Source organism: Delphinus delphis, chromosome 1 (assembly GCF_949987515.2).
Source record: "Delphinus delphis chromosome 1, mDelDel1.2, whole genome shotgun sequence".
Lineage (NCBI taxonomy): Eukaryota > Metazoa > Chordata > Mammalia > Artiodactyla > Delphinidae > Delphinus > Delphinus delphis.
The window spans coordinates 174,883,389-174,955,477 of record NC_082683.1 but is presented as its reverse complement, the minus strand read 5'-3'; the positions used below and the strand labels follow the sequence as shown (position 1 = coordinate 174,955,477).

At 35.5% G+C, this 72,089-nt stretch overlaps 1 protein-coding gene and 1 pseudogene across 1 annotated transcript; both read right to left on the bottom strand.

Annotated features, from left to right (window-relative positions):
- Window positions 1-20,521: 20,521 nt before the first annotated feature.
- RGS18 (regulator of G protein signaling 18) lies at window positions 20,522-47,718 on the bottom strand. The gene is made up of 5 exons (XM_060011129.1): window positions 47,413-47,718; window positions 46,821-46,922; window positions 45,728-45,789; window positions 23,820-23,986; window positions 20,522-21,849 (listed from the first exon to the last, which is right to left on the bottom strand). Exons 1-5 carry the CDS (start codon window positions 47,529-47,531, stop codon window positions 21,592-21,594), a joined length of 708 nt encoding a protein of 235 aa, XP_059867112.1. The 5' UTR covers window positions 47,532-47,718; the 3' UTR covers window positions 20,522-21,591.
- Window positions 47,719-61,592: 13,874 nt separating this feature from the next.
- On the bottom strand, window positions 61,593-63,244 carry LOC132432464 (BCL2/adenovirus E1B 19 kDa protein-interacting protein 3 pseudogene; annotated as a pseudogene).
- Between the last annotated feature and the right edge of the window lie 8,845 nt (window positions 63,245-72,089).

Here is a 72,089-nt window from a genome sequence, read left to right as displayed (position 1 = left end):
TTTTTGTTTGCCCAAATATGTTTGTATCTCAATTTTATCCTTGATGGATCTATTTCCTGAGGATAGCTTTCTATATACAGTTATTTAACGTTAAGACTGAGAATATTGCTCCTCTTTAACTTCTGGTTTCCCTTATTTCTGTTTAGTAGTTAGCTGCCAGTCTGATGCTTTACTGAAGGAAATGTGGGGTTTCTTTTCAACTTCAATTTTTTTTAGACTTTTTTTTCTTTGTCTTTGATTTTCAACTGTTCTACTATGACACAATTAGGTTGACTTTTTAAATGATTCTGGCTTGAGATGTACAGAACTATCAACTTTTCCTTAGCTTCGGAAAATTCTCAGTTATTATTGCTTCACATATTTTGTATCTCCTGTTTTCTCTCTCCCCTGCTTTTGGTCCTTCAATTAAAATAAGCATTAGAACATGTTACTGTATTCTTTACTCTCAAGTTTTTAAAAAAATTTCCATTATTTTTATCTCTTCAACTTTCAATCTGGGTATTTTCTTCTGATTCAACTTTCAGGTTAATAATTTTGTCTTCATCTCTGTTTAATCTGCTGTTAAATCTATCCATGAATGTTTACCTTTTTCCATTTTTTTTCAGTCCTAGAATTTCCATTTGATATCTGTAATTTTTAATTTTCTGCCAATACAATTTTTTATCTTTTGGAGCATGTTGAATATAATTAGTAAAGTTTATGTCCAGTATTGTAATTTTCTGTGTCATTTGTTTGTTTATTTCTATTGACTTTTTTTCTGCTATCTATTGATCCTATTATTATCATAACTTTTCAAGTGTCTAGTTATTTTTAATTGCGTTATGGAAAGTTTATATCAAAAATTGTCAAGATAATTTGAGAGTTAAGATACTGTTTTCTGCTCCTAGGGAGGGTTTATTTTTCCTCTAATCTGAGGCTAAAGAGCTGGTAATTTCAGATGTTCTTAATTCAGTTTCTGGGATTGAGACATCTAGAAGCTAGGGTTCACTTTATTTCTAGCTCACCCTTACCCCTTACTACTGGATATATGCCTTCAGAGTGCAAACTGTGAGATTGGTTTATCAAGCATCTCCTCCATTACTGTCCTACATTCCATTTCTGTCCCTACAGCTCCTTAAAGGTATGACAAATGCTACTTAGTATTTGAGCAAAGCCAGGCTTGAAGTTCAAACAGGAAGAGACCCCAAAATGTCAAATTTCTCTCTCTAGGATTTCTTTTTTTTATGGATCTTAGTCACATAATATTTTACTGCCTTGTAGCCTTTTCCATGACTTCAGGCAGATGATTTCTATACTATTTATGTCTTTTCTAAATGTTCTCAGAGGTTTTCTGAATTACCTAGTCCATCATTATTGCATAATGGACCTATTTTTCTTCCTAAGAATAAACAAACAAAAACTCTAGAAGTAAAAAGAAAAAAAAACCAAAATAAGATTGACCTTGGATTTCTCTTTTACAACATTAAAATCCAGCAGATAAGCAAGCAACATCTCCACAGAATTAAATATAAGATTAAATAAATGTAAATAAGCTTATGACAATTTTAAAAGAAAAAAGCTTTAGAAAACATTAAAAGACAGTTATTTTTTAAAAATTTATTTATTTTATTGAAGTTTAGTTGATTTGCAATGTTGTGTTAATTTCTCCCGTACACCCAAGTGATTGTTTTATATATATATATATATATATATATACATATACATATACATATATACCTTTTTTTTCATATTCTTTCCCATTATGGTTTATCACAGGATATTGAATATAGTTCCCTATGCTATACAATGGGAACTTGTTGTTTACCCATTCTATATATAATAGTTTGCATCTTTTGGCACTTAAATTTATATTGTCTTAATTTTAGCAAATCACTATCATCTAATATAATTAATCGTGTTTTTAAAATATAATCTTTTGTATAGTTTTATTTGAATGTCAATCATCTAATAAAAAAATCCCATTCTTAAAATTTTATTTTTATTCAAAGACTCTTTCTTTTCTAAAACACCATATTCCATAGTGATTATACATAACTATCAGGAGAGTAGAATCAATATTTCAATGTCAAATGCACTGGCTCTGAGATCAAGTACAACTTACTGATTTAAATCTAAATGTGGAAAAATTTTCCACTATTATTTTGTTATTTATAAAATTGGCCAAGATCTTAATGAGACAGGATTTTATCATTATGCCTCACTAAAATTTTACACTCAATATTTTACTTGAGTAAGTGGAAATAAACAAGGTTTTCATATTATTTTAGGTGACTAAAAAGCTTGACAGACATATGTTAGATTTATAGAAAAACGAATGGTATTAAAAATGCATATGGGTATCAAATATTGAATATTTACTTCTGCCTTATTTGTACATGTTGATGTTAACTTGTGATTTACAGCATATTGTATACCCAACAAAAATAATTTTAAATTTTTCATTTACAATATGCTTTCAAACCAGAAGAAAAAGTTTCACTGATTCTATGATTTATCTGTAAAGAATAATACAAGATGCTATTGAGAACTGTAAAAGAAAACTTTAATACATTTGTACTTGTGAAAAGTGAGATTGTAAAGACATGATTTTTTATAAGTATTTTATAAGCTTAATGCACTTTGAATCAATATGCTCTGGATCCATACAGAGCATACATTTCTCACTCCACCTATACACTTGCCTGGCTAATGGGTGTTTGAAAGTTAGTATGTGCAATGTTGTAGCTTCCTTTTACCTAGCCTCACAAAACCTTAACCTTCTCAATTTATTATATTAATATCTATCCAACTAGCCACACCAACTCCCAAAGCACAGTCTGTATCTGTTTTGTGTTCCTCACTGTGCCTTCTAAGGAATCACCAAGTTTCATTGTATCTGATTCTAAGTTATTCTCCAACACATCCATTTCTTTCTGTCTGCACTGCCAATACACCATCATTTTTCCTGGATTACTGCTATAGCATTTTGATGATCTCTTTGCCTCTTGTCTTATTTTTCTCTAATTTCTTTTCTTTAATGCCGGCCTTAATGACCTCTCTAGAAAAAGAAGATGATTGTATCATTCTCCTAGTTCATAAAACTTAATTGTTTTCTTTGAGTGTTAAAATAAAACCCAAAATTCTTAACATGTTTTGTAAGTCTAGAAATATCTGACCCTTGTTTACATCTCTAGTATAATCACTTAGATTCTTCTCTATATAGTCTAGTTTTAACTCTACAGGGTTTTTCTGTTTCTTGGAGGACTAATGCTTTTTCCTGCACCGTAGGCTTTGCAATAGTTTCAGTACTTTATTGAGATATAATTCACATATCATACAATTCACCCATTTAAATTGTACAGTTCAATGGCTTTTAGTGTATTCACCAAATTGTGCAATCATCAACATAATCAATTTAAGAACATTTTCATCACTCTTAAAAGAAACCCCATAGCCATTAGCAGCCATTCCCTACCTCAGTCTGGTCCTCTCCTCGCCACCCTACCCTCCTGCAACCCTAGGCAACCACTAATCTACTTTCTGTCAACTTAGATTTGCCTCCTGTGGCCATGTCATAATGGGATCTTACACTTATGATTTGTGTCTGTGTTCTTTTACCTAACATAATAGTTTCAATACTCATCTGTGTTGTAGCATGAATAAGTACTTCATTTCTTTTTGTTGCCAAATAATAATCCATTGTATGGATATTACAGCACTTTTATTTATCTGTTTATCAGTTGATGGACTTCTGGATTGTTTCTACTTTTTCACTGTTACAAGTAGTGCTCCTATGAACATCTGTGCATATGTTTTTGTGTGGACATATATTTTCAGTTCTCTTGAATGTATACTTTTCAGTGGAACTACTGAGTCATATGGTAACTATTTCACCTTTTAAAAAACTGCCAGGCACTTTTCCAAAGCCGCTGCACCATTTTACATTTCCACCAGTAGTGTAGAAGTGTTCCAGTTTCTCCATATCCTTGTCAGTACTGATTATTTTTTATCTTTGCAATAGTTTCTTTTTATGTTTTCCTGGAACACATCTCCTTTTATGCTAGCCTCCTTCTCTCTTTTCCAGAGGGCAGCGATTCATCCTTTAATTCTTAGTTTAATGTTACTTCTTCAGGAATTTGTCCCTGACACCCTCAAACATTAGGTGTCTCTATATTGCTGATTGGCATGGCACTGTATATTTATCAAAACTTATTATAATTAATAGTCTGATCATCTGTCATGCCAGTCACACTCTAGCCTCTTTGAAGCACTATGACTTTTTTTGCCATTAATCCGAGCATCTTGAACAATACCTAATATCTAATAGAAACCCCAAATATTTGTTAAATGATTGACGATATGAAAATCTGACTCTAAAATCTACTTTTCAAAAAAACGTTTTTCAACCAAACTTTTAAGCTTTAGTTTATTAAAGAAGATCACAATTCCTTCCCCCAGTTACTAACACCCAGATTATTTAAAATTCCCTAAAGGGAGGTCCAAAATATCATGCTGTAGAATTTCTTATGCATTAGCTTCTACAGTATTTTTCTGCAAAGGAGCCAGGATAACCCCAACATTCCTCTCTTCACTCTCGGAGCTATACAAAGTATGCTTTTCGATATATTCTTGGACAAGATCTGGTACCAAGTAGCGAATGCTCTGGTCCCTACTGAGGGCTCACCGGATCTTTGTGCTTGAAATGTCATTGGTGATTCATTCCTTCACCAGGTTAATGTTGTTCCGGTGTTTCCACAGCACATTGGCTTCATAGATGAAACCATTGAATCCATTTACAATCTGTCCCTAAGTCCCTTTCCAGCCACATTGTCTTCAAAACTCCCCTCACAAATTCACATCTCCATCTCCTGCTTCATGTGCCATTATCATCCAAAGTACTAGCTAGCCATTTTCAGAAGAGGATAAGCATTTTCATACATCTAGACTTTGGCAGTCTTTTCCTTACGTGTCTGAAATGCCCCTTTCCATCTCTCTTATATTCTGCTCATTATACAAGGTGTGTCTCAATGCCACCTTGCTTTTGAAACAGACTTGAAAGGAAATTTCTTATACCTCCAGTATTCAAGCAATGTTGCTGTTGACGGTGTACTGTAATATCCAGAGGCTGTTCGAGATAGATTTTAAAATATCACTTTGTACAAGCATATTATAGAGGATTTTCACGTTACTGTGTCAAGGATTAGTTGTGATTACCATAATAAAGAGAGATTCCTAGGGCAGATACTGTGAACCTAGAATAAGGAAGGCAGGAGACTTAACGATGATCTGCATCTGCCCAATAATAACTTGCACCTTTATTTTTTGTTGTTGTCACAAAGCCTTATATCCATGATGATTATCTAAAAAACTGAAGGTAATAGCCTGTCTTCATCAGTTTTCCTTGACTCTCCTCTGTTATGCATCCTATTATCCTCTTGGTAGTTTTCATTTATAATGGTTTTCCACTTTTACCTTGGTTTGGAATATTGAAACTTTTATGGTAGAAATAGAATATAATTGTTCTCAATGCACATAGTAAACAGTAAGAATAGAGAATGATACAAAATAGTCCATAGATGAAAGAAGACAGAAACAAAACGAAGACTGCCACCTCAAATCCTGAGGGCAGATACGGTCCTACCTTTGTAATATATGCTACCCAATACCTTGAGCATGTTTCGTGAATTTTGTTATGACAATAACCTCCTAAGTGCACAGGGCCTATGTTTTATGTATTCTTTGTTTAGTTATTCTTATCATATTTTATGGCTAAACTCACTTCCTCTTATATTAAAAATAAATCTTCTTCAAGTGAAAGAGTATTAAATCTTTATTTTTCTGCAGTTTGTACCTATTAGCATATTTGAAATGAAAGAAAACAGTGAGTTCCTTCCTTAGCTTATGTAAAAGGTAATTAGATTATTTGCTAAGAAATTACTTTTCAGAATTAACTCTCTTCATGGTTATTATTTTTCTCTTCGGCAGGACTTAAGTGATTTAATGCACTTCCCGATACCTTTGGCAACCATATAAAAATTCCATGGTGGGATGAGTCAATGTTTGCACAAGTAGAACTTTGGAAACTATAGAGACAGAATAGATGAATTACTGAAAATTGAAATTCTAGGCAAAATCTTCCTCTTAACTTATCTTTCTTATTCATATAAGAAAGTGCTACAATTTTCTGCTGCAGTGCAACAGGAAGTAGATTTCCATTAGCTTTCTAAACTGCAAGTGTGTTGCCCTGTGTATGCGGACAGTGACAGAACGGTATCGGTGTGTTTGTAGTGAAGCTGAATCAGGGCAGCCACTGTGTGCTGCACCATCTTGCTCTTCCCCTGCTGCCAAAGTGTGAATATAAGTATAAAATTTATTCTTATAAAAATAAAATTCTTATAAAATTTATTCTTACAAAAATCTCAAACTTATGTACACTGTGTGTGTGTGTGTGTGTGTGTGTGTGTGTGTGTGTGTGTGGTTGTTAAAATAAATTGCCACTGTGTCTTTCACATGGAGCCTTTTTGACCCATCTTTTGTCCTTTTTGTCTCCCAGACATATAAGTCCCTTGAAGAGGTGCCAGTGTCATAAGCACTGGCACCTCTTTGTTTGAATCTGACTCTTAATCCCGTTTCAACCACTATCCCCTTAAAGTAGTTAAAACAGGAGTGGATGGGCTTCCCTGGAGGCGCAGTGGTTGAGAGTCCACCTGCCGATGCAGGGGACACGGGTTCGTGCCCCGGTCCGGGAAGATCCCACATGCCGCCGAGCGGCTAGGCCCGTGAGCCATGGCCGCTGAGCCTGCATGTCCGGAGCCTGTGCTCAGCAATGGGAGGGGCCACAACAGTGAGAGGCCCACGTACAGCAAAAAAAAAAAAAAAGAATATTCCTTAAAAAACTAAAAAATAGAACCATCATATGACCCAGCGACTCCACTCCTGGGTGTATATTAGAAGAAAACAAAAACAGTAATGCAAAAAGATACATCATGTACCCCAATGTTCATAACAGCATTATTTACAATTGCCAAGGTATGGAAGCAACCTAAGTGTCCCATCAACAGATGAATGGATAAAGAAGATGTCGTGTGTGTGTGTGTGTGTGTATACACACACACACACACAGACACATACACACAATGGAATATTAGCCATAAAAAAGAATAAAATTTTGCCATTTGCAACAACATGGATGGAATGGGATGGTTTTATGCTTAGTGAAATAAGTCAGACAGAGAAAGACAAATACTCTATGTTATCACCTATATGTGCAATCTAAAAAAATGACACCAAGAATGTATCGAACAAAACAGAAACAGACTCACAAATATAGAGAACAAACTAGTGGTTATCAGTAGGGGGAGGCATGGGAGGAGGAGAAATATAGGGGTAAGGGATTAAGAGGTACAACTACTAGGTATAAAATAAATAAGATACAAGGACATATTGTATAGCACAGGGAGTATAGCCAATATTTTATAATAACTTTAAATGGAGTATAATGTATAAAAATACTAAATCACTATGTTGTGTATCTGAAACTAATGTAGTATTGTAAATCAACTATGCTTGAATTTTTAAAATCTAAAAAATAAATGAAGTAGGAATAACTATTTTCATTTTACAAATGAGATTTATTTGTAAATAAATAAATAAATTTATTTGTAAATAAATAAAAAAAACGCACAGCAACGAAGACCCAACACAGCCAAAAATAAATTTAAAAAAAACAAAAAAAACTTGATACTTCAGTAAATAATATTTTTTTAATTTCTAAGTAAATATATTCTATGTATTCATTAATGCAATTGATATTCACTTAGTGTGAGTCAGGCAGTATGACAGGCTTTTCACGTATATTATATCATTTAAATGTCATTCATTTTAAAATTATAAAATTGAAATTGCAGTATCCCCACACTACCTGTGGCCAGGGAACACAGCTGATGTGATTAGTCCTTGGGGAGGGTGTCCTTCCAGAAAGGAGGTGGTATTTCATTGGGAGGGAGCCCTTTGCACTCTTCCCTTCGTCCTCTTCTTTTGGTTGGGCAAGTAGACATCAGGCCTATGGTGGCGGCAGTACGTTGCAACCATGGGGACAAAGGCATACGAGAAGAAAATCAAGCAAAAAGATAAAAGGAGCCTAGCCTACAGATGTCCTATTCAGCCTCCAGACCAGCCCTCGCCTGCTTATTAAGACAGAAAAAGGAAGTTGACTTAGCCACTGCTGATTTTTGACAAATCAGATTACACAGAGGGAAGGTGAAAGGCTAGGACAAAACATAGGGGTGAGCAACTCCCAACACTAGTTATGTTTTTCCATTTTGCCAAACTGTGTTCATATCCTTCAGGAACTCAGATTTCATGGAAAGAGAGGCAAGTAAACAGCTAGAGTGATGGTGGCTAGGATATTACTACTAGAATTACTATAAGCAGAGTTTCATAAACACTCTTTTCCGACATATGATTCTTCTTTACAGGCTCCTGGATTTTGCAGAACTAACCTTAGAAGAATTCCTTTACTCTTCCACCATCTCTTAACCCCTTACTTATCCTCCTAGAATGTGTGTCTCATACTGGATGAGACCAAATTTTGGTCACAGGGTAAAGAAAGAAAATGTTCAGAAAGGTCAGAAAAAACATAGGCCTTTACGTGAAAGATATTTGCTTACTAAGTTCATGTTTGTTTGTTTTTTATATTTGTTTTCAGAGATCATAGAATTATTTTAAAAGTTAATAATTTTAGTGTACATTAAGTAGTTCAGAAGTTCAGATAGTATCATGAAGCTGCTTATAAAACAGTTTTTACTATGTGTTAATCTCCAAATGACAATTACAGTAGATGTTTCTAGAAATGTCCACTGCTTTCTGGTTTAGGTTCATTCCATAGCACCAACAGTAGCTTCTAATTGACATTTTACTTGTCTGCTTCAAGCTAAAGATGGGTGTGTATATGTGTGATATGAAAAGCAAGTGGTTTCCCAGTATTATTTTTCAAATCAAATCAGAGTTGGGTTCCACCCTGAAAAGGTGTGTGTCTATTCTTTATTTGTGGTGGTTTTGTTCTGTCTCTAATTGCAACCTGACCTAAAGGTTTTGCATCCTGGAGTCATTAAGCATGGCAGCAGGCAATTGGCAATTGGAATTTCAATATATCAGTTGTCTTGTCTGGAGGCTTACAGGAATTGTTGGTAAAAAAATAGTAAAGTGATTAGGTTAGACAGCACTTTACACTGACATCTGTCTTGGGAATTCTAAATGTAAATATTAAAATGAGGGTCATATAAGATTGTATTTTAATTTACTATACTACTTGAAATTATGAAACCATAATCAACTGTGAGTCTGATGCCTGTTGAAATTATGGTTTAAAAGATGCTTATAAAAATGCCCTTTAATATTCATTTCTAGCACTAATCATTGCCTAACAGATTTTAAAACATGGCGGAAGATACTTGATCTGATGAAGTAACTAAAAATTAAGTCTGTTCTTAAATAAATAGGACACTATGGCAATATATTTGGATAAGGGTGATTCTATAGATAAGATCATTAAACTGTTTTTTATTAATAGTAAACTTCTTTAGCATTTGCAAAGGATGCTTCCTTCAAGAGGCTTAAAATGCTTTTTAAAAATCTTTGTAGTGTTTCACAGTAACTCCGTGAAAAATGAAACAGATCTCCTCTCTAAAAATGTCATTGCAAAAGAGAATTTTCTCTTTGGGAATAAATGACCTAACATTGAATAAATAGCCCCCAAAAATCTATTGCTTCCTTTGTCTGCAGCAAAGTGTACAGTCAGATCAATGTCCCATTGAACTTTGCACTGGTGTGAAATCATCTGATGTATTTGGTCAATTTGGGGCATAACATTTTAAAAATAAGTAGTCGATCATGTCTAATTTATCAGTTTATGTATCCCCAACACTTCTTATATGTTCATGATATATAATAGTTGTTCAGTAAATATTTAATAGCTGGATTAGTATCAGCTGATGACTATAAATATCATGAAAGGTGTGCACATAAAGGGGTTTAGAGGTTTAAAGACATTTATTCGTGTTTTCATTGTTGTGTAACAAACTACCACAAACTTATCAGTGGGTCTGGATTCTGGGTAGGGTTCACCTGAGTTCTCTGCTGAAGGTCTCATGGCTGAAATCAAGGTATTGGCCTGGTTGTGTAATACTGGAGTGACTATTCCATCATAGTTTGCTACATAACATAACCCAACCAAGGGAGTGAGTACCCATCATATGCACAGGTTACACCCACATTCAAGGGTTCGTGGTTTCATAAGACGTGTACACCAGGGGCAAGAGTCTTGGGGGCCATCTTAGAATTCTGGCTTCCTCAATAAATAAGGACACACACACATACACACACCACACACACGGAGGAAAAATCAAGGAAAACCGTCATTTAAATATTACGCTTTCTTCACTGTTATCTGCTTTTAGGAATGGGAGTAAGGAAAGAGGATGGATGGTTCTTTTCTACCTATAGTTCAGCTATTTGGAAATCAGCCTGTTTCATGGATCAAGCGCTAACATGTATTTTTGTTTGTGCTTTTTGCTTGTTTGTTTGTTTTGTTCTTTTGTTTGTTTTGTATTTTTGTTTGTGCTTTTTGCTTGTTTGTTTTGTTTTTTTGTTTGTTTTGTATTTTTGTTTGTGCTTTTTGCTTGTTTGTTTGTTTTGTTGTTTTTTTTTGCGGTACGCGGGCCTCTCAACTGCTGCGGCCTCTCCCGTTGTGGAGCACAGGCTCCGGACGCGCAGGCTCAGCGGCCATGGCTCACGGGCCCAGCCGCTCCGTGGCATGTGGGATCTTCCCGGACCAGGACACGAACCCGTGTCCCCTGCATTGGCAGGCGGACTCTCAACCACTGCGCCACCAGGGAAGCCCTACTGAGTGCTTATTGTGTATCAAACATTTGTCTAAATTCTTTTGATTCATTAGCTCATTTAGTCCTCCAGAAACTGTAAGGGAGGGACATTATTATCGCCTCCTATATAGTTGGAAAACAGTCACGAAGCGGTTGTCAGAGTCAAAACACCGGGAAGTGGCAAGGATACAATACTATGCTTAACACATATTATACCCTCAATAAATGTAGTTAGTGGGACTTCCCCGGCGTCCAGTGGTTAGAACTTCGTGCTTCCACTGCAGGGGGCCCTGGTTGGGGAACTAAGATCCCCACAAGCCGCATAGCACAGCCAAAAAAAAATGTAGTTAGTAATTTGATTATTATTTAGGATTATTAGAGAATAAAATAGTATAGAAAAACCAAAAGGACATGAATACATATATTTACTTAACTAGCATTGTTACCATTTTCTGTTAGAACCTCTTTGGAAGAGTACCCATCCTAGAGAAGTATAAAATCAAGTTAGGAAAGAACTTCTAATTCACAGTAACTTCTGTTTAGCAGTGCTTGCAGTAGTGCTCTCTGACTTCTCAGTATATTGACTAAGAAAACCCAGGAAAGAAAAAAAGACAAAATCTTAAAATGACCATACAAACTAAAACAGAAGCAAACTACCACTGGGTAAAATCTCCACAACAAACTACCAAGAATCTGGACTCCATGTTGGGATTGCTGTCTCAGGTCAGGGTGGCTGTGAAAGAGAGGAAGCTTCAGGAGACATAGAGGGATTGTAAGAGGTTTCACACCCAAATGCCCCAGGAAGAAATCTGGGAGCAGGATATGCCATGCAATGTGCTTTTTTTTTAGGCATTATAGCAACTCAGCTCAGCAGAGAAACAAGATCATGTCTCTGAATTAATATTTTGCAGGATCCATCATAAAATTTCAAAAAACTCTCTTACATGCTCAATAGGGTTCAGGAAAAGCAGACTTCCTTATCAAGAAATGTAGAGAGTTATTAGTTATTTTGATTTAGAGGGAACAGGGTAGGGATCAGTTGATTGACCCTGAGAGAGATCATAATTCTATGACACTTTTATTAAAAAAATTTGATTTTTAGATAAACAACAGATCAACAGATGTCTGCCACACTATTGTGAATAAGAGTACAATTTGAATAAGAATCCTGTTCAAATTGATAAACATGGAGCATAGCCAATGAATAAACATGTGTTGGTTGCCATGGTTAAAAAAATGCTAGTGTAAGTTTGGTGAGATGCAAAGAGGTAATCAGCGTAAAGATAAAACTGGCTTAGAATTACTTGACTAGTAGAACTGCACAGAGAATTGTATTAAGAGTTGACAAACTTAGCACTGATAAGCATATTCTAAAGCCAATGAACATATGAAGGAGGCAATACAAAGTATTGCTAATTCTAAGAATTTGTTACTCTACAGGATTGTCTCTTTCTGTCTCTCAGGATGAGAGTGTGTTAGTTGACATCATCAAAAAAAGTGTGCTGTAATTGTTGAGCTATTTTCTCTGATAATTACTCTTTTAGCCCTGAGGTTGGTTTTAAAAGCTTGATTTAGGAATATTTCATGTTGTATTATTTTCATATTCCTTATGCATACTTCATGCAAATTAACTTTCTTATAGCCTCATACTGACCTTTACCTCACTGAAGGAAATTAAATTGTAAAATGAATCTGCTTAGGAAAATCATTTTCAGAAAATATTTCTTCCTCTATGTTGTTGAAGTTTGAGACGCTTTTAGCATGCCAAGTCATCAATCTTATTATATAATGAAATAAAAATCTAGACAATTGGCAAAAAATTAAAATATTTTGTCTCAGGATGAAAATGAAATAACAACTCTTAAAATATTGGAATATAGTAGAAAAGAAAAAAGTGCTGGCAACAATTAGCTCTGAATATTCTCAGAATTTGAGGGTGCTTTTCATACCATATATTGGCATATTTGACTTTTTTCTCAGGCTGCTTGAAATCGGTGAAACACATATAAAGACAAAGACATTTTGATTCTGTAAATATCTGAAAATCCTCAATTTGTACTTCCAAAATATATTCACATATTAAGAAACAAAAATACCTTAAATACCTAGAAATTAAAGATGTGCTTTTGCATGTAGTAGTTACAAATAATAAACTATTTTCAGTTTTATCTAAGAGTGCTTTTGGATTAGTTTTTTAATCTCTGATGATTTCTGAGAAAAATAAAACTGCAAGTTGTGTATTTTCTGTTCACAAAGTCTCAGCTGCCTCCTAAAATTCACAAATATAACCTTATGATGCCTAGTGGCACTAATGTCTTGTATACTAAAGAAGAAGGAGAAAAACTTTGGGTTTCCCATGACCATTTATTTTAAATTCATATTGCATCTTATTTTCAAACTCTGAAATCATATTACATGGACTTTACTTCCTTTATCTAAACATCCTGATTCAATTTTCAATTTAAAGTGCTTTTGAATGTAATGTCATGCATGGAATCAAAAATAGAAGTATTGGTGTTTTACTTTCATACCCAGGAATAGTTTTGTTTTTAAGCCAGGTTTAAAGGAAACAGACCTATAAAGAGAGCTTATAGATTTCAGAATAATCTCAATAACCAATTACTTAGTTGAAGAAGATGAAGTCTAGGAGATAAAATAGCCAATCTATAAAACCCCGTGAGTCCCAATTTTTTTTTTTAGAAATTTTAATTTTAAAAAAGTAGAAGAAAGAATCATAACATATAAAGTAGTAAGATTGTCAAGCTGATGACCTCAGTGTTTGTAAAACAAAAACTATAAGTAGATTCGATGGTTGTTTAATAAAGTCTATGATTCAGTTACATATAACACGTTAATACATGCACAAAAGTCTTTCCTGTTTGAGAATGTTTTCATGGAGATTATCTGGTTTTCCCAGAACCTCCTTCTTTCCCATTTCTGTCTAAGCCTACTTTTCCTTCAGTGTGATTCATTGTTTTTCTATGATGTTAAACGTTCCTTTACTTTATGTAACATGATTAGAAGTTTTAAAAGGATATATTCATCAAAAACTTACAAATGTATGATTGTGATTTTACATTTGGTATCTTGAGACTTTTATTTTTTTTTCTTGTTAATGTGAAGTCTGGTCTGAAGCATCCTTTGAAGAGAGTTGAACAAACAACTCATTTTATATCTTTGCTAAAGACTCAGTCTTATGACATGGAAGAGAAAAATTAATCTCTGTGATCAAAGTTTATAATTTAAATTTTTACTTTGTATACTATTAATTTTAACCAGTAGTAGTCATTCCAGCATTTATTCTATAGATGTATTGGAATCTTGGAAGCAAACCTGCATGGCATATATAAAGTAGTAAAAAGAAACAATGGACATTTAAAAATAAAACACAAGAATAAACCAGTAGCTCTAATTAGGTTTTATAAAAATTACTCAACCAAATATCTAAAAATTAAGTTAGTTCTATTTAAAAGTGAATTTAAGAGATCAACTCATTTACTACATGACACATATCCTAAGTATTAAAGCCAAAGACAGAAGTACGTAAACTTAGTATTTTACAATTGAGTAGTTATTAGATTAAATATGCAATTTTAATATGAAAATTATTAAGTATCTCAATACTTCCAAAAATCAGGAAGTCAAGAAATGACTAGAATTTAAATACTGATAAGAAATATCACTAACAAATTCAGATACTATGCCAATAAACAAAATTAATTTACTTCATTTCTTCCATAAAATAAAATTCTTTGAATTTTTATTGCTTTGAAAATTACCATTCAATTAAATTGTAATATCTTTAGCATTTTACAAGTAAAATTAAGTAAAAAATAATTGAATTTAATATAATTTGCATTTCTTTGAACAAGTATGGCTGTGTATATGTATATTCACTAACACATATTTATAATATCAGCAAAAATAAATTTGAAGGAAAGAATCTAGTTTCATGTTGAGTTCTGATTAAGGTTTAATCTCCAGTAAAACAAACAAGATGACTTTTTGACAGTTTGTGTTTTATCAGAAGAGAATCCTGATACTTAGGAGGCATTAAGGAATTATTATTGATGAGATGAATAAATAAACAATAATGGTTGATATCTGAGTCATTTTTCACTCAAATTCTTTATTATTGCTCTAAATTATTCTAGAGATGACTTCATTATTCTGACTTTTAAAATGTGAAAGGTTGATGGAACATGATCTCTAAATCTCCTTTCAGCACTAGTGTTCAGTGATGAACTAAAATTTAAGAAATCTGCTGTCTAAAGCAGGTTCCCAGTAATGAACTGGATTCCCCTTTTCAGAACAATGTCATGCTTTGAATAGAAAATTTCAAATCTTGCTAATTTTTTCTTATTCAAGAGAATCCCACAGTGTTTTACTTGTAATAAAATACTGTCTTTTAGGAGCCATTATTACATTCATCGTGTCTTTGTCTTAATGCAGGTTAAATGATATCTTTTATTTTTTTAGGGAGATACAGTTGCTGGGATAAACAATCAGTATTTGCAATATTCAGGGATTAAAAATTCTTTTCACACACTTTTTTAAAGCCCTCAAATTACTATTTTATTGATTTTTCTCTAATACTTTTTATTTGATGTTTATAACCTTAATTTTTTAATCAAAACCCTTTGCAAAGTGTAAATATTGTCATACTATATTACCCCAAACATTTGCCTAAGGACTTTCTTCAGTGAGGGAAAAATAGTGAAATTGAGTGACAGAGAAAATACACTTAACCCAGTAGACTGAAGAATAATTATAATTATTATTTATCTTTTAAAATATCTTTAAAATTTATCTTTTAAAAATCAAACTATGTGTGTATATATCTATATATCTATACACATATCTATCTATATATTTATCTATCTATATCACCCTGAAATCTTATTTTACAAATTCTTGGCAAAATAGCCACCTAGAGGAAAAAAACAAAGAAAAAACAGAATAGAAGAAAATATACCTGAAATTGGCTAGCAAAAATAAGTTAATGGATCAAGTTGCAAAGTTACTGTTTCCTTCATGATCCTATGATTTTTTAGAGAATGTGTATATTACATTTCATAATAGATATGCTTATGAATAATATAGATAAAATTTTATGGATTGAACCATGATTTTTCAATGAATTTACTTCATAGTTTGAGGTATCATATATCTGGTTTTGGGGTGATATTCATTTATCTGTGTCTTTTAACACTCTGCTTTTCGGTTTTCTACCAAAAATTTACTTCCAAAGACTCTATGTGAAATAATTTTCTGTGAATAATGCCTAAATACATTTCTGGGAGCTCCTACTTAAAGGGAGCCTGTAATGAATCACATTATGATGTGAATAATGCCCATTTATCTATTCTATGAGATCAGTTCAGGTTTCCAGAGATTGACATTTTAAAGTAAAGTAAAGCATTTTAAAGTATTTCATTGGAAAGAGCAATTCAGTACATAACCTTATACCATAAAATATACTCAGACATATTGTGAAGACACAAAGGTATAACTCTGGTATTTTACTACATCATTGTGAAACTGTCTTGCCATTTTTTAGAGATAGGTGAAGCAAGATATATGTGAATGTTTTGCATGTTATATTGAAATGACTGATTTATGTGTTTGCCTACACGGGAACACCATGGGGTGTAATATCCTCAGTGATAAACTTTATACTGTGTTATTCATCTTTGCCTTCCTACCATACAGTACAGTGACTTGAACTGAGGTGAAGCTGTAGCAAATGTTTATTGAACTGCAGCAGCTCTGTATGATTAAATAAGGATAAATTAGGCATGAGGTATTCCAAACTATGGGTTATTAAATACATGTATCACTGGTATCATTAATACAGATATCCCTCATTCGAGTTCATGTTTAAATATTCCATTTTCTCTGCGGGTCACAATAGTTTAATGTTCAGAAAATAATTTGGAGATTTCACATACTGATGGCAATCTTTTCAAATGTTTTTACTCAGTTCTTTGCTCTAGTAAATAGGGTCTATTACGCACAATTTTGATATTTTTAGTAGCTCCAGATTTAACAGTTTTAATCATCATCTTCCCCACAATTATTACTTATTTCCTCCCAGTAGGTAAAGATATCAGAGATGAGACTGTAAACAGACTATCTAAAGATAATGCTGTTGTTTTTATGAAATCTATGATAAAGAATTTCCCTTGGTTATTAATTCTAAAAGTTGCATTTCTACTATAGAAAACTTAATTAGAAGGCTAAGTTCCACATGTGATTTTCTGTAGAATGATTATATTCTTTAAAATCACAGTTAATACTGTCTTTTAATTTTTTTGTTTGTTTTGTTTTTTTGTTTGTTTTTGTGGTACGCGGGCCTCTCACTGTTGTGGCCTCTCCCATTGCGGAGCACAGGCTCCGGACGCGCAGGCTCAGCGGCCATGGCTCACAGGCCCAGCCGCTCCGCGGCATGTGGGATCTTCCCGGACCGGGGCACGAACTCGTGTCCCCTGCATTGGCAGGCGGACTCTCAACCACTGCACTACCAGGGAAGCCCTGTCTTTTAATTTTATTAAATGCAATATTTTACCACTTATGCTGTTAATTTCTCTCTACTGTTTCTCAAGTGATACTACTTTTTTAAATGTAGCTTACAGTTATGTGGGTTTTTTTTTTTTTCTTTAACCGTTTGAAGGACCTTTTTTTACTCTTTGGAGGCCCTTTCTACAATTTGTTGACTTATAAGGCAAAAACAATGAAATGAAGTTAACAACAAAAAAACCTTAAATATAATGTGTTTATATATGTGTGTATGCTTTTGGTTAGTTTTGCATTCGTTTTATAAGATAAGCAAAGTTTGTGCAAGTTAGTGGGTCTACTGTTTTTCTCTTAAATGAAATTAGCTACTCAACTCCTAGCTTCAAAAGATAAATGATACCTGCATCATCAGTCACAGATGGATTTGCAATTTGGGATAAATTTGAAGGATTGTCTTGTTTAAGTGTGGCTTTCAGCTGCATATTGTAGCATGCAAAATTTATCAGAGAACATCCAGGAAGAAAGTTTCTTTCTTTCTCCCTGCCTTTCACTCCTGTTTGATTCATATCTGCATGTCCAACAGCTAACAGTACCAATCAAATACACAGTGTTCAATAAATATTTGTTCATTCAACCAACATGTTACAGAAAATGGATTTGGATGTGTTATCTTACCTTTTATTTTCATTGTTGAAAATACTTTAGGTGATGTAGATGAACAAATTTGTCAAATTATCAAGGGTTTTCAGTTTTGTTTTCATTTTAAGACAGATGATAATTAAAGAGCGAGACAATCAAATATAAGGCCAGTTAATATGACACAGTGAAAGTAAATTTAATGTGTTTAAATTTAGTTAATGCTATATAGTTAAGTCTGTGAGCATTTCAGCGTTTGTGTATCTTCAATATTCTTTGTCCCCTTTTTTTCTCTTAAAGAAGGGCTACACTGCACATAACCAAAAAGTTAAGCTTTTTCAGCTTTGTCTTTAAAAACAATTTAAGCTTTTAATGTTCCAGTATTTTTCATTTAGCTAAAAGTCATTATTTACTCTTGTTTGCAGTGCAAAATTATAAAAGATTTCATGAGAGTAATAGCTGCCTGCATATGTTATTCTGGAAATCTCATTTTTCTCAAAGGGTATTTGTTTGATTTGTAACCTAGACATTATTAGAAATTTTATATTATAATTAAAATATGGTACTTAAGGGACTTCCTTGGTGGTGCAGTGGTTAAGAATCTGCTTGCCAATGCAGGGGACACGAGTTCAAGCCCTGGTCCAGGAAGATCCCACATGCCGTGGAGCAACTATGCCCGTTTGCCACAACTACTGAGCCTGCGCTCTAGAGCCTGCGAGCCACAATTACTGAGCCCATGTGCCACAACTACTGAAGCCCACGCGCCTAGAGCCCGTGCTCCGCAGCAAGAGAAGCCACCTCAGTGAGAAACCCGCGCACCGCAATGAAGAGTAGCCCCCGCTTGCCGTAATTAGAGAAAGCCCACGTGCATCAACAAAGACCCAACGCAGCCAAAAATAAATAACTTTATAACAACACCAAAAAAAAATCAGAAAAGTATTTTAAAAATAAATAAATAAAATGTGGTACTTAAATACAGGGAATACTTTTCATAATCCTGTCCATGCACTAAAGTAAATTAATCTATACTTGGCACTTCACAAATATTTTAAAATTTAATTGTCTTAAGAACACTGTAAATGTTTTATTCCAATATTACAAATGAAAAAGTGAAGTTCAGAATATTTAAGTAGCTTTCCCAACATATTGCTTTTGATAAGTGGCAGAGCCAGGATTTAAATAAAAATATGCCACATTGGAAAGCCTTTACCTTTTGCTGAAATATGTACTACTTTCCTCATAGGGCCTCCTATTGCTTCCATTTAATTCCAAGGTCATTTATTGAGCTTCTGTTATGTACAAAATATGACAGTCTGGGTATTGACTTTTGTCTGTGGGCTTTATGACACCTCAGATGATTTAATTCAACCCAAGTCTCTCTGTAAAGACATTCTGTATTTATACACGTGACTGGTCAAAAAAATGTAAGCTATATTTCCTGTGATTTTTTTTTTCCTTTCATGTACTTCTAATTTTTTTTATAGAATTGCTCCCTATTCTTAGACCAATATCCCATATTAACGTTTAGTCTGAAAATTTCCTTCATTAACCATAATTATTTGCCTCTTTTTCTTGTTTGGGCATCAACCAAGAGGTGCTTTGGAGAATATCAGGTCAGTAAATCAATAGAATCCATAAATGTGAGGGCCATAAAGAAAATTAGAAATTAGAAATCATGAGTCCTCATCTTGAAAAGAATGTGTGGAGGAAGGATGCTTAGAAATTAAATGAATTTCTGAGAATCGGGCATCTGATAAGGAGCCCAGACGTTAAGACTCTCAGGCTTTCATTGTATATTTCTGCAATTCCTTCAGCCAGCGTTCAGTACTGTCTGCCCATTTTTACTTGACTTCTTTCACTTCTACAATTGTTTATTTTGTTTTCTGTATTTGACTACTTATCCCCCCTACAGACACAAACTCCTTGAAGTCAAGGTTTAACTTCATCAAGAAGCCCTGTTATGTTTTTGAAGGGTCTCATGGAATATTTCATAATTTAAACAAGATATTGGGTGCTTCTAAAGAGTATTAACAAGCGAAAAAGCTATATACTAGCTTTCTGCGGTCCTAGAAAAATGCTGTTAAAATCAGTCCATGATTTTTTTCTGATGAGATCAGACAGCTTGTATAAAGTCTTAACTCTGTGTATAAAGCTATCAAACTCTTTGAAAAGAGACTACCACAAAAAAAGAAAATACAAATCAGCCAAAGAAAAAAGAAAAATAATTTTCTTAGTTGATCTTTGAAATGCATAATGCCTTGTTTTCATATTCACAACAGTATTGGGAGTCGATTTAGCATGAAGATCAGTGACAAAATAACTCGATTAATACTTTCTACTCCAATATCATTCTAAAATAAGAAAATATATCTGTCTCATTTGATGACAGGAAGGATAATCAATAATCGGTGAGAGCATTTAGTGGTCAGATAAACATTAACTGTATGAATGAAGAAATTAAAAATATTTATTACTATAGGTGATCTACAGTTTTATACTTTACAGTTCAACTAAAATAACATTTGCCAAAGCCAAACATATGACATTTTAAATACAGACGTTTACATATAATGCAACACACATCTAAAAGTAAATATTTCCCGATAGTTAGAGACATACGTACTTATTAGCATCATCATCTTTGAATAATATAGTATTAAATGATTCAGTGAGATTTGGAATAAGAACATGATCCATGGAGGAACACTATCTGAATATGAGCCAGTGTGGCATGTGCCTGAGTTTCCAGGGCCTTGGACTCCTTGCCTCTTTATTTCCTCTCATTCCAAAAATAAAGGTTCATGACTCTGGGGATAAACCTCCTCTGGTCATCATTCAGATGACTCACTGCCCACTCTTTTAGCGGAAAGTTTTTCTCACAGATGAGAAGATGCTCCACTCAGTCCCAACCTGGAGCTATTGCAGCATCTGGTCATGTTTCTTTGACCACCAGAAGTGGTTCCGTATAACTGAGTACGTCCATGCTCACTTAGGAATGAGCACAAATGTGGATCCCATTCTTGGTTATCAACCTAGGTTCTGTATGACCTGGAAGTTCTGTAGAGATGAATGTGTCCTCCCAAAAGTTCCTGTTGCTGGCTTATAACTAGAAGTGATATATTGCTATTCTTGAGCCAGGGTTCTATACTCTCTATAACTGAACCAGAGAAAAGCTTCATCATTATAGAAAATGTTGTCCAAATACATGGCTATCTGAGCATCATATAGTTTACATCTAGAAAAAAAAGTCCAAACTAGATATTTGGCCAAACTGTTGAAATTTTGCAAAAGTTTAACCTTTACAATCTTATACAACATAATTATTACTTCTTTTCTGCCTTTTAATTAAGCAATAAGTTTTTCTGACTATGAATGAAATGAAGTCAGATGGAAGCTTTTACAGAATATCTTGGCAGATAGAGTATATATTGTCAGAATAAAAATTTTGGTTTGCATTTTTTAAATCATTTCGAATGATGCACTTTATTTTAAAAGACTTAGCAATTTGTTAACATAAACATGCTATATCTTAGAAGCAGATATACAAGCTTGCCAGCAAACTGAGCAAAATTAATTTTCTTTATAACCAAATGGCAACATCTGACTTTACATCCTGGAATTCATTGTAGGTAAATGAACGTGATCGTCTTCTAAGATTTGTTGGTCTCTGAGGTCTTCCTTCTATCAAGTCTAAATAGATGTCAGATTTCAGAAAACGTGTGTAACTGTCTTGCTCCATGAGCTGATACACTCTGCTTTGTGCAGCATCAAAACTGTGGAGGGTGGGTTGGGTGATGCTCCTGGTGATGATTTCTTTGGTGTGAAAATCAAGGTTAACCTGGATAATAAAAACAATAATAAAAGTGTAATTATCGTCAATCTACTTAAGTAAACACCTTTGAGAAACAGAAGTAAAGGACTGACTCCACGTTGGAGGGGGCATACGGCACTTGGATGCTTGGTGCTTTTCCTGTTGTGGGTCCAGGGATCCAGTGATTCACTCTGGGCTGGCATGTTACCTGGCTCTTCTCTCCCTTTGCACCCGGTCCTTATCAGTCTCTGCCAGTGTAGGATCATGGAACAATGTAATGTTAGGTGTCCTAGAGGTCATTAGATTCAACTCATTTTCAAAGTGAAAACTAAACTTTGTAGAAATTCAATTATTTTGAGTGAGGGCAAGCAGTGTGTTTGGGGCATATTTGGGATTTCAATGTGAGGCTTTTGCTATATCCCAGTGCTCTTTTCATTATATTATGATGTTTTCCTACAAGCAAACGTGTGCTGAAAATGCCTATATGCATATATACGTGTGTGTGTGTATATATATAAAGATATAAAATCCTTTAACGCTTTTTATCAAAACATTGATGATATATTCGGCTTTGATGGTGCTCAGTTTTCAGTTTTCACGTAGGTTTCTTTTCCTTCGTGGGTAACACCACATAACCAGCTGCCTTTGTTTACTTGTGTGTAAGGGGAAGACAGGATAATACTTTGAAACACAAAACAGATTGAGACATACTGAAACAAGGAAAATAACTGTCATTTCATGTGCAACAGTATCTACATAAGCAGTGCTACCTCGTGGACAGCAACAATCTATAGTCAAACAGAACTCTTAACAGTGACAGATTATCAGTTCTACACTTCTGTGAAAAGACACTATTTATTGAGCACGTACTAAAAATACAGAAACTGTAATTCATATTCAAGGATAGTGAAGTAATATTTGCTGGTTTAATAGCCATTTTAGCAGTTGTTTCATACAGTTACCTCATACTGAGCTTGCAGTAAAAAAAAAAATCACAATTGTTTTTTCACTTGAACCGTTGCCAAATTAGGTTTTCCTCATCTTTCTATTATGAAATTTTCTTTTAGTCCATCTTAATGTGTAGGGATAATAATTACAGGGCAAATGAAACTTTGTACAGGTAGATGAGCTAACATTAAAATAGTACATAATACAAACTTCTTGATTTCTCTTACCTTCATCACGTACAAAAATCTTTAGTTTCTACAAGCAGTTACTTGTGCTAAGGTGATAAACATGATAAATGAATGAATCTGAATGTTGCAATTAATTGTGTTCACTCTTAGTCTAGAATAAAATACCCTGAGGAGTAACTTCAGTTATACCTTTCCTTCCATAAGCGATATCTTATAATGCATTCTGTTTGTAAATAGAAATCTATATACAGGCAGACCTTGGAGATATTGCGGGTTCCCTTCCAGACCACCTCAGTAAAGGGGATATCGCAATAAAGTGAGTCACACAAATTTTTTGGTTTCCCAGTGCATAAAAATGTTATGTTTACATGATAATCCATTAAGTGTGTGATAGCATTATGACTAAAAAAACAACATACATCCCTTAATTAAAAAATACTTCATTGTGCAAAAAGGCTAACCATCAGCTGAGCCTTCAATGAGTCACAGTAGAAACATCAAAGATCACTGATCACAGATTACCATAGCAAGTATAATAATAATGGAAAAAGTAAGAATTATTGTGAGAACTACCTAAATGTTACATAGAGATATGAAGTGAACCAATGCTGTTGGAAAAATGGCACCGATAGACTTGTTCAAGGCAGGGCTGTCACAAACCTTCAATTTGTAAAAAACAAAATATATGTGAAGTGCAATAAAGTGAAGAGAATAACATGAGACATGCTTGTAAGTAACCACCATTTTTGTTTCAACAAAATTCTGACCTTTCTGTTAGAATGTATGGCAGTACCGATTTGATGAAGACATATTCTCTCAAAAAATTTTCAAACAGATGTAAATTTTTACAATCATCTTTACCTCTTGTGGAGCATCATTCTGTATAAATTTCTCATATATTGCTTTTGCTTTATGAATTATTTGTTGAGGGTCTTTGCTTTTCTTGAAATCTTCACAGGCTATCCAAAATTCGATGTTTTCCTCACTGAATTCAGTTTTAAGAAATCTGGTAAAAGTCTCCAGTCCATCTACCAAGGAAAGAAGTGATATATTTTAACTAAAAAATATTGATACTGAGAATATATGCTACTTGATATTGAAGTACAACTGTGAGTGTTAGCAGAAGAAGCGTCTTCCCTCTAATTCAGGGCAGTAGCACACATCTTGCTCATGAGGAACCATGTTAACAATTAGCTGAAATCTTCACAACTATGAAAGGTAAGTACCATTTCTGTTGAAATGAGGCTGGTATCATACTTAGACCTGAGTAACAGGGACCTTAAATCTGGACCTCACTTTGGGTTTCTCTCAGCTGTGCCTTTCCTTGGGGTGAGTGTCGTAGGGTTATTCTACAGAGCCAAAGAGCCATTCCAGCTGGAGATCATCTCTCAACTTCTAGACCATGCTTCTTGGACTCAGGACCCTGAAATTCCCTTTAAAAGGCTTTGTGGGGCTTCCCTGGTGGCACAGTGGTTGAGAATCTGCCTGCTAATGCAGGGGACACGGGTTCGAGCCCTGGTCTGGGAGGATCCCACATGCCATGGAGCAACTAGGCCTGTGAACCACAACTACTGAGCCTGCGCGACTGGAGCCTGTGCTCCGCAACGAGAGAGGCCGCGATAGTGAGAGGCCCGTGCACCGCGATGAAGAGTGGCCCTGCTTGCCACAACTAGAGAAAGCCCTCGCACAGAAACAAAGACCCAACACAGCAAAAATAAATAAATAAATTAATAAACTCCTACCCCCAACATTTTCAAAGAAAAAAAAAAAGGCTTTGTGTTTCCAGGATTGGCACAGTCCTCTTCCCCAGATACATCCACCAAAGGCACCTGTCTCAGTGGAATGCACACCCCAAGGCTTGAGTGTGGACAGGACTTGAATTTGCATGCTGGAGTGTCCACCCAAATGTGCAAAGAGGCCTCTCACAGTGTGGAACCAAACCATGGGTGGAAAGTGAAGGGAGGTGGGCTATGCTTATAGGGTAGAACTGGGAAGAGTCTGAGAATTTTATATTCAAACGTAATCTACCGTGTGTCACAATAGAAGGATAAAATGGTTTTTTTTGTTTTGTTTTTTGTGTTTTTTTTGCGGTATGCGGGCCTCTCACTGTTGTGGCCTCTCCCATTGTGGAGCACAGGCTCCGGACGCGCAGGCTCAGCGGCCATGGCTCACGGGCCCAGCCGCTCCGCAGCATGTGGGATCTTCCCGGACCGGGGCACGAACCCATGTCCCCTGCATCGGCAGGCGGACTCTCAACCACTGCGCCACCAGGGAAGCCCAAAATGTCTATTTTTAACAGTTTATTAGCCTGATCTGTAACTCTTAAGCATTTAGAAATATAGTATGGGGCCTCTATTTTTACTTTTTTCCTGAGGCCCATGAATGTTAGGGGCAGGTATCAAGTCTTATGGAAGACTGCCAGGGTTCAAGTTCTTGTTCAGCTAGTTACTATGTGGTCCTGAGTGAATTACTTTTCCTTTCTGTGTCTCAGTTTCTCAATATTTAAAATTAAGATAATGATAAAACGGACCTGATAGAGCTGTTTAGAGAATTAAATGTGCCAAAATGTGCAGTACGCTTAAAACAGAAACTGGCGTATAGCAAGTACTCTATCTGGGTTTTGATGGGGGGTGTGATGGTTATGATGATGTTGATGATTTTGATGACTATCGTTTTTTTTAGGCTCAGTTAGGTAAAGTTTCATAGCTAAAACTGTGGCAGACTCAGGATTCAACACTAAGACAATCTGACTTTAATACTAGGGTTCTTTCAACTATTTATGATATTCTACTTTTTTGGGCTAATAGGTTTTTGGTTTTTTTTTCATTTATTTTTGGTCGTGTCGGGTCTTTGTTGACGCGCTTGGGTTTTCTCTAGTTGCGCGAGCGGGGTCTACTGTTCGTTGCGGTGCGCAGGCTTCTCATTGTGGTGGCTTCTATTGTTGTGCAGCACCGGCTCTAGGCACGCGGGCTTCAGTAGTTGTGGCTCGAGGGCTCTAGAGCTCAGGCTCAGTAGTTGTAGCACATGAGCTTAGTTGCTCCGTGGCATGCGGGGTTTTCCCAGACCAGGGCTCGAACCCGTGTCCTCTGCATTGGCAGGCAGCTTCTTAACCACTGTGCCACCAGGGAAGCCCCGGTATTTTTTAAAAAAATTAAACTTCTTTGAGAAAATTATAGATTCACGTGTAGTTGTAGGAAATAACAGAGACAGAGCCCATGTACCCTTTATCCAGTTTCCACCAATATAACATCTTGTAAAACTGTAGTAAAAATATCACAAATAGGATAATGATATTGATATAGTTAAGATACAGAATATTTTCATGATTACAAGGTTATCTCATGTTGCCTTTTTACTGTTATACTTACAGTTTTCCCACACCCAACCCCTCCTTAAATGTTAGGAACCAATAGTCTGTTCTCCATTGCTGTAATTTGGTCTACTCAAGAATATGGTATAAGTGGAATCATGTAGTATATATTGTTTGGGGTGGCTTTTTTCATCTACCATGATCCGCTGGAGATTCATCAGTATATCAGTAATTTGTGCCTTTTCATTGCTGTGTTGTATTCCATGGTATGGATTTGTTTAACCATTCCTGTTGAAGGTTTTGGGGAGCAGTTATCAATAAGGATGCTATAAACATTTATGTATAGATTTTGTGTGTGTGTGTGTAGACATAAGTTTTCATTTCTGTGGGATAAGAGAAGTGAAGCTGTTCAGTTATATGATATTTGAAATAGAGAAGAGAGCATTATAGAAGCATTGAGAAAAGGTAAAAATGTTCCTTCTAGATTTTTCAGATAAATTTTCTCAGGGACTTCCCTGGCAGTCCAGTGGTTAAGACTCTGTGCTCCTAACGTGGGGAGCACATGTTTGACCCCTGGTTGGGGAACTAAGATCTCACATGCTGCACAGCACAGCCAATAAATAAATAAATAAATAAATAAATTTTCTCAGAGAAATTCACATTTGAGTTGGATACAAATGATTTTTAGCAATCTTTCTTTAGATTTGTTCTCTACTCATAGTTATGACCTATTTCTCTTTCTGCTATCACAGGTGAGTTATTACACGAGGAAATTTCATGAGTCCTGTCTAGAGTTCTCACCTAGCAGCATTTGATTAATAATGATCCCCTCCTTTTTGAAATATTCTTCTTCCTGGGATTCTAGGACACCATACCTCCTAATTTATACCATCCGATTACTTTAAGCCTGGCTTAATGTCTTCTGTTCCCTGGTTAAATTGATGTTCGCTGGGATTCTGTTCTTTACATTCTTCTCCTTTTCTTGCCTCTTCTACCTCCCTTTTCTTTCTCTATCCTCCTGTATCCTCGTCTTCTAACATTTTTCCTGAAACTCCTTTCCCCCTTATTTCCCTCTGTACTTTATGCATACTGCTGGCACCTACAGGCAAAATAAGGCATTACAAACAATCTTGCAAAACAATAAAGTTTCTCTGAGTTAAATTTTGATCTAATTAAAAGATTTTAATCTCATTACAAGTAATCATTAGAAGAAAATTTTTCTCTTCACCTCAGATATTCCTCCAGCTACTGATCTATATCTTTCTCCTTACAAAGTCTTTTGAGTAAGCTTTCTGCAGTTGGTCTCTTAATCCCCTTCACTCATTTACCTCCCCATACACTAAAATGTGGTTTCTACTCAACGCTTGACTTAAATAATTTTTACCAAAATGACTTACTGTAATATTCCATGGAAAAAATTTTTTTCCAATCCATATATTACTTCATCTCTCTATGACAGCAGGCAAAGATGAAATATGTCTGTAATTCTTTTCTATGGCACATACACTCTTGAGTTTCTTCTTATATCTCTGACTACTGCTTTTCTAAATACTTCTCAGTTTATCCTTCTTCCTTCTTCCCTTTAATTCCAGTTCCAGGGCAATTAACTTCAACACTTTAACACAATGAATATGCTGATGATTTTCAGAAATGATCTCCGGCTCATATCTCTTTCCTGAGCTCCAAGCTCATATCACCCAACATTTGGTAAACATCTCCACTGAATTTCCCACCAAAATAATCACATCACAGCTGAATTCAATATCTTCACCCAAAAGCTTCCCAGAATGTTTCCCACCCAATGACACCATCCACTCAACAACTTAACCCACAACCCTGGCATCCTTAGGGATCCCCAATTTTCTTCTCAACTCAATCAATAATCAAATCTTCTCAACTTTATCTTCTTTATGTATCATGCATCTGTCTTTTTATTTTTATTCAATCAATCTGGAATTACCCTTATTCAGACCAGGATCATATTTTACATAGATTATTATAAAAACCTTCTAAATGGTGACTCTGACTCCAGGCTTCACTTGCTTCCCTCCCCTGCTAACCGCCCCCCAACACTTTCCAAGTTATTATTCACATTCTAGTCAGTAATATCTTTCTAGAGTACAAACTTAATTATGTTTCTTCACTGTTGAAAATTTTCCAACAATGCCCTTAATCTCTTTCCACTCTCTTTCTCACACTCTAAGCTCCAAGCACAGTGAAATAACTTAGAGTTTCATTCATGTGCCATGTTCCCACATCTCTTTAGCTTCTATTGGAAAGATTTTCTCTTCCTACTCCAATTTTATCAATCTAATTTCATCAGGCTAATCTGTATCACCCATTGAAGTTTAAATTAGAGATCACTTTATCTGGAAAGATTTCACTGATCTCTCAAGAATAAGTTGGCTGTCCTTCATATATGACTTCCTACACTGGGTAACATTTAAACTATTGTGCTGCAGTTGCTTCCTTATTTTTGTTTCTCATGCTATATTGTGAGACTCATGAGATGAAGGCCCTTGTCTAATTTGCCACAAAAGTCCCCAGCATGAAGAAATCACTCAATATTTACTTACTGAAAGAAATAAGTAATAATTGAACACATGAGAAGAAGTACAAATTTTCATTAAAAATACAAAAGTTCTAGCAAAAAAATCTTGTTGAGGCAGAGATGAGTCTGGGGATCATGATATGTTTGGGATTTGTGGGTCAGGGTACAGAGGACAAAAGAGAAGAAAGAAACATGCAGAGGGTGCCTGGAAGTCTACATGCAGGTTACCTGTAGATCCTTGGCTGAGGGTCAGGCTGTACACGGGCAGGGCAAACTCTGTGAAGCCCAGAAGAGTATAGCTACAGTGGTGCTGAGAGGTAAATGGAGATCAGGGAGTTTGCATGGGTCTGGGAGACCTTGGATTTCTGGCCCAGCTATAGTGGAGATACCCAAGAAAGGCTATATTTTTGGTATAAATACTACAGGCAAGGTATTTGTCCTCAAACTAAGATAAATTGGAAAGAGATTGGTTTTAAATATCAAACTGATCAGAAAGAATCAAGAGGATCCACCCGTGATTTAACTGACTGCCAGAAAAATAATCTAATGCTGTTTAAAGGAAGACAGCATGATCTAGACTCCTATATCTTCCTCCTTGCACACATACAATAAAAATTTATTAGGCATGCAAGAAATGTCTAATGTGACCCATTATCAATAACAAAAGTGGTCAATAGAAACAGATACCTGAAACACAAGATACCTGAAATGTTGGAAATAGCACAATGTTGAAGAATGAAAAGGTTAAAAAAGACATAAGGAGTGAATAGATGCAAAAACTCAGAAAAGAAATTGAAACTATAGAAAACAATCAAGTGGAACTTCTAAAACTAAAATGGAAAATACCTGAAGCAAAAAAAATTCATTGGATCATCATGACAGCAGATTAACAACTGCCTAAGAAAAGGTGAGTAGACTGGAAGATGGGAAAATAGAAATTATTTAATTTAGGATAGTAGAGGACTTCCCTGGTGGCACAGTAGTTAGGAATCTGCCTGCCAGTGCAGGGGACATGGGTTTGAGCCCTGGTCTGGGAAGATCCCAAATGCCGCAGAGCAACTAAACCCATGTGCCACAACTACTGCCACAACTACTGAGCTCTAGAGCCTACAAGCCACCAATACTGAGCCCACCGTGTGCCACAACTACTGAAGCCCGTGTACCTAGAGCCTATGCTTGGCAACAGGAGAAGCCACCACAATGAGAAGCCCACACACTGCAACAAAGAGTAGCCCCCACTCACCACAACTAGAGAAATCCTGCGCAGAGCAATGAAGACATAACACAGCCAAAAATTTTAAAAAATTAAAAAAAAGATAGCATGAAACGAGGGGGAAAATTTCACAATTATACTTCCAGATTTTAATTCTGTTCACTCATACATTTATAGAACAGATAGACAGAATGTCAATCAGAATATGTAAAACTTGAATATTATCAACTAAATTGACCTAATTGACAATTATATGACATTCTACCAAATACATATTTTCAGGTGCACAAGCAAGATTATCTAAGATGGATCAGATGCTAGGATGTAAAATGAATATAAATAAATGTCAAAAGATTGAAGTCTTACACAGTATGTCCTTTGCCCATAAGTGTTTTAATCAAAAACCAACTAGTCATTTTCACAGTGTTGATTCTTCCAGTCCAACAACATGGTATATCTCTCCATCTGTTTGTATGATCTTTAATTTCTTTCATCAGTATCTTACAGTTTTCTGCATAGAGGTCTTTTGTCTCCTTAGGTAGGTTTATTCCTAGGTATTTTTTCTTTTTGTTGCAATGGTAAATGGGAGTGTTTCCTTAATTTCTCTTTCAGATTTTTCGTCATTAGTGTATAGGAATGCAAGAGATTTCTGTGCATTAATTTTGTATCCTGCTACTTTACCAAATTCATTGATTAATTCTACTAATTTTCTGGTAGTGTCTTTAGGATTCTCTGTGTACAGTATCATGTCATCTGCAAACAGGGACAGCTTTACATCTTCTTTTACAATTTGGATTCCTTTTATTTCTTTTTCTTCTCTGATTGCTGTGGCTAAAACTTCCAAAACTATGTTGAATAAGAGTGGTGAGAGTGGGCAACCTTGTCTTGTTCCTGATCTTAGAGGAAGTGGTTTCAGTTTTTCACCACTGAGAACGATGTTGGCTGTGGGTTTGTCATATATAGCCTTTATTATGTTGAGGTAAATTCCCTCTATGCCTATTTTCTGGAGGGTTTTTATCATATATTGGTGTTGAATTTTGTCAAAAGCTTTCTCTGCATCTATTGAGCTGATCATATGGTATTTATCCTTCAATTCGTTAATATGGTGCATCACACTGATTGATTTGCATATATTGAAGAATCCTTGCATTCCTGGTATAAACCCCACTTGATCATGGTATATGATCCTTTTAATGTGCTGTTGGATTCTGTTTGCTAGTATTTTGTTGAGGATTTTTACATCTGTGTCCATCGGTGATATTGGCCTGTAGTTTTCTTTCTTTGTGACATATATGTCTGGTTTTGGTATCAGGGTGATGGTGGCCTCATAGAATGATTTTGGGAGTGTTCCTCCCTCTGCTATATTTTGGAAGAGTTTGAGAAGGATAGGTGTTAGCTCTTCTCTAAGTGTTTGATACAATTTGCCTGTGAAGCCATCTGGTCCTGGGCTTTTGTTTGTTGGAAGATTTTTAATCACAGTCTCAGTTTCAGTGTTTGTGATTGGCCAGTTTATATTTTCTATTTCTTCCTGGTTAGTCTTGGAAGGTTGTGCTTTTCTAAGAATTTGTCCATGTTTTCCAGGTTGTCCATTTTATTATCATATAGTTGCTTGTAGTAATCTCTCATGATCCTTTGTATTTCTGCAGTGTCAGTTGTTACTTCTCCTTTTTCATTTCCAATTCTATTGATTTGAGTCTTCTCCCTTTTTTTCTTGATGAGTCTGGCTAATGGATTATCAATTTTGTTTATCTTCTCAAAGAACCAGCTTTTAGTTTTATTGATCTTTGCTATTGTTTCCTTTATTTCTTTTTCATGTATTTCTGTCTGATCTTTATGATTTCTTTCCTTCTGCTAACATTGGGGTTTTTTGTTCTTCTTTCTCTAATTGCTTTAGGTGTAAGGTTAGATTGGTTATTTGAGATGTTTCTTGTTTCTTGAGGTAGGATTGTATTGCTATAAAATTCCCTCTTAGAACTGCTTTTGCTGCATCCCACAGGTTTTGGGTCATTGTGTTTTCATTGTCATTTGTTTCTAGGTATTTTTTGATTTCCTCTTTGATTTCTTTAGTGACCTCTTGGTTATTAAGTAGTGTATTGTTTAGCCTCCATGTATTTGTATTTTTTACAGATTTTTTCCTGTAATTTATATCTAGTCTCATAGCATTGTGGTCAGAAAAGATACTTGATATGATTTCATTTTTTAAAAATTTACCAAGGCTTGATTTGTGCCCCAGGATATGAACTATACTACCCAAAGCAATCTACAGATTCAATGCAATCCCTATCAAACTACCAATGGCATTTTTCACAGAACTAGAACAAAAAATTGCACAGTTTGTATGGAAACACAAAAGACCCTGAATAACCAAAGTAATCTTGAGAAAGAAAAATGGAGCTGGAGAAATCAGGCTCCTGGACTTCAGACAATACTACAAAGCTACAGTCATCAAGACAGTATGGTACTGGCACAAAAATAGAAATATAGATCAGTGTAACAGGATAGAAAGCCCAGAGACAAACCCACGCACATATGGTCACCTTATCTTTGATAAAGGAGGCAAGAGTATACAATGGAGAAAAGACAGCCTCTTCAATAAGTGGTGCTGGGAAAACTGGACACCTACACATAAAAGAATGAAATTAGGACACTTCCTAACACCATACACAAAAATAAACTCAAAATGGATTAAAGACCTAAATGTAAGGTCAGACACTATAAAATTCTTAGTGGAAAACATAGGCAGAACACTCTGTGACATAAATCACAGCAAGATCCTTTTTGCTCAATGGAAATAAAAACAAAAATAAACAAATGGGACCTAATGAAACTTAAAAGCTTTTCACAGCAAAGGAAGCCATAAACAAGATGAAAAGACAACCCTCAGAATGGGCGAAAATATTCACAAATGAAGCAACTGACAAAGGATTAATCTCCAAAATATACAAGCAGCTAATGCAGCTGAATATCAAAAAAACAAACAACCCAATCCAATAATGGACAGAAGACCTAAATAGACATTTCTCCAAAGAAGATATACAGGTAGCTAACAAACACATGGAAGAATGCTCAACATCACTAATCATTAGAGTAATGCAAATCAAAACTACAATGAGGTATCACCTCAAACCAGTCAGAATGGCCATCATCAAAAAATCTAGAAACAATAAATGCTGGAGAGGGTGTGGAGAAAAGGGAACCCTCTTTCATTGTTGGTGGGAATGTAAATTGATACAGCCACTATGGAGAACAGTATGGAGGTTCCTTACAAAACTAAAAATAGAGCTAACATATGACCCAGCAATCCTACTACTGGGGATATACCCTGAGAAAAACATAATTCAAAAAGAGACATGTACCAGAATGTTCATTGTAGCTCTATTTACAAGAGCCAGGATATGGAAGTAACCTGAGTCCCTTGACAGATGAATGGATAAAGAAGATGTGGCACATATATACAATGGAATATTACTCAGCCATATAAGGAAACGAAATGGAGTTATTTGTAGTGAGGTGGATGGACATAGAGTCTGCCTTACGGAGTGAAGTAAGTCAGAAAAACAAATACCGTATGCTAACACATATATATGGAATCTAAAAAAAAAAAAAAAGGTTCTGAAGAACCTAGGGGAAGGACATGAATAAAGATAGAGGCGTAGAGAATGGACTTGAGGACACGGGGAGGGGGAAGGGTAAGCTGGGACAAAGTGAGAGAATAGCATGGACTTATATATACTACCAAATGTAAAATAGCTAGTCGGAAGCAGCCGCATAGCACAGGGAGATCAGTTCCGTGCTTTGTGACCATCTAGAGTGGTGGGATAGGGTGGGTGGGAGGGAGATGCAAGAGGGAGGAGATATGGGGATATATGTATATGCATAGCTGATTCACTTTGTTATAAAGCAGAAACTAACACACCATTGTAAAGCAATTATACTCCAATAAAGGTGTTAAAAATATCAACTAGTAACATAGCTTTAAAAGCCCCCAAATATTTGGAAATAAAACAACACATATAAATAATTTATTGATCAAAGAAGGAATCAAAAGAGAAATTAGAAAGTATTTACAATTGAATTATAATAAAAATACAGCGCATCAAATTTTGTAGGATGCAGTTTAAACCGCATTTAGAGGGAAATTTACCACATGAAATGCTATACTAGTAAAAAATAAAATCTGAGTTTGTACTTTAAGAAGCTTTAAAAACAAGAGAAAATTAAAGCCACAGTAAGTTGAAGGAAAAAAAATTATAAAAGAAGTCTATGTAAAAGAAAACAAACCATAGAGAAAATTTACAAAGCCAAAAGTTGGTTCTTCAAAAACATTAATAAAGTAGAACTCCCAGTGAGGCTGTTTCATAGTAGTAGGAAGCAAATCAGTGATATTTCCACAGATCTTAGGCATATTACAAAGATAGTAAATATTATGAATGATTTTATGCCAATAAATATAATTTAAATAAAATGGGAAAATTGTGTAAAGAAAGCCTACCCAAACTGACACTGAAGTGAAAAATCTGAAACTATTAAATTAATAGATTTTTATAATAAAAATACCACCCCCCCAAAATAAAATCTTGGGCCCAGATTTAGTGAATTTCATCAAACATTTAAGAGAAAAGTATTCTAATGTTATACAACTTACAGAAAACAGTGGAGGGATGAATAATTTCCTTCTCATTTTAAGGGGCTAGGATAACTCTAATACCAAAACCTGACAAATGTAACACCAACAGCACCCCCAGAAATAACGATTAAGGAAGGAAAAGAAAATTATAGACCAATGATCACAGATGTAAAGATTCTGAACAAAATATTAGAGACTTAAATTCAGGAATTTAAAGAGGGAGAAGCATACATTCTAGCATTAAGGCAAAAAAATTGTGAAGTAAATGATAGCTTTCTTTGTCTACTCAACTTATTTTCACTTATATTCATTTCTTCTATTCACTGTTCTCTAGAACTATTCCTCATGGTCCATGATTATTTGTGATATAATAAGTTCCATATAGAATGAAGCAAGAAGAATGAATAGGGTAGAACTATGGTGATAACTAAGAGGGTTTGCATTTTTAACATGTTTAAAGGTTTTGAGGGCTAAGTGCTGTTCATACACATTACTACATTTAATACTACAACATATGTCTGGAATATGTCCTATATTAATTTTCGTAGCTGAGAAAACTGAGATTCATATAAATTCAATTGTCTCAGATCTCAGTTTTCAAACAAACAAGTTGTAGAAGTATATCTTTCTCAAGAAGGCAGCACTTTCTGTCATAGGTAGAGTAACAGTCCTTCAAAGATGTCCATGTCCTAACCCTCAGAACCTGTGACTACATTACCTGACATGGAGCAAAAGCTTTGCTGATGTGATTAAGGTTAAGAACCTTGAGAGGGGCAAATTATCCTGGATTATCCAGGTGGACCCAATCTCATCACATGAGTGCTTAAAAGTGAAGGAGGAAAGCAGAGAAGTGGGTCAGGGGAATGCGATGTGAGAAGCACTCTTGCTGCCCTTCAAGATGGCAGAAGATGGTCAAGAGCCAGAGTGTGGTGGCTTCCAGAGGGTGAGAGTGGCCTTAGTTTAGAGCCAGCAAGAGAATGGAGACCTTGGTCCAAAAGTGCAAAGAGCTGACTTCTGCCAAGAACCCAAATGGATAGGAAAGGGATTCTCCCCAAGACCTTCCACAGAGGACAACAGCCTGCTGACACCTTGATTTTTTTTCCAGTGAGATCCGTGCTACACCTCTGACCTACAGAACTGTAAGATAATATATTTGTGTTGTAAGTCCCTAAAGTTATCATAGCTTGTTACACAGCCACAGGAAACTACTGTAGTCCTCAAATCATGTGTTACATGTCACCATTTACTTCTCCTATATCTAGAACTTGTCCTGTTTGTCGTGAAGCATTGTGTTTTCATTTTTGTTTTTAATGCTGAAAGCAACTGTTTGATTATATTAGAGATCCAGGAACTTAATGTAAGAGAACAACAGCCAGAAATGGCATAACCTACAGACATTCCCTAAGTGGTAGGTATGGGATCTCTCCAAACACTACCATGATAGAGGAGCCCTGTGGGCGTCTTCTACTCCACTGCTCCTTCCATTGGTGTTTTCATTGGGGTGAGGGGAGAGTCTGCCATTTCTTTTCCTTGGTAAATTGATCCTGAGCACCAGATGTTAGTGGTTAAACCTTAGTGAAGAAACTAGGAAGATAAGCAAAGGTCAGTCTCAACAAGAATTTGAGAAGGCATCATAGGACTGACATGCCACCCAGAAATTGTCCACAGTGATTAGATGCTGGTAAGATAATTCCTAGTCAAACACAGCTGTCTTAAGGAGGCCTTAGTTCTAAGCGCTTCCTGCTTAAGTCAACAAATTCTAGTCTCTGAGGAGAAGGAAGAATGATCAATGTGAGTGATATTGAACCACTCTTGTTCTTATTTCTCTAGCACAGTTAGTGTTTGATTTTCAAGATTTATTTCTCATGCTGTGTAGTGTGCTTTGCTCAGAATGTAGCAGAAAAATATAAATGGATAATGATTCCTTGAAGCTTTTTGATAGAAGATTTTCCCCAAATACCTACAAATATATATATTCTCAGAGTAAAGTTAGTGATCTATCTCTGTTTTTATTATTTTTAAGCCAAAATAGCTATGAAAGTGAAAAACAGGGAGTCAGACAAGTGGGTTTTACCCTGACTTGTTAACCCACCAGCACTCTTAGGGATTACTGTTCCTCAGTGCGGTCTGTTTGACTTTCCTTTCCACAACTCTTTTACCCTCTGTAGCTCAGTACCTGAACTTGTAAAAAAGCAGTCTGAGTCATTACTATTGTCGAAGGTTACATTCCTCTAATTTTGGAAAACTACATCACAGCAGCAACCTTTCAGATTTCAGGTAAAGCTGGAGCCCCAGGCTGATGACTTTAGAAAATAGGCTGAATAAGCATCATTTGACTATTGATTGGCAACAGCTTGAAAACTTCTTCCTTTTCCATTTATGCGACTAGAAAGATCATTTTGTTGCCTAATCTCTGCTTTTACTTTTTGTCTTTTTTTTTTCCTTCTTCTTCTTGTGTAATGATCCCAGAAGGAAACAAGGAGACTAAGGCAACACATGCCTTTCAACCCCTCAATCAAAATTGAAGTAGAATTTGAAATGTGGGCAATGTTTAGGTGTGTGAAAGAAAAGCCACAACAAAAACAACCATCTGTAGACCAGCTGGCTTAAACCAAACTTTAGGTAGTTACATAGTCATGCCCCAGCCTCTGGCCAGAACTTTAAAAAAAATATATTGAGAATTCCCCCTTGATGAATTTTTAGTGTAATCAAAAACCGCTGCTTAGCACCCATACTTCCTTCCTCTTCAAAATTTCTAAAATGTTTGCCCTTTTTTCCTCCAATTAACATCCACTTTTTGCTGGATTGAATCCTAACTATATGTATAGTCTCTTAATTTATCTCTCATAATTATCTTCACAACTGATAGATTCTTTGTATTTTTTAATAGAATTCTGAAATTTCTTATTTGCTCGGTAGCTGCTATAAAGTAGTCTGAGGAGGATTCCTTGACTAGATATTAGGAAACAATTGGAAGCAAGACAGCAAAATGATGGTGAGAACATCTTCAGGTAATCCTAATTAAGAAAAGCAAAAGTGGTCGTATGGAAATGTGCACTTTGATATTGAAAAGCCTGTCATTGGGTGGTATTGCCCTGTGTGTTCATGATGTGGGTCCTGCCTCTTCCTCTCCCACAGTGAGAGACATCTGTCTTGTTCTAACTTGCTCCTCTGTTACTATTTAAATGGAAATTAAAGCAAAGTTAGCAAATAAAATGCCTGCTATCTTACAACAGAATGGTCTGTTCCAGGTCAGACCTAGACGGGAAAGAGGAAATTAAGAATATGCTTTAGTGGGCTTATGAATAAAGTTACTTTGACCCCAGTGAAGGGAAATGCTTTTTGGATTTCATCTTATTCTATCTATATGTCATATATAAGCATGATTGATCAGTTTTTAAATACCAGATTGTTCCTAAAGCAAGTTGATAAATTGCTGTGACAATTTTAGGAGGATATGGTCATCACTTTTCCTATTAATAAATCTCAATTATAAGAAACTTTTTGTATTGACACCTAGAAGGGATCATCCATATGCCAGACAACTGAAATTGTTACTTATTAAAAATAACTTCCTTTGTCTATCTTTTAATTATTTGTGAAACACTTAGTATGAACCTGAGGACTGTATTATAAACTGAAAATGCAATGATATTAATTACAATAGTTGAAGTTTTGAGTCTTTGCTAAGGCCTTGGCACACTGCTATATGCCTTTTATTGGGGCAGTTCCATTTAATTTTCACACCAGCCCTAAGGAGTTAAGTCCTGTTCTACCCATTTATACAGATGAAGAAGCTGAGGTTCAGAGTGTTGAGTTGCCCTGAATCTTACCGCTGGGAAAAGACAGCACAGGGGTTTGAATCCAGGTTTATTTTGTTTATAATTATAGAACGTTTGTCTTTCAACTGCCATGAAACAACAAAGTCTTTACTGTTGAGGAATATGGAGATTAATAGGCAAGACAGGCATGTATAGACCAAGGACTAAGAAATGAGAATTGCAGGGGTGACTAATTCTGTTTGGAGCAGCAGAGAAAAATCAGCTTACTTAAGATGACTATAGAAGCCTTCCAGAAAATAACATGAATGCTACTTAAATAGTCCTTCACTAATTCACAAAGCATGAGTGAGTGTCAGCTCTGTACCAGCCGTTGGGCTTTGGAGTACCACCGTGCTTAGTCTTGAGTTTGATACAGACATTCAAAATGAAGTCACAGCATTAACGTAAGGAAAAGCGCTGTGTGTTAAAAGTGCTCATGATGAGTTAAAGTGAATGAATCTTGTTGCCATAATATGAATATAATAGGGGAGAATAAATACTGATTCAAGAAACAAATTAATGATGAATGAGAAGGTAGTTCATCTATTTAAAAGTTTAAGTAAATGACTTTTAAAACAAATAATACGTAATATCGTGCAGGATTATCCCAGCACACTAGTTACTTCCTGTTTCTCTTACTCACTTGGGGCAGCTGCATGAAGTCAGGTCACAATGGAACCGTTTCTCACACAGAGGCAGTAACTTACTAAACAGTCCTTTAGAAGAAAGCAGTGGTGAAGACATCTGCCAAAAGCGCTTGATAGAACCCGGGATTAGAATTCACACTGGAAGAAGCTGGCTCAATGTGTCATACAAATATGAAATGCTTGTAATTGCATGTTTCTAAATTGAAACTCTGACATCTGTTGGAGTATTTTTCTGATGCCAAGAAACCAAATGAAACAAAAAGTCAAGGAACTCAGAAGTTGGAAACCCAAATACAGTGTGGTATCTTAAGTACTAGGTTGCCTTGCTTCTCCTTTGATATTTGACTTTGGACCTGCCACAGAATGTGGTGGTTACTTGTGCAATAATGATTTGTTTGTGTGGCCCATTTATAATCTAGACTGGATTTTACTTACTTTTATTTTTTAGATAGATAAAGTAATTGCATGTTTGTTACGGGTCAGCTTGATTCAGAAAGTTAAATTTGCAGAACCCTGGAATCCCTTATCTTGCAGAAAACTGGTAACTGAAAATTGGAAAGGGCAACTTAAAAAGCCACAAGGTGAAAAGTGTAAGGAGAAGTGCTAATTTCCTTCCCCAAAAGAGAAGTATGCACTTCCTTGCAGCCTTTCCTCAAAGTCAGTAATATGTACTTCCCACAGTATCATCAGTTCATGTTTTTAAATCAAGGGGGTGAAATGACTCACATATTCCTTTTATCCTACCTTATCATGAATTAATCTCAAAATTAAGCTTAGTATATATAATCACAATTTAAAGTGCAAAAAGTCCAAGCAAATAGCTGTTAATAAAAAGACTAAAAATACTGGAATTATTTGCAGTGACTGGAAAAAAGTATGTACAGGAAAATAAACAGGTAGTAGTTGGAAGTTTTTTTTTTATTGACAGACTCCCTTCATAGGAAATAACCTTCTCTTTCAAATCTTTACTTATCAAGTATGTGAGATGGTTAGAAAATGTTTCTATAATCAATCATGCTTCTATATTCTAAGTGTGTGCCTATAAAACCCTGCAAAACTGCTGATAAAGTTTACCAGCAACTAAAAAAGTTCAAAGTCTCACCTGTTATCTTCTCCAAATCTATTTTTTCCACCTCTATTTCTGATCTATAAAAGGCACTCTTACCTTCCTATTAATATGGAACAAAATCTAGAGATCTTTGGCTCCTTTTTCTTCATCTCCTATTTCTTCACCACCTCACTTTACAACATAAGTACACATTCATTCAGTCACCAAGTTCTTCCATTTTCTTTCCAAAATAGCCCTTACGTTGAGGTTAACTTTGATATTTGTAACAACCTTGTAGGCAGTCCTATTATATGCATAGAATTCTACCTTTCTATCCATCAGAGTTAGCTTTCTAACAAACAAACTCTTCTTGAGTTTGTCCCCAACTTGATTTTCCAATGTGATTTTTCACTACTCTTTACCTCAGTGAATGCGACCTGCTTGCTTTCCTAGGTTATAAGCCCAGTAAGCGCAAATCGCTTATTTCTCTAGCCCTTTTCCTGCCTTTTTCTCTACTCAGGAATAACCTTTTCCTCTGCCTGTTGAAATCTTGCACGCATCGACATAATTTCATGTAATGATTTTCTAAAGCCTACATGAAACATTGCAAGTTCTACAGGCATATTTTAAACTATTTATCCAATTGTTTTCAAAATTATGTATTATCAGCAGCATTGTTTTACTTTCAAAGCTGTCTTACACAGAACCATATAAATATATGCATACAAACACTCACGAATATGTGAGTGTAATATACATATATATGTAATTTTATTGGAATTAATTGATTTGCTAAGTTCATATTGGTAACATTTATTTTCATAAAGTCAATTGGTAAGAAGACTGATAACTAAATTTGAAATTGATGATTATGAATGACAGTCTGATACTGGTTTTTGGTTTATTCCTTTTGTTTTTCTTAAACAACATTTAGAAATTATTGTTATATATGGTTTTAAATCATAGATTTTTATGATTCATTTTTCAGTTTCAGGCAAATTTGTCAATAAACAGGGAAGGCAGGAAAAAAATTACCTTAATATCTGCAGAGAAACAAATGAGGAATGGAGGTTAAATTATTGATGGACTGCAGTGTATTAAATTTACTGTATAACATATTTGAGTTCATTTTTTAAAATAACATTTACTTTTAGAATAGATTAGATTTACAGAAGAGTTATGAAGATAGGACAGAGCTTCCACACACCCCACACCTCCAGATCCCTGCTATTATTAACATCTTACATTGGTAAGGTACATATGTTATAATTTTTTTTATATATAAATTTATTTATTTATTTGTTTTTGGCTGCATTGAGTCTTCGTTTCTTCACACGGGCTTTCTTGCAGTGAGCGGGGGCTACTCTTCGTTGTGGTGCGTGGGCTTCTCATTGCAGTGGCTTCTCTTGTTGCGGAGCACAGGCTCTAGGAGTGTGGGCTTCAGTAGTTGTGGCATGTGGGCTCAGTATTTGTGGCTCGCGGACTCTAGAGCGCAGGCTCGGTAGCTGTGGCGCACGGGCTTAGTTGCTCCGCGGCATGTGGGATCTTTCCGGGCCAGGGCTCAAACCCGTGTCCCCTGCATTGGTAGGCAGATTCTTAACCACTGCGCCACCAGGGAAGCCTCTACATATGTTATAATTAATAAACAAATACTAATACGTTATTATTAACTAAAGTCCCTACTTTGGTTATATTTCCTTGGATTTTACCTTCTGTGCTTTTTTTAATTTTAAAAGAGTTAAGCTACATTTTAGGAACGAAATTTGAATACAATAGTGGAATTATCAAAACACTCCATGGATTCCTTGGTTTCTGTGGAACACAGCAAAAACACTGTTCTTTCTGCTTGAGTTTCATGTATTACCTGTTACCCTAAGCCACGCTTTTTCAAATTATGTTTCTCAATAAAGAATTACTTTCTCTCTAGTTCGCTAAATAAATTGCACTGTTTAATGCCCCATGCCTATGTTGGCTTTCTGCTTGGATGATCTCTTTCTCTTTGTCCAGCTAGTGAATTTTTTATTAATCCCCTAAAATCTAGCATAAGAACCATCTACTCTGCTCCTTTCCTAAAGATGCTAATAATTATTCTGCAGTGGTTTTAGTATCAGGCATTTTTTTGTCAAATAAATACTCAAATTTTCTGATGTACTTTGTTTGACTTATCACTTCACTTCCCATTTGAATAAATTTAATACATTTTCCATTTCCTTTATATAGATATGGCATACAGAATTTGAGAAACTTACACATTTAACGAAACGGAAATTCTATAAAATCTGATAGAGCAAGGTCTTGAAGTGTGTGTGTGTTTGTGTGTGCATGAGTGTAAAACTTTCCTTTTTTTTTTCTTTTTGGCCTACAGTCAAGTCAATAGAAATGAGCTGAATTTGACCATTGCAACCATGAGACTTTCTTAGGTGATTATTTTAAGCTTTATAATTTAATAGTACAATAAGATTTGCAATTTAGAATAACTGAATTTTTGGGATTGATTAAAAGAATACCATTAACATAATTTTTTGTGAATCCAGTATAATTTAATTAGCACTTTGATCATGAGCAATGATAATAATGTCTAAGTGGGTCAGTGCTGATTTTTGTTATTCATGCTACCCCCTCTAGGTTCCAACTGCTGCTGTTTTACAGAACTTTAATATTTCCACCAGTAGAGAACAGAGAGGAGCAGATTTTTTTCCATTTGGTTTTGACTACTTGTAAAGCAACATGATTAGAGAATGCCAGGGGAGGATTTTCTGTAGGACTAATTGCCTAGAGAGAACCTTTATTCTCTCTAATGGGTCGTGAGAGTATGATGAAATTATTATATACCAATGTATTAAGTTAAAGAAAAGTCCAGCTTATATATTTCTTTCCATTGAAATTTAACCCTGTAAGTGATGTTTATACAGCTGGGAGCAGGTTGCAAAACAGAAAAAGATTATTAAATTTATTGTTGATAATTATTTTTCATGATAGCAGAAGCCATTTACATTTGTGTAGTGTCAAACAGTTATTGGCTTGTTGCAACCTAAGTGTCCATCGACAGATGAATGGATAAAGAAGATGTGGCACATATATACAATGGGATATTACTTAGCCATAAAAGGAAACGAAATTGAGTTATTTGTAGTGAGGTGGATGGACCTAGAGACTGCCATACAGAGTGAAGTAAGTCAGGAAGAGAAAAATAAGTACCGTATGCTAACACATATGTATGGAATCTAAAAATAATAATAATAATGATTCTAAAGAACCTAGGGGCAGGACAGGAATAAAGACTCAGATGTAGAGCATGAACTTGAGGACATGGGGAGGGGGAAGGGTAAGCTGAGATGAAATGAGAGAGTGGCATGGACATATATACACTACCAAACGTAAAATAGATAGCTAGTGGGAAGCAGCCACATAGCACAAGGAGATCAGCTCGGTGCTTTGTGAACACCTAGAGGGGTGGGATAGGGAGGGTGGGAGGGAGATGCAAGAGGAAGGGGATATGAGGATATATGTATATGTATAGCTGATTCACTTTGTTACAGAGCAGAAACTAACACACCATTGTAAAGCAATTACACTCCAGTAAAGATGTTAAAAAAAAAAAAAAGAAACAGAAAACAGTTATTGGCTTCTTACTCATCTCATGTAATCCTGACAGAAATTTATTTCTATTGGAGCTAAAGACATTGTGATCTCCATTTACAGTTGAGGAAGCTGAATATGAAAGTGATTAGGAAAGTGATTGTGAGGCAGAAGAGAACCAGAGCTCAAATCTCGAAAGGGACCCAGGACTAAGTTTTTCCTAGCAACAAATTTGGTTATATTATTCGAACACTTAATATTTACCAGGTGCTGGGTTTGGAGATCCACAGATGAAAAGACATGTTTCCTTATAATAAACATTCAAACTGGAAAAAAAAATGAATTCCACTTCTTTTTTCCTTGCTCTGACTAGTGAAGAGGCTCAAGGGCTGAGTTGTGCCCAAATGGTGGAAATAATAGGAGATTAAAAGAAGAAATAAGTTTGGGGGGCATGAATTAGGGAGGAAAGTTTTACACAGGTTGTAATTAGATAAATACCTGAACCAAGAGAGTGACAGAGGAGATAATGAGAATGGGAGATAGGTTTTACATATATTTGGCAAGAATTTTAACAAAAGTCAAGAAATGGGTGGATACTGGGAATGAAGAAAAGTTGAAGAAAGCTGTTCACATTATTTTTCTCCAAAATAGGGAGTTATAGAGCATTAAGGTGAAATGAGGATGGAGTAACCCATTAAACTTTTTTCAGCATGAACTTCCTTTCTTACCACTACCCTCCATTTTCACTACATCCTTGCCTAAATTTAAGCCTTGATTTCTCTACCTATACTTTTCTTTCTCTGAGTCAATATTACAATTCAGAGGCAGAATCTGTTTTCATTGGAAGAGGGAAGGTCTTCAGGGAGAGTCTGCAGAAATAGGATTCTCTGTCAGTAAATCTAGGGGAACATGAACTGGTCACCAAAACCTTATAGATGGATGGACAATTAGGAGAAAATTAAAGGACATGAAGACAGATTAGAAAAGTTGGTTTCATCAAAGAGTGCATAGTACTTGAGGCTGAATTGCAAGTACTGCACTCCCAGCAACAGGAGCTCCTGCTTCCAGTAGACACCTTAGGATGAGAAAACCACTGGCAATGCTGTAAACAGTAGTTAGCCTCAGGCTAACCCAAAGAAATGCGGTAAGGAATAGAAGAACTTGGAGATACAAATAAAAGCTGTGGGCTAGAGGAAGTGTGTGGCTATTTGGTAGTGATAAAGTGTTGCTTCTTAAGCAGACTCTGCCTGGTTTAACGTGGAAAGCAATGAACCCTGTGGTTGCTTAGCCTCATCGCCTACTCGGTTCAGTCTGTCAGTTTTACTCCCTGAAAGAAACTGTGGATTGAATAAAGGCCAGGAAAAAATGCTTACTCAGCTGTTTCCTTATGCAGCTGACTCTAAGGATTAGCAATCCAGGCAGCCTGTCCTCTGACCTGTGCTTGGACAAACTCAGTATTTGTCCTCACTTTCCATCTCATCTACAAAGCTCCACCTTAAATGCCCACCTGATTCTCAGTTACTCTGCAAAATTCTGATGACTGATGCAAAGAGTGAAGCATTTATAAAATTAAAACAATATATATTTTCACGAAGGTTTCCTAAATATCCATGAACAGAGCTACTTTAGATTTTTGATCACTTAACAGTAAAAATAACACAGATAATCTGGGATTTAATAAAACCAAGGATCTCATTCACAAACTAAAAACACTGAAAATATGGAACTATTCATCTAGCACCAAGAAATATTTCATCCACCATAAGTAATTCTTAATAAAATAAGAGTATTTTTAAAATACTCTTATTAGTTGACTGTTCTATTATTTAGTTATTTCTGTGGATCAAAAACTCATATTGCTGTAAATTATCAATCAGACTAAATTTTTATAACAGCCTGCTTTGTATAGTTACATACATATTTTGTATGCTTTTCCATTAAAGAATAAAGTATTTGGGAAAAGTAGCACTAACCTTTATGGGAAAGCAGTTTGTCAAATGATTCACCCCATATCACTGCTTCTTCAGGAGAGATTCTGTTCAAGAAACAATGTTTTATAATGGAGTATGCAGAAACTCTACTTATGAATCTGCTCTAACATGTGCTATCATACTGCTCTTTTCAGTCATATTTCACAGGATTTCTCCTTTGATTATTATACAATGGAAATTGTATTTATATTGGAAAGTTCAAATACATTGGGTTTTGCCTATAAAACAATGTGTTAAAATAACATTATTTTCTCATGAATTATTTTATTTTCTAGGGAAAAATAATCATGTGTTAGGTTAAAAACAAAGAAATCAGGTCAATTATCTTTCTTAATTTGGCAAATAGGAGAACCTAATCTAACAGTGTCTTTCAGTCAAACTTTTTTAAAACTGCAATTTCCTTGAAACTCTTACCAAAATATGCAACAATTTTTTTTTAACAGATACAGGAAGTTTGACTAATGAAGTTTTAAAAGGGTAAGAAATAGGAAACATTCTTAATACAACAAATATTTTAGAAATGTTGATAATTGAGAATTGAATATATTTGTCTTGGATCTTTTATTGGTCATATTTCATATTTGGAAAAATTTATATTATCCTAGTGTATAAGGTTATTCCATTTTCTGTTTGAACTAAAGAAATGGCTAAAAGTTACAAAACATCCCTTTTTGTGCTTTACTTGATACTGTACCTAGGGCATTTTTTCCAAACTACTGAAGAAAGAGATGAATAGCACTTCTCAATGACATTGTGCAAACTCTTAAATTAATGAGTATTTCATCAGTTTAAAATACAAAGTGATGAAGGAGTAAAATATATCATTTAAAATTGGCAGGCATATAATTTTAAAAGAGCATCTTTAAATTTTTATGAGATTACTTAATTCAAGCTATTAAAATGGTTTAATTTTATGGAATAGATCTAGTTTTTTTGAAATGAGATCGCTAACCCTTCCTTATATTACTGTGTAATATTCAATAAAATGGTAATCCCTAATTTCCTCTTTCTTAAATCTTTAATGATAGAATCAGCAAAATGCCCCCCCCCCCTCAGATAATTACAAGTTATTCACCTTGTTTCTTTGGCCAATTGCCCAGATCTGCTGGGAAGAGTATCTTCGTGAAACTCAGGTTTCTGCACAAGAAGACTTAGCCTATTTCTTTTTTCCTTAGCTCTGTAATGAAAAGGCATTAGCTTCAGGACAACTTGGATGACAATTGAAATCTCTCCTTCTGACTGACAAACAGATTTGGGATTGGTAATCACCTGGACACCCCTTCTCACCCACCTCCCTCACTCTGGACACGCTCAGTGGTTTTCTTAAGAATTTCATTTAAATACTGTTTATGGAGGAATTAGGATAGCATATGTGAAATATACTTGTTTTTTTTCCCCTCAGTGACTTTAAAGTATTTGAGATTATATTTCAATAAATATTATTACAAGTTCTCCTGTGTGGTTAAAATTGTTGCATTTTAAAAAATAAAATAAAAATACTTTTAGATTTAACAGTTATTTACTCCTAATAAATAGATTTTTTTCAGTTGTAATATTACAATCAATATATTTTCAACCAGATATTTTAAAAACAAGTGCTAACAAATATTCAATGTCGATCATGTTTTTAAAAGTATAAGGCTAACTTAAAAAATTATGATTTTTACCTGATTTTGGCTTCTTTGCTTGTTTCTTCTTTTCCTGAACCATATATTAACTTGAAAAAAGTTTTTTCTTTTGGTTCACACATATTTAATTGAGAAGAGAAAAACAATGATGTTTCCATCTTCTCTGTCTAAAATGTAGAGATGTCTAATTTATTACATCTTTCACTTGTTAATGCTATTCCATGGTTATACATAATGGAGTAAAAAGTTATCTCAACCCGTCAGCAACACTTTAAAAAAAAAATCAAGAGCTTGGGTTTCTGCCTCTGCAAAAATATAGAACTGAGGAACTAAAGTACAATTCAGTCTGGAGTTGTTTAGGGAAATGAGACTACAATTTTGCAAAATGACTCTTGGTCTCTGAGATAAAGACTAGTATTACCACAGCACAACTTCTCCTTCTAGTTTGTGCAACCAGAATGATGCTAGACCCAAATGACACTGTCATTTCCCACAGGAACTTTTTAAAAAGGTCTTTAACGTGTGTAGTACGCGTTAAAATGTGTGTGGCAAAGTGCTACACCAATCATATTTTCCCTTGTTCTTAAAATTAAGTATTTTTACTTATTTAAATACATTGAATTAGGTAAATTACATTTAACTGACATAATGCTATGTAATGTTAATCACATTTGCTTTACATATTGTATCAAAATAAGAAGATAGATCATAGAGTTTCACAGTTGAAGGGGATAGTAAGAAGCATTTAATTCAATGATTTTTAAGCACAGGTCCATGGAATGACTTCAGACGTTTGTAAAATTTTTACCAGTCCATGATGAAAATGGGAATAAAAGATCATATGTAATTTTTTCCTTAAACTATTTTTAATAGTATCTATTTTTAATATGAAGCACTTATTCTGAATTTGTCCTTTTGCCTTTTTTAATCTTAAAATGTTTTTAATGAAATATTGTAACTAGAGCCGGCAGTTTGTAGGATTGTTTATTTTATGTTCTTATTAAAAAAGAAACGGCAACTCAAAGTTGGTTCAGCTTCTTTTTTTTCTTTTTTTTTTTTTCTTTTTTTTCATGAAACCCAAATATCTAAGAAATGCTGATCTAGACCATAACTCACATTAAAAAAAAAAAAAAAAAAGGCAGGGATGATAGATATTAAGTGATTTATTCTTACAAATTCCCAGAGGTCAGTAGAAAAGAAGATCCGGAATTATCAGAGCCTTTGATCACCAGTAGCATGTGCTTTAGTCTTTCCAAGTCTTTGATCTCCAGTAGTTAATGCTTTAATTCCTCTAAAATTGTATATATTAAAAAAAAAAAGTTAACAAATCTAAAAGAAAATTTATTTTCAATCTTTCTGAATTATTGATTTTAAGAAAATAGTTATTCTTAAAGATTCACAGGGATCCCTTTTAGGGATACCAGCTAGGAGCTCAAAACATTTGCAGAAATGAAATTAAAGAATATTTAGTATATATTTATACTATATGCCCCTGATTCTATAAGTTTTACTTTGAACATATTTTTAAGTTCACCTTGGCTGAAAATTGACTGTTAAAAATATTGTACAGGAGGGCATTTTATGGCAAGTCTAGCTGGAAACAGATGTTGATAATGCAGATTACACTTCCACCACAAACTCCTTTAGTCTCTAGTATTTATTAGCACTCTCTCTCTCTCTCTCTCTATATATATATATATGAGGTTTAGTTTTGTAAAGGTGAATGAGGGCAAGGGCTGGTGAGCAAGGACATATTCTAGTCCCTAAGACTATATTTGAATTACTATATTCAGAGGAGTATGAGACAGGAATTTACTATTTTTCATAAGATTTGCTGAAATTGCGTGTAAGATGTGCTCTTCACAGGCTGATAGAACTGTGGAGAGAGAGACTGTGAAAGCATGGACACAAGTAAATTACATTAAAGACCTGTCCAGAGGTCTGAAAGAGAATTGGAAGATGTGTGGGCTAACTCTGTGTGTGTGTGCAGACAGGTGGAAGTAGGAGAAGAAAAACAGGGTGGATGCTACATGATGACTTGAGCTGATAATCATTCTTTGGGGCACAATTATCCTTTAGCTTGAAGAGTATTCTCATAGGATAGAATTCTAGGTTTACAGTCACGTTTTTTTGTTCTTTTTTTCCAATGCTTTTAAGATGTTGCATTTTTGTCTTCTGGCCTCCATTATTCCTGATGAGAACGTCAGTAATAATTTGTATCATAGTTCTTATGCTCTAATGTGTCTTTTTTTCTGTTGCTACTTTTCAGATTTTTTTTTGTCTCTGATTTTTTAAAATTTGATTATGATATGAAAGATATTCATTCTACTTGGGATTTGTTTAGTTTCTTGGATGTGTGGTTTTATAGTTTTCATCAAATTGGAAACTTTTAGGCGTTGATTCTCCTATTTGTTTTTCTCTTTCTTCCATTTTCAGAAAACTCCAATTACAGGTATGTTTGACCCCTTGACATTGTCCCCCTGGTCACTTAGGAACTATCCAGTTTTTTCAGCCTCTTTTCTCTCTGTTCCTCAGATATTTTTCATTGCTATGTCTTGATAGAAATTTTCACTGATCTTTTCTTCCTCAGTGCCTAATCTGTTTTAGGTTTATTCTGTAATTTTTTAAATTTCAGTTCCAGAAATTCCATTTTTTTATAGTTTGCATTTTTCTTTATTATGTTCTTTTTCTTTGAAGTACTTGAACATATTTAAAATACCTGTATTGAAGTCCTTTTTTGAAAATTCCTCACTGTGGTTCTGGGTCTGCTTTTATACCAATTTTTCTCCGGCTAATAGCACGTTTTCCTACTCTTTCAGATGTCTAATAATTATATATTGATGCTAAACATTTTGAATTTTGTGATGTTAAATATCAGGACTTTATTAGTCTTCATTTAATGATGATAGAGTTGGTCTTGGTCAGGCAGTTATCTGAGTATCAGGTTTGTCCATAAAGACTTTTATTTGAACTTTGTTATGGTGAGCCTAGAATAGCCTTAATTACTAAGATAGAAAGATTCTTAAATTTCTAATGAATTCTCAGAGTGTTTATTAAAGCTTTGCTATTCTGGATGTTAAGTACTTGAATGTCCCTTAGCCCTGTGTAAGCTCTGAAGGTTAACGTATATCTCACAGTAGGTGTCCTCTGTCAATGCTCGTGGAGTTTTATCCTGCGTGAGAGCTGCTTGGTGTTCAGCCAGACTCCAAGGTACCCTCGTACAAACTTCTTGAGCTCTTTCTAGTACTTTGTCTTGCAAATTTCAGCCCTCTTGCTCTCCCTGAATGCAGATCACTATTTCCTCATCTTAAAATAGTACTTTTTGCTCTATTTAAGGAGTACCCCTGTAAACTTCTCAGTCTCTAAATGAGCCTTACATTTCTTCCCTGCACTGAAGTCTTCAAAGAAGGCAGTTGAAGTTGTATGGCTCACTTCATCTGTCTCTCTTCTGTTAAGTATCGCATGTCTATGTTGCCTGTTTTCAGTGTCTGAAAACAGTTGTGTTATATATTTGTTATATGTGTTATATCGGTCATGGTCATGGTGATGGCCGTCTTTTACCACACACACATGCACACACACAAACACACACATATCCTGTTACCTTAATGAATTCCATTACTGCTATTATTGCTCATGGAATTACTCATAGCTTTTCAATTAGTTTTCTTAAGTTTCTCAAGAAACAGATACTTTATAAATATTAGTTTCAACAACCCATTTCCAACCATTACACTCTCATTTATATTCTAACCTAATATTATTGTTTTATAACTTCAGTACAGAAAGTTGATAGTTGGAATCGTTGTTGTCTTTGCCTTGGCATTAGGAGAAATTAAGACCTACTAAAATGAGGCTCAGTTTCATACTTACCTTTTGTGAATGTGTGCATTTATATGATTATGTTCCTTGTTCTTTTCTTTTCTTATGATAACTTTGCATGGAATTTGAATTTGATACATTTCTGTTGTTTATTTTCACATGAAATTAGTTTTCTTATACTTTTAGAATGAGCCAGGATTCAAGAAAACTTTCCTAGCTTTAATTTCAGTAATTACATTGGTGGTAGTATTAGTATTCTGAGAATAATTTTCAAAATGAATAATTAGTGGATATTCTTATTTATCATCTCCTGTGTCCTTGAGAAGCAGAATTTTTAGGGTGGAATAAGGGACATATAGATGCAATAAGGAAGCATTTAATTTAAATCTCCTTAGTCTTGAAGTTTGACTGTATCAGGATAAATTTGGGAAGTTGTTACTGGGTTGGTTATTGTTTCCAGTCTTTTATGTTGGATGGAGCTAGGCTGTATATTTTTCCTACTTATAAATATTCCCTTCCTCTTTTCACTATTAAGACCTAGATACAATGACTAATGCTTTCGTGATGAGACTCATATTGTGGCCTTGAAGTGTCACTTCTCACTAAAAGCGACCTAGGTTTAGTGGAGACATTGCTGAGGTCTGAGACAGGAAATGCACGAGCTGAGCCTGGCAAATCTTGCCATATCGGTTAGAAGGGAAGCTATCAAAGACTAATGGAGTCAATTCAAATTATTCAAGGGCCAACTTACTAGTCTTCCACTAACCACAAAGGGACGATCAGACTTTCAGTACTTTTAATAACGAGAGTGGATTGAATACATCAAACTTATTTTCATCTGTGGGTGCATAGCAATATTTAAAAAGAATTGCCTACCTGCAGAGGATTATAGAAATTAACATATTAAAATGAAAACTGGTTAATAAAGGGAACAATTAAGCAGTTATCCTGTATTTCTTATTAACTCTACCATGGGAAACCAAAGAGTGACTGAGAGAAAGTATTGCTTTAATAAGATATATTCTGACAAACAAATAAAAGTGAAATAATATTAAAATCTCAGCTTTTTAAACCAACAAATGATTAGATACAGGTGTTAAACTTCAACGGTGGCTAAGATCACAAAAAGAGACAAGCAGACATTATGTGCTTCCTATAGCCATACTACATTCTACTTACAGTTTTCCAAAGAGATCAAATCTGATATCCAGTCTCTGGACCCAGCTGCCAATCTGCAGAAATGACAGAGGACAGAGGAACATGTTTAACTGCACCATGAAGGTGCAAGCAGTGAGATCCCGGCTGTGGGGGGAACTACAGCCCAGTTCTGCAGCTGCTAAATTGTAGGGGAACAAAGGAGATTGAAGTAAGGGGGGATAGAACTGTCTCTTTCATTCAGATGTGCATTGAATGAAAAATATAACTCTATAACGCCAAATAAGTCTTTTCAAATAAAGGGCTAATTGCCTAATTAGTTCTACCTGAAAGTCTGAGCGTTTGATGTTATCTAAGAAATACCCATGTTCTATGACCAATCAAGTAGTCAAAATCAGTACTATTTTACCAGCCATTTGGAGAGTAAACTGTATAACCAGCATGAGGTAAGGGAACTCTTAAAGAACTTACATTCCAGAAAACTCATCAAGTCTCCCTTTCCATAATTCTTCCCAATCTGCTTTCAATCAGAGCAATTTGGTTATTTTTCTTTTTTTTTTTTTCATCTTTATTGGCGTATAATTGCTTTACAATGGTGTGTTAGTTTCTAATTTGGTTATTTTTCAACACAGCAACACAGTGTGAATACTGGCTCACACTAGTTCTTCCAAAATTCTGATTATGTTAATTTGAAAATCAAAATATTACTACTGCTACTTGTAACAGTAAAACAAAATTAAACGGAAAACAGATTCATTGACTACCTCTAATGCAAAAGGAGGAAAAGATACTAACATTCCTAAAAAATATTACATTTGGTTCATTGAGGAAACTGACAGGCAGAGAAGCAAAAGCACACAAAATCTTCCACACTTGCCTTATTCCGCGTAAAAGCATGCCTGCCATGGGCATAGCTGCACTGGACATTTCACAGAAGGGTGCCAAGAGTAAAGCTTCCCCTCAGTCACTCAAAATACAAGGAAAGGAGGACAGACAGCATCTGTGTATCAACGGGAGAGTCTTAGTTAAGGAAATGCCAGAGTTTACCACTTTTCCACTGATCTAACTCACAACTCCTATACTAAATTATTCCTAAGCTACAGAAGAAGAAGAGAAAACGACCCCCAGGGCCACTCAGAATTGTCTCTGCTTATTCCCTAGTGCCATACAAAATAAAAGGCTTCACTCAGCTTCATGATATGGCCCCTGTCCACCTTTTCAGCCTCTTTTCTCACCCCATCCCTTCTGTCTAGTTCACCCTTTGGAGTTATCTTCCCTTCTCATTGTCTTTGAGGTATTTGACAGTTCTATAAATTGTTGAACACTGATAGTAATGCCCATGCTTCTGGTTCACATAAACACAGATTAGCCCAGTGGAGATGCATTTGATTACTGCCCTATGGATATTGATGAATTTTGTACCTATTTGTAAAGTCATTTTAGCATTCCTGTTGACCAATACGTGTGTGCGTCTTGAATTCTTCTGTGAACCACCTCTAACATCTTACTAATTCCTTCATTAACTAGTGAGTTAAATAAAATCTTAGATACATATTTATTTTACATTTGTATGAGTCATGATTTTACCTGTTAAAAAATATGTTTTGGTAAAATAATCATCCCCTTCTTTCTGGATGGCTCCATCCTCTTGTCCATTTGAAAACAGTGATTAACCTTTAAATATTAAGCTTAAGCGTTGCATTATCTCTCCTTCAAAAACACTTATAAGGTAACTAGGCAAAACTACACCCCATCCACTGGACTTCACTCTATCTAATTTCATAATAAGAATTGCAAGCTTCTGTTGCTCATTTTGTCACCTTTTTTTTTTCTACTTGATTCTAGCCTTTGATTATAGGAAAAGTTTCTTATTCATTTTTGTAAATGGAGTACACAGCATTCTGCCAGCAACACATGAAGATTTTATTACATATTATAATAAAATAAAGGGTGAAAACTACACAAAACAAATGTATACTGTAAAGAATTATTAAAATGCTAACACCCTTGGAACTACTACTCAGGTCAAAAAATAGTACTTTGCCTGTCACCTAGAAGCCCCATCCATGTGTCCCACCACAATTACAAATTCTCTGTCTCCCCATGAGTAACTGTTATCCTGGAGTTCATAATGATCACTTCATTTTTAGTTTTATAACCCAGATATGCATGCTTTTATATTTATCCGTTCCCTTTTTAAACTTAATATGACTTTTAAGTCTCTTTTAATAAGTCCCTAATCAGTCCTCTTCTTTCCTTACAATTAGTCTACTGAAAAACTGGGCTGTAGTTTTTCTCATCATCTGGACCTTGCTGACTGCACATTCATGGTGCAGTCCAACAGGTTCCTGTGCTTCTGAATGATACTTGCAGGTAATATCATAGCAAGTATGATGAATACTTCAGGAATTAAAGGCATGACTCTCTATGGTCAAACCTACATACATTGTAATTGTATGCTAAATTACCTCCTGCCATAACCAAGGACTTGTCAGAATGAGAATTTAGAGCTTTATATGCTGACCAAAACTATTTTTATATCCCTCTCATATTGCAATATATTTAAATTTTTATGTCATTGTCAAATATAAAGCTTTATTCAAATATCCAAAGGGATTAAAAAACTTGCCTTTATAAATTCATAGACTCAAAGCTGTGGATGAATTTCAACCCATAGTTGAGAGAATCAAGAATGAGAAAAATCACATGACTTGTTCACTGTCAGCATATTACTGGCAGAGCTGAAACTGGAATCTGGTTTTTATAATTCCCAGGCCTTCCCCAAGCTCATCTGTGAGTGGCTAAAAGCTTTGAGCTGGGAAAATGCTCTGCTTATGTTCTATGTATAGCAACCCTCTCTTTAGTTATGACTTGACTCCTACAAGGTTCCTTTTCCTCTCCCACAGAGGCTTTAATCTGCAAGTGGATAAAAGCTCCCATTAGCCTGCCTCTCTTCCAGGCTTTAGTCCCAGGACAATTCACCCACTTTCTCTAGTATTATGCAGTTCAATGGTGTCCTTCCCCACCTGCAGTCCTGTAAAGGCCTCTTTTCTAATGCCTAATTGCTATTTTTGCTAGGACTCAAATAATACATTGTTAAGTTTTTAAATTTGATCAGAAATTTATTTTTAATAAGTTTTAATTTTGGAAGGTTTATAGATTTATAGAAATGTTACAAAGATAATACAGGAGTTGTCACATACTCTTTCCCTAGCTGTTGCCATTGCTAACATCTTACATAATCCTGGTGCATTTGTCAAAACTAAGAAATCAGCATTAGTCCATTACTATGAACTAAACTAGACTTTATTTGGATTTCTGTTCTTTCTACTAATGCCATTTTTCTGTCCCAGGACCCAGTCGTGAATTCTATATGGCATTTCCTAATCGTATCTCATTTGTTGCCTCTGTCCATGACAGTGTCTTGGTCTTTCCCTGTTTTTCATGACCTTGGCAGTTTTGAGGAGAACTGATCAGGTATTTTGTAAAATATCTCTCAGTTTGGGTTTGTCTGATGTTTTTATCATGACTTGACTGAGGTTATGGATTTGGGAGAAGGTACCAAAGAAGTGAATCACATCACATCAGTGGGAACGCACTATCAACATGACTTACCATTGGTGGTGCTGACCTGATCTCCTGGCTAAGGTAGAGTTTGCCAGCTTTCTCCACTGAAAAGTTCTTTTTCTAACCTTTTCGTGTGCTATTCTTGGGAAGCAACTCACTAAGTTCAGCCCACAATTAAGGAGGAGGAGGAAGTGTCTATATAAATTATTTTTAATTCTTTTGTAAGGAAGATTTATCTCTTTCCCTCTATTTATCCAGTAATTTATCAGTATGGACTTGGGTATATTTATATTTTGAGTTACAGTCTAGTACCATAGTATTTATTTTGCTGTTCAGTTGTTCCTTCTTTTGTCATTCAAATTAGTTCCTCATTGCAGGCTTTTTAAGAGATAAAATGCACTTAATTTCTCAAATATCACTATGAGAAGCAAAAAAATTGTTAGGTATCAACAAAAAGAAATTTTTGAATTACTCTGATGGATTTTGTCCCCCCCCCAAAAAATTTTTTTAAAAACTTTGGAAAATATCATACAATTTTCACTGTAGTTTGAAAGTAGATAGAATATCATAAGTCCCCATACCTTTAACACTCATTTTTAAAATTAACACTGTTTTGCCACACTTTCTTTATCCTTTTTGTCCTTATTTTTGAAATTTGATTAAACATTTTAAATCAAATCCCAGACATTAATATTTCCCTTTTAAATATTTCAGCATGTCTTTATAAAGAATAGTTTCTAGATAACCACAATGCCATTATCATACCTAAAAAATACCTTGATATCTTTACTAAACCCAGTCCATATTCAAATTTCTTTTGTTGTTCAAAAATGTCTTTGTATAGTTTGTTCTAATCAGCATCCAAAAATATGTCCACACGTTGCAATTGTTAGTTATGCCTCTTAAACCACTTATAGTATAAAACAGTATTATGTTCTGATGCCCCCAATTTTTCATGTTATTTACTAGTTGAAATAAATGGGTCACATATGGATTTGTGTCTACTGGCTGTATCCTAAGATAGTTCGGTGGGTTCAGGTGGTAACAAAATGACTCCTGCATTGTGTCATTGTGCTTTTTCCCCAGTGATGAGCTTGGGATACATTGATACCATGTAAATATTCAGTTCTTTATCCATTATTCACCAAATGTCTGTAGTATATATTCATTATCATTGCCCAAACCTGTCATTTAAGCAGCAGTACAAAATGATGTTTTCTAATTCTATAATTCCTTCCACTCAATTTCCATGGAATTTTTCTGTAAAGAATAACATTTCCTTATTGATCAGGACTTTTTGGTTATTCCAAAATACAAGTCATTTGAAGTCACCTGACCAATACTTAATTTTTCCTCTATTATTACTCTAAGTTGTTTTATAGTAATGAGTTGTTCCCCTAGCACCTATGATATTTTGTGTATACTTATTTGTTCTCTCTTTTTTTGTTTTGTTTTGTTTGTTTGCTTTTTTGGCGGTACGCGGGCCTCTCACTGTTGTGGCCTCTCCCGTTGCGGAGCACAGGCTCCGGACGCGCAGGCTCAGCGGCCATGGCTCACGGGCCCAGCCGCTCCGCGGCATGTGGGATCTTCCCGGACCAGGGCACGAACCTGTGTCCCCTGCATCAGCAGGTGGACTCTCAACCACTGCACCACCAGGGAAGCCCCAAAGACACCTTTATATCTCTCCTCAGTTAGGAAATTCCAAGGGTTTGGGGAGCTGTGAGTCTGGAACCCTGGACAAAGACCCACTAATATATGAGAAATGGTCATTGGGATAACCAAATACATATTTCTTATAAATCACTATACTGCACATGGCTTTGCTGAATTTAATGGTAAACACTGTGTTGAAAGTGTCCCTCTCTTAAGGCTATACTATTTTGTATTCTCACCAAGAAGGAAGGTGAGTGCCTGTTACCTCACAACCTTACCAACAAGTTGCATTTTCAAGCTTTTGGATTTTTACTGAGAGATAAATATAAAGTGGTCATTCATTATTTTTAAAAATATTTTGTTTTGTTTTCGTGTGTGTAGCTTAATTTTTTAATTAACTCTTTATTTTGAAATAATTATAGACACACAGAAAAGTTGCAACATAAATATATACCCTTCACCTTGCTATACCTAAGGTTAATATCATACATAACACATAACGATGGTAAAATTACCAATACAAGGAAATTAACATTGGTATAGTATTATATTTTAAACAACTTCACTGAGATATCTTTTTTTTTTTTTTGCGGTACGCGGGCCTCTCACTGTTGTGGCCTCTCCCGCTGCGGAGCACAGGCTCCGGACGCGCAGGCTCAGCGGCCGTGGCTCACGGGCCTAGCCGCTCCGCGGCATGTGGGATCTTCCTGGACCGGGGCACGAACCTGTGTCCCCTGCATCAGCAGGCGGACTCTCAACCACTGCGCCACCAGGGAAGCCCCTCTCTGAGATATCTTTGACATACAAAAAAGTGTATATATTTAAGGGGTACAATTTGATGTTTTGATATATGTATACGTTGTGAGATAATAATAATAATCATCACCACAATCATAAAAGACTTATCCACCCCTCTACATAGTTACTGTGGTGTGTGTGTGTGTGTGTGTGTGTGTGTGTGTAAAAGATTTTAGATCTACCTTCTTAGCAAATTTAAAGTGGATAATATAGTATTGTTAACTGTGGTCACCATGCTGTACATTAGGTCTCCAGAACTCATTCATCTTGCATAACTGAAACTTTGTATCCTTTGGAGGTACAATATAATTAACTAAATTATAGACTTAATTCAAATTTTATCATTATTTCCATAAATGCCCCTAAATGCTTGTTTAATTTTCCCTTGTCTTATGTCTGAATCTGAACATAGTTTTGTATATTTAAATTCTAATTGCATTTGTTTCTCTTTTTCATAACTTCTTCCCATTTTCACTTCGGGTTTGGTCTTTCTATTTTGATTTTTAGGAGCTCTTTAAATGTTAAGGATGTTATCTCTTTCTATATGTTCTGTATTTTATTTTTACCACAGTTTGTCTTCTGCCTATTGTTTTCTAGGTTATGTTTTAATGAAATTGTTTTATTTTAATATAGTCAAATTATCAAATGTTTTAGTTTTCACTTCTGGTTTTTGAGTTATATTTAGGAAGAATTCTATCCTCTCTCAGTTGTTTGTTTGTTTGTTTTTTTCTGTATGCGGGCCTCTCACTGTTGTGGCCTCTCCCGTTGCGGAGCACAGGCTCCGGACGTGCAGGCTCAGCGGCCATGGCTCATGGGTCTAGCCGCTCTGCGGCATGTGGGATCTTCCCGGACCGGGGCATGAACCCGTGTCGCCTGCATTGGCAGGCGGACTCTCAACCACTGCGCCACCACGGAAGCCCCTCTCTCAGGTTTTAATGAAATTTACTCATGGTTCCTGTTAACACTGGCATAGTTTCATTTTTAATATTTAAATCTTTGGGGCATTTGGAATTTATCATCTTGTAAGTAGCAAGGTGAGAATGTACATTTATCTTTTTTTGTAATGGTTATACATCTGTCCCAACATAACTGCTTTAAAAATGCCATCTTTTCCCCACTGATTTGAGATGCTAATTTTCTAGTATATTAAATTTCTCTAAGATTTAAGTCTGTTTCTAAACTTTGGATTTTGTCCTAGTTGGCCTATCGAAAAGTGCAGCAATCATATTTTTTTAAACTGTGCATTTTATTATATTTTTACAGTATGTTAAATATTTTATAGACTTAGTCTTCTTCCCTTTTATACATGGTTTTCTTGGTTCCTCTTGTTTATTCTTTTTTTCTATGTTATTGTTTAAATTAATTTGTCTGGTACTGTGTTGGGGGGCATGGGGCATTGTATATTTAGGGGATTTTATTAATATTGTGTCTCATTTTTAAATTAAAAGTTAAAGTCTCTCTATATATTTAAGTTTTGCCCTAGATGTGTTTTACATATTTTTGTCACTTTATGTTACATTTTCAAAGGGTGGAAATAAGGATCTAGGATATTTTTCTTGCAGATCATCCCTAAATAGGAATGTTAGAAATTGTATCACAGTGGTAATTCATGTATTCAATATTATACATCAAAAATGAATTGTGGCTTCTAGTTTCAGACCAAACATGTAAAGAGCTTGGAAGTCAGAACTCCCATATTTACCATAAGAAAAAACTGGACAATGATATCTTGGATGCATCAGAGAACTAGGTTACAGGCTAAACCAGCAACCCAACACCTAGAGAGATAAGTGCACCCAGAGAGATACAGCAATAGAAGCTGTTGGAACCATAAACTGGTAGTGACACTTAAGTGGTAATTTTGGTGAATTCTGGGAGGTTGAGTGGAGACTAGTGTGAGGGTGAAAAACTGCTGGGAACCACAACCTTAGAGAGAACCCACATTTTTATGGGCTTTCCTTCCAGGAACCCCATCACGTGTCTATGGTGAAAGTCCAAGAAAGATACCCTCTTGGCTCTGGGAGGGGGAAGGGAAGAGTAACCATTTAGAAACATGTTCAGAGCCTTCTCCATATCAGAGGTCTACTTTCCAGTAGAAAGGACTTCGCCCAATTCTTAAACTTTATCCAGATGAAGGAAGAGAACTCACTTCAGCCTTCCTGTCTTACTTAAGGGGTGGAAAAACAGGCATCTAGAATCAGGGCTTCAAATAAATCGATTTGGGAATGTTGCAGCCAGAGAAAGGCATAGGAGGCTGAAGGTAAAAAGGCTGGATTAACACTTGTGAAGGTCATACCTCCGAGACACAGACACATCAAATGATTGAGATTTAATCAGAAGATCATAGAATGTTCTTCTTCCCCCCCACCTTACCACCACATGGACAGAGCTCAGGTATAATAAAAGTGGATTATAGCTGAAAGAACTAAAATACAGACTCTATGAGCAAGGATACTTAGTGAAGCCCAAAGCCAAGTGAGGACATCAAAACAAGGACACTGGAAAAATTTCAATTAGAATATCCCATTGTCCCCTTGTGTGAGAAGTTGCATGTGCCTTTCTCCTCTACAGAATAAAAGCTCTTGGTGGGTAGAAACCACATTGTATCATCTTGGCATGGTCTGCTTTGGTAATGAACAGGTTGTCAGCAAGGTTTTTCAAGTGAAGACATGGGTAAACAAGCATGTTTTCATATTATGAGAATTTATAAGGGAATGACAAGAAATCCAGAGGCTTAAAATCTTTATTTTAATATATTTATTATTTCATTGAAAATACCCACTTACAAAAGTTGATATTTCTCCCACTTCACATTGTTTCCATTTACTAAACATGAGTGGCTAAATCGGGGAGGCCAGTAATGATTAAATATATATTATAGTTGTAGGCACCTCTGTTGGAAATTTCCACATAATTTTGTTTTTAATTTCATGAACATTTCACCCAGAGTCCTGGAGTGTTTTAGTGTTTTTATAATGAAATTCCCTCTCAACTCCACATGCTCCATATTCACTCACACCACTCTTTTTTTTTAAGTGTCTTATTTTTATTTTACTGAATTCGGAATGTGGCATTTACCTAAGAAATGACACAAGTGGTGCAGCCACCCAAGGACCAAGATGATAGTAAGCTGCGTTGCAAACCCCAATGTAAATTCCCACTAAATGAAAAAGCTGGATTCCAATTCTTCATTAAAAGGTTATGGTGGATATTTTCAGTAACCTTCAGATATAGATACCCAACCCCATGGCTAGCAGATGAGAGAGAAGAGACGGAAGAAAAACTTTAGAAACTCTGCAGAGAAGATGCCCCCTTTCTCCCTAACACTCGTGTTCCTCAAGCTGAGCGCGATCGTGCGCTGCGGGGGTTTGAAGAGGAACTGGGGGTGGGGGTGAGGAGTGATGTTTTCTGGCCGACTTGACCAGTCCCATAACCAGTCTGAGTGTTTCTTCAAGAGGCTTTCTCCGTCTTTCTTTGTCTCCATGTAATCTTCCTCCGACTGAGAGCTGTTTTTCTCATCAATATTAGTGTGTCTGCTTTGGAAGCTCCATTGGTATCTTGCGAGGTCTGTGAGCAAGGTGGGCGGTCACAGAGAAGTCTTGGGGCTACTCCGTCCAGACTCATGCTGCACACCCAGCAGTATTTCTTCCACGTCGCCATTATAAACAGAAACAGAGTCTGAACAACGCTGGCGTTCCCATTATTGCCAAAGTGTAATTCCACCCAAGAGCCATGCAACCACTCCTCCTCCAGTGCAGGTGGCTTACTCTGACACGGCACCTGGGCGAGGGTGCTGCGGGAGCGAGACGGCGTCGGGGTCGACGTGGGGTCAACGTTGGTGGCGGCCGCGGCGGCGGCGGCGGGGTTGACGTGGGGTCAGCAGGCGCTCTGAGGCGGGAGTGCGAGCGGCGGTGGCTTCAGCGGCGGGCCAAGAAGCTGGAGGCCAGGCTCACCACACACACCGTTCTCTTTTGAAAGGTAATGGCAGCCACCATTTAGGTAATGTGTTTACATTTCTTTTGTGGTCTTGACTGACCAAGCTGACGTTTAGCAGTGATTACCTCTGACCCGCGTTTACTTCTGCGATGAGGATCTCTTCATTGCTCGCAACTGTGTAAAAGAAATGACCTCTGAGAAACAGTCTCTGTGAAAACCTTCTTTGGTCATAGTTGTCCTCTGCTCTTTGAATCTAGCAGCATTCATACCCATATTCCCTGAGCATCGGTCAGAAAAGGTGGTTGGTTTGGTTTATTTTGTTAAATACTGGAACACAGATGCTAAAATGAGGTATGTCTAGGATCTAGTGTTGATGGAAAAATTGGGAAGGAAACTAATAATAAACAAAATACCTCTGTATCTAGGGGGCGACAGAGAAAGTGAGAGAGACTGTCTTCAGAAATCCAACTTAAGATACTGCTTATTGGATTCCTAATGAAGGAATTAAATTCTAGGTGACCAGGTTTTAACCTTAGGATAGAACTAAAACTAGAAATAACACGTATAATACATAAATTATGTATCTTGTATTTTCAGTCACTTTTTCATAACGTGTTTAAATATGGTTCACGTGAAGTTCATAAACATGATTTAAATACCAGCATTTGACATTTTTCCTCCAGCTTTGTCCAAGTCCAAGAAACTGAGAGAAATAGTATTTCAAGTGACGTTAGTGTTCAGCTCACTGGAAAGTTAGGTTTTTGAACAAGGATGGTTCATCAGGCTTTTTCATTGACCGGATAAAATATTCTTTCAGGCCTTCTAAAGCCTTCGCTCTTTTTCTTTGCCCATCTCGCAAACTCGGGCTGTTAAGCACCTCGGTTGCCTTGACACTGACAATGAGGTGCTCTTGACGGCAGACACAGGGAGGAAGTGCCATGGTTTTGAGCACAAAAGCTATATTCCTGTTTTATTATCAGTCTCTTTTAAGTTTGACTGTAGAAGTCCATCCTCTAGGGTCCAACCTACTGGGACTGTACTGTCAGACTTGGGCTTCTGGCAAAATGGGTATCAGACCTGAGACTAAAGTTTCCCTGTCACCTTGAGAGGCTCTCTTTCAGAGTGACCAGCTGACCTCCCTCTGAGCTGGCTCTTTATTTCACAACAGGGGTTTCTTTTGTGTTTTTGTCCTCCTTGATTAATCCATTAAGAGAGACAAATTCAAATGTGGATGAAATGACTAGCCCTTGAGTGTGTGTATTCTTTTTTCTAACCTTGAGTGTGTGGATTTTTTTAAAAATTATTTTTAAAACTTTTATTGTAGTATAGTAGATGTACAATGTTGTGTTACTTTCTGGTGTACAGCAAAGTGAATCAGTTATACATATACATATATCCACTCTTTTTTTATATTCTTTTCCCATATAGGCCATTACAGAGTATTGAATAGAGTTCCCTGTGCTATACAACAGGTTCTTATAAGTTAACTATTTTATATATAGTAGTGTGTACATGTCAATCCCAATCTCCCAAGTTATCCCTCCTTCCCTTATCCCCTGGTAACCATAAGTTTGTTTTCTGTATCTGTGACTGGGTCTTTTTAATAGCAAAATTATATTTGCTTAGAGCTTCTACTGCCTTTCCCAGAATAAATTCTTCATTTCCTTTCTAACGTTACACCATCCCCCAGGGATTTCTTCTCCCACAGAGCCCCAAAATCTCCTATGGGTTACTCACACTTGCTCATGAGTCATATGGTCTCATTAGTTGCTCTGCCCACCTCTGCAGAATCAGCGCTGCGATGAGCAAGTCAGAGACCAGGTGGTCCTGAAATGGCCTGGACTGAACCCTCTTGGCCCAGTGCTTTACTCACCACCATCGGTCTGATGCACCTGTCCAGATTTCTGCCTCATTCCTACTGGTGCAAATGTTCTCTCCTGAGGAAAAGCAGGAATCTCTTCCCATTATATCATGTTTAGCTCCACAGCAAAAGTCCTTTTACTTCAGCAGTTATGTTGGGAAAGGGCTAACCTAATTCATCATTACTTCACTTGAATTCTTTCGGTGTTCATGAAAATATACATAGTCATCAAGTGCATACACCTTAGCAAACTGTTTCCTATTGCTGCTGTACCAAATTACCACAGACTTAGTGGCTTAAATCAACACAAATTTATTCTCTTACAGTTCTGGAGGTCAGAAGTCCAGGATGTGTCTCACTGGTTAAAATTAGTGTCAACAGCTTCCCTTCTGGAAGCTCTAGGGATAAATACATTTTCTTGCTTTTTTCAGCTTCTAGAAGCTGCTCATGGTCCCCCTCCAAAGCCTGAAATGTCTGGTTGAGTTTTTCTCCCATGGTATCACTTTAACACTGACTTTTCTGCCTCCCTCTTTCATGTTTAAGGACCCTTGTGATTACATTGGTCCCACCTGAATAATCCATATTACTCTCCCTATTTTGAGGTCAGTTGCCTAGTAATTTTAATTCCTTCTGTTATCTTAATTCCTCTTTGCTATGTGACATAGTATACCCACAAGTTCTGGAGAACAGGGCCTGGATCTTTGAAAGGCCATTCTTCTGCCTACCACATATACATTCATAATAACTAAAGTCCAGAAAACAGGATGAGGGGAAAATTAAATCACCCTGATAGTTGAGAGTTTATGTAATTTTGAAGGTAAATGTGATTTGAGTTCACATATATTTATTGTTCAAATAGTTTTCCTCTAGATCTCTCTGATGCCTAAATTTTAGAGTTCAGATCTTTAATAAAAATGTAAATGTGGAAAGAAGCAGATTTTTTGGCCTCTACAATCCATTCATGTCCTTTACCCCCTCACTTCTGGTAAAAAAAAAAAAAAAGTGGTTCTTTCAATATAATGACATATTATTTTCTAAGTCACAGTTAAAATGAATGGTAAATACTCTGAAATTGAAAATATAAACAATTTTCCCTTTAGTAGCAAGCCTTCCAAACAGTGTTTTCCAAGTATTTTGAACACAAAGATTTTTTTATTATATCAATATAATCTGACACAAGCTAGTTGTGTTAACTTTCAGCATCTATGGATTGAGAAATATAACAAAAACTACTGTGACTCTACTAATGTTTAAAATAAGTATGCACATTATTCTTTATGACACACAGATATGTTTCTGACAATGGCACATATAAGTGTATGATATTCTACATATTTATTTTATATATACGGCTTTGTACACATAGATAATCAGTTCACAGGCCCCTTGTAGTAACTCTGCAGTTCAGAAATCTATGTTAAACCCAGATTGCAAACTATTTCCTAAAAGTCAAAAAACGTCTCAAATCTATCTTCTTAATCTCCATCAAGAACACAATTTTTTTTTTCAAATATTTCAGAGCACTGCAAAATGCAGTTACCTCACTTTTGAACAAACAACTTAAAAAAAGAACCTAGAGTCTACAAGGAAACGTGTTGAAAATTCTGACACAGAAATGTGCAAATAAATAGATTTTTTATCCCTGTCTCTAGTAGTTGTCTAGTATAAAACATGTAATTTAAAGTCACTTAATTTACAGAATTGATATGCTCATTAAATACTACTTGATAATTTAACCCACAGTCTCTCAGAACAGATTCTAAGAACTCTTGAGCCAAATGCATATTCAAATTTTACTTCTGATTTAAGACTTTAAGAAATAGGATGCCTGTATATGATAAACCCAGTTTCATACAAGTGAAGAATATTTTGTAGGCATTTATAGTAATATTAAGCTCTCTACCTAAAACCTGAAGTACATTGTTTCATTGAGTAGTTGTCTGTGCTGGAGAGATCACTGTGTTTTATGGAAACATAATTGGAAAATAACTTTTAGAAAAATAAAAAGAAAACATTTGATGAGATACATAAATACTATTTACTAGAATATTTATTAGAAAAAAAAGAGAAGTTTAAAATTTTAAACAATCATTACATTTAAAAAAATTCCCTGTTTGCTTATTGAGAATTATTAGAATAATGTGGAGAATAAATCACGTACCTAAAATAATGGCTTAAATGAGATTGTGGAAAATTTAGGTTAGTAAAATGAAAAGGGCAGTGTTAAATTATATGGTTTGGCTAACAAAATAAATCTCTTCATCTTGTCCCATTCATTTTATTAGATAATGTTTTTAGAAGTTTTATCTCTCAGTTAAGGTTTGACCAAGGACTCCTAAATTTTTAAATAGTTCCCCAAGTTTACTTAGATGATGTATTTAAAGTTGTTTTTAATGGAATATATATTGGATGTTTACTGCAGTCTTTTCTGTTCAGTTGACTGGGGTATGAATTTACTCTAAAATAATTCTTGATCTGGATTTAAGATTATCAGGAGCCTATCAATTCAGAAATGACATTAAGAATTTATAATTCCATGCTAGTTAAAATTTCCTCAAATCTGATGGAGAAGAGGGATCATATAAGAGCAAATTACTGGCATATTTCCATTGCTAAAGGCTAAGGACACAGAACTTTTACAGATTCAAAAGGTTATAAATTTTAGTTTATGTGCCCGTTATAGCCACTGTTGACAGGAAACAGGATGAACACAGTGTGAAATGTGACTTGCAGAGTCACTTGAGGCTGGTTCTCTGAAATTTACCAAGTCTACTGCCATTAACAGCCTGTGTAAGTAGGACCCTAGACAGTGTATTTTGGTTTTATTTACATAGCTAAAGAATGTATTAAGAATTAATCATTTATCATCCACTTTTTATAAATAATCTTTGACTCTTTTCTCAAAAGAATATTAATTTCTAAAAACTGGTACTACCTAGGCTGAGCATATTATTTTCCATGGGGTGTTAAATAAATTTTTAAAGTAAATTTCTGGTACATAAGGAAATCTACATTGGTAAGTTAGAAATCATATGATATTTAGGAATGCTGCGATGGAAATATTTTTTTTTACTGTTGCTTTTGTAAATGATATTGTTGGAGAGAGACTTTTAAGCTCTTCCTTCGAAAACTAGGTATAGATAAGAACATGGGTTAGCATAGATTAGATACCAAGGTCTGTAACAAAATGATAACAAATCGTGTTTTCTATTGGTTAGATGTTACTGTTTGATTTTTTTTTTTTTTTTTTTTTTTTGCGGTACGCGGGCCTCTAACTGTTGCGGCCTCTCCCGTTGTGGAGCACAGGCTCCTGACGCACAGGCTCAGCGGCCATGGCTCACGGGCCTAGCTGCTCTGCGGCATGTGGGATCTTCCCGGACCGGGGCACGAACCCGTGTCTCCTGCATCGGCAGGTGGACTCTCAACCACTGCGCCACCAGGGAAGCCCTACTGTTTGATATTTAATTCAAAAGAAGCAATGATGGGTAGCTGTAAAGAACATAGATTATAGTCTAAATCTGTTCTGGGCTCACTCATTGCTAGCTGTGTCACCTGCAGGTCAGTCAGTTCGCCTCACTCTGCTTCAGTTTGCTCATTTTATAAATGATGGTAATAATAGTACATACCTCAAGAGGTTGTCTTGAGGATTAAATGGGTTAATACAGGTAAAGCACTTAAAACATTTCCTGACATCTTCTAAGTGTTTTTTGAAAAATAAGGTATTTACTCATTTATTATTATAAGTGCCTGTACATACCAGGCCCTGTGTTGGAGTCTAGAAGGGAAGTAAGTTTTGGGCCCTGTTCTCAAAGAGCTTATGAGTCTTACACAGATCATTTCCATGTAATGTGTTCAGGTTTATATGTGAAATACATGTCGGTTGCTATGACAGAAGCTTGACTCTGAGTTTTTCAAACAGAATATCTGAGCTGCTTCTTGAAGATAAGAAATTGTGCAAGTGAGGAAGCTGGGGAAGGGCATTTCGTTTAGAAAATAGCATGAAAGCAGACACAGAATGGTGAAATAAAATGAATATGCAGGGAGCTTCTAGTAATTCAGTATCAGAAAGCTTAAATCACAGGGGTGTATGCGTCTGGATGTCCCTCTCCCCCTGCTTTGGTTTATTCAAAAGGAATCAAATGTTTTTACGTTGGTCATAGATTCTGCAGATCAGCACAGTGCTTACCACTCCTTTTAAGTTAAGCAGACCTGGGAACAAGGATTTGGGAACAAATATTTTACTTGAGAAATGATCCCAGGAAGCACAAATGAAAAAGTGCTGAAAAAGAAACAGAAAGAAAGAAATGCAAATGAGATGTGTGTTAATAAGTGGGTTTCTATTTTGGGCAACTGGACCTCAGTCCTACTGGTGATCCTCTGAGAAAACACGTAGAACATATTTCTGAATTGTTCCAGGGGAAGATGGACAGACTGGGGTGTTTATTCACCCACTTTCACCCCTGCACACATACCATTGGTTGAAGGTTTCACCTTGAAGCAGTCACTCCCCTGATCTTCAGTTGCTCCTGCCTTTAGTCAGCAGGCTCTTGTGGGGCTAGAATTAGCTCTCATGCAGTGAAGGAGAGAGATTCAATGTTTAGAGTAGAATGCTATCAACATACCAAAAACTGTCTTCTACAGCCACAGGTGCGTTCAGAGGGAGACTTAGAAGTTAGGAAGGAGGGAGTGACTGAGGGCACAGATTCAGATGAGCTGTCAGGCCTCCGAAGACCTGATTCTGCGGCCCCTGGTAAGAAGAATGAGGTAGGGGCTGACTGGAGACTTGAGATAAGGCTGGAGAAATAGGGAGAGGAAAAATCATTCAGCACCTCACAGACCAGGTAATGCTGGCAATTTATCTTTTATTATTAAGTCCTTTAAAATGGTTTTCATAGAATGTGAAATATTTCAATTTGCATTTTGGATCATTGTCTTAGACTGTAAACATTAACCTTAACTGGAAAATAACATAAATTTAGCTAGTTTGTTGAACATGGTTTAAAAATGGGTCTTGGCCCACACATGGAGATCTGGGACTTAGCAAGAGAAAAATCAATTAGATTCTGTAGTATAATTTAATTCAAACTAAACTTACTTTTGAACATGTTTTAAATTGGTGAAAGTCTAAGTAAATCACAGTATTTTTTATAGTACAAGTATAGAGTAAAATGTACGTATTTTTACATATTTATAGAATTTTATCAGTCTATAATGATGTCACATACTGGATAAGAATGTAAAGGTGCATCACCATATTAAGGAATGTTATGCATAATAACTGATGAATGCAAGCAATTTACCTTTTAAATTTTATTATGACCATATGCTATTTTATTTATGTTTTTCCAGGTTTATTGAAATAAAATTGACATATAACATTGTGTAAGTGTAAGATGTACAACGTATTGATGTAACACACTTATATACTGTGAAATGAACACCACTGTTGCATTAACTAACATTTCCATCACCTCATAAAATTACCATTTCTTTTCTGTGGTAAGAACATTTAAGATCTACTGTCTTGGCAACTTTCAAGTGTATAATACAGTATTGTTAACTATAATCACCCTGTTGTACGTTAGATACCCACAACTTATTCATCTTATAACTGAATGTTTGTACCATTTGACCAACACCTCTCCATTTCTCCAACCCCCTAGCCCTTGCTAACCACCATTCTACTCTGTTTCTATGAGTTTAGCTTTTTTTAGATTCCACATATAAGTGATATCATACAGTATTTGTCTTTCTCTGTGTAACTTGTCTCACTTAGCATAATGCCTTCAGGGTCCATCCATGTTGTTGCAAACAGCACGATTTCCTTCTTTCTCGTGGTTGAATAATATTCCATTGTTCCATATTATCTTTGGAATAATATTCCAAAGATATGCTGCGTCTTCTTTCTCCATTCATCCATTGACAGACACTGCTGTTGTTTCCATATCTTTGCTGTTGTGAGTAACGCTGCAGTGAACATAGGAGTGCAGCTATTTCTTCAAGATACTGATTTTGTTTTCTTTGGCTATATACCCAGAAGTGGGATTACTGGATCATAACCATATGCTATTTTAGGTTTAAGTATTAGGATCAGACAGTTCCATAATATTCATTCTAGGTGTATTACTGTTTGTCTCCACTTAGTGGGCACACTCCAGAGAAATGAGTGAGAGAATATAAATTCCTTATTTCTAGATAGTATAGCATCAGTTACAGAGTTTAATATTGATTTATGCTAACAATTTTGTAGAATTAATGAATAATTGCTTTGAAAATGATTTTTAAACAAAGGAATAATTTGTAGAGTATGACCAAGTTACTTTAATTCAGTATTCTGAACTTCTGTTGACATTCCTTTAACAACATTATATTGTGACTATTTTATGAAAGTTCTGATAATGCTTTGAGATCTTAAATGCAAATCCTTTGACAGAGATCACTTTCTCTGTATTCCCCATCAGCATTTTTTAACATGCACATTAACCACATTGAATAATTTTGTAGGGTGGAGATAATTTCCATGGGGAATTCATACATAAATCAATTAGACCGAGGCTGAACATGTTTGCTAAAATATGTTTAGCTATATCAGAATGGTTATCTATTTGATTATATTATGTTTAATATCTAAAATAGCTGTTGTTGACTTCCTAGAAAACGTGTTAGTACACTTAAATGTGCATGTGCGGTGTGTGTACACGTATGCTTTTGGAGTACTTGGTAAGGTGTATATCTACAGAGAGATACACACTATTATTACTTTGGAAGATACTTCACTTTTTGGCTACTACTCATAGTTTTAAAAATTCCAAGTAGATATTATTTTCACTGATTAATTCTTGAGAGCCAGCTAAATATTAGACTTTGTGCATGAAAGACATTTTCTAAATTCCTATAATGTGGAGGAAGAAGCTGCTGAGTTTGCCAATGTAGAGACACTCCATGTTGTTAAGGTGTAGAATGGAGAACTGCCAAAATGTCAGGACCCAGGTAGCTTAGCATGGTCTCGGATGTAGTTTTTACGGGAAGGAAAAGGAGCTTCCTTATAAAGATTCCTTTTTCAGGAATCTCAGGGCAGTTAACCACATAGGCAAAGTTCAAGTATAGTTTCTTTACACATATAAAATAACGTAAAGGCCTTTGTTACACAAACAGCACACAGATACAAGTACAGATTGCAATGGCAGTGTGTTATGTGACATTTAAAAAAAAAGGAATCTCACTAAGCCGTAGTGTTTCCGAGGCATATAATTTATCATCTGAACAGTGCTACCCTGATGACAAACAAAAGCATCTTACCTACCTTAAATTGTTCGAGTAATTGTTCAAGTATTGTTTTTTTAAACAATACAACTGCTTGTCTATACTTTGTCATTGTTGAACAAGTTAAAACTTGTTATGGAGCAGAATTTTTCTATAATATATTCCTTAGTGTTTACATTTAGATTCAAAGAGGAAAGCTACTGCACAACCAATGATTCTATTCCACTCGGTTTCCTCTGACTCGTTCAGGCTTTCTTAATTATTTTTGCAAGAGGCCTTATTGGTTTTAGTCTGATATTCTAGTAGAAGTAATTTGTACTTTGAGTGGGATGTTGGGAGCCTATGAAGATTTTAGTTGTGTGTATTCTGTGTCTATTTTCACTCCAATCAATATTTATAGAGCTTGCTTTGTTCTGTTCATCTTCCTGCAGTAAAACCATCCAAACCGTTCAGAAAAGTCCTTTTATCCATTAAATGTTCAAGATGTATCTCACCTATCTTCTAATTGATTATATGAAATATAGTCTATATATACACCTTTATCCATATACTTTTTTTCTATAATTCCTGACACCCAGGATTATCTTTTTCTCAGAGCAGGGTGCCACCATGTTACCTTCTAGCCACGGCCCAATCCATCTGGGAGAGCAGAAGGGAGCAT

What these genes read in the sequence shown, in the direction of transcription:
- RGS18 (XM_060011129.1), bottom strand. Translation starts at nt 47,531, where the DNA reads ATGGAAACATCATTGTTTTTCTCTTCTCAATTAAATATGTGTGAACCA. An exon ending in CAATTGGCCAAAGAAACAAG is followed by an intron (nt 45,790 to 46,820) that starts GTGAATAACTTG and finishes TTTCTTGAACAG; the next exon opens with AATCTCTCCTGAAGAAGCAG. An exon ending in AGAATGATGCTCCACAAGAG is followed by an intron (nt 21,850 to 23,819) that starts GTAAAGATGATT and finishes TTTATTATCCAG; the next exon opens with GTTAACCTTGATTTTCACAC.